Source organism: Solanum dulcamara, chromosome 12 (assembly GCF_947179165.1).
Source record: "Solanum dulcamara chromosome 12, daSolDulc1.2, whole genome shotgun sequence".
Taxonomy (NCBI): Eukaryota; Viridiplantae; Streptophyta; class Magnoliopsida; order Solanales; family Solanaceae; genus Solanum; species Solanum dulcamara.
Window position 1 is genome coordinate 64,335,253 of NC_077248.1, and position 58,819 is coordinate 64,394,071.

The window sequence follows — 58,819 nt, forward strand, 5'->3', positions numbered from 1 at the left end:
CCAGTTAAGACTTCTTACATTCACAAGATGAAAGTTGTCAAGATGAGAATGTTGAGATGGATGTGTGGGCACACCAGGAGCGATAGGATTAGAAATGAGGCTATTCGGGACAAGGTGGGAGTGTCCTCGGTGGAAGATAAGATGCAGAAAATGCGACTGAGATGATTTGGGCATGTGAATAGGAGAGACACAGATGCCCCAGTGCGGAGGTGTGAGAGGCTGGCCATGGATGGTTACAAAAGAGGTAGTGATAGGCCGACAAAGTATTAGGGAGAGGTGATTAGACAGGACATGACACAGTTACAACTTACCGAGGACATGATCTTAGATAGGAGGGTGTGGAGGACCCACATTAGGATAGAAGGCTAGTACATAGTCTCATTATTCTTCCCTATTCGTAGGCGCATTAGCGCATTACAACTTCGTGCTTTGATTTCTGTTATTATTTATTAGTTTCTATACTTTGATTACTTTATTTTATTTGTGACGCTTTCGTTATTTGTTTTTCCCATATCGCTTTTAATTTCCTAGCATTATCTGACATCCTTTTATGCTTTTATTGAGCCGAGGGTCTCCAGAAAACAGCCGTCCTACCTTTGTAGAAGTAAGGTCTGCGTACACTCTACTCTCTCTAGACCCCACGTGGAATTTCACTGGTTGTTATTATTGTTGTTACAAAATTATGTGTATTTAAAAATTTATAATCACTAATATCATTTTATATAAAAAATATGGAGATATGTGATTTATCAATGTGGCTTCTTATAATTTTTTGATATCTTATTTAAAAACTATGATTTGCTCATTTGGTAAAATTATATAAGAATTGAGAAAATTTTGATAGCTTCACAACTTGTGAGTTTTAATGTTTATAATAAAAAATACAACTTAAAAACTTTTGTCGACTACTAGATCTCTATAAAATTATGTGTATCTGCAAGTTTGTAATCGAAAAAAAATTATTTATAAAAAAATATGAAAATATGTAATTTATCAATCCGGAGTCTTAGGCTATTCCAATATCTTATTTATGAACTATGGTTTGCTTATTTGGTAAGATTGTATAAGAATTGAAAAAATTTTGATAGTTTTCACAGTTTATGATGCTTTCATGTTTATGAGAAAAATACAACTTAAAAACAATTGTTTACTAATGAATTTTTATAAAATTATGTGTATTTCTAAGTTGGTAATCACAAACATTTATTTTTTTTAAAATACGAAGATATATAATTTATCAATGCAATATTTTAGGATATTTCGATATCTTATTTATGAACTATGCTTTGCACATGTATAAGAATTAAGAAAATTTTGATAATTTTCACAACTTCTAGAGTTTTCATGTTTACGATTAAAACAAATAACTTAAAAACAATTTTTTACTCGTGGATATTTATAAATTTGATGTATATCTCAAAATTGGTAATCACAGACATTTATTTATTAACAAACATGAAAATATGCGATTTCGTTAATGCGGTGTCTTAGGATATTCCAATATCTTGTTTATGAATTATGATTTTCTCATGTATAAGAATTGAGAAAATTTTGATAATTTTCACAACCTATAGAGTTTTCACGTTTATGATAAAAAATACAAAAAATTCAAATTACATATTCAAATAAAATTTCAATTTCAAATTAATCTAATTTTAAATCGCGATTTCATATCGCAATGTCCAAAAAGGCCTAAATGTCCCACACAAAAACAAAGGCTAAACACTTATCACCAAAAGTTACATTACTTTTTATACAAAAGAATTTCTTAATAAAAAAAGGGAGTATTTTATTACATGCTTCATGTTTTCTTGTCTCGTTTTAAGTGTTTTAATTGGCCTAGTTAACCAATTTTAAATGTAATCTGTATTTCTTAATTTTTAAAATTGCGTAAAAGTAAAAAAATTAAGATTAAAGAACACGTGTTTTGAAAGGTGAACGTGAAATTAATGTGTTTTTATCTATAGTTATATATATATTTTTTAATCCATGGTAGGTGAAGTATAAGGACGATAATATTTTAATATATAATGTTCTCAAAACGTAAATTAAATTTATGAATATTTACAAGTAAAAAGGATCAAAAATGTGCGTTTCACATAAGTTTAAATTAAGTATATTTAATTAGATATCACAAAAAATAAAATAAAATTTATTAATATTTGAGAGATTAAAGGTATTATAATCCCCTTAGTAAGTCTTAAAAAAATAATATAATGGCTAGACAACCAAAATTAGTTTAACAGGACCATCATCAATATACTATATAGTGAAAAATTTCGAAATGTCATTATTAAGATAATATATTTCGAGTTATAACAGGATTTTATAAGTTTCAAATTATAGCAGTAAAAATCTATTAAGTTATAACAAATTTTAAAATATTATGCAGTAATTAATGTATTAATAAACGAATTAAAAAAAAAGAAAAATAAATTAAAGAAAAAGATAATAAATATATTAATAGTAATAAATGTCCGAATTGAACTACCATTCAATTAGGACTCTAGTAACTGATTTTGAAATTAAATTCCTTTATTTTCTCAATTATTCAATATCATCCAAACTGAAAATATTTATTTTTGGTCTCGTATGTTTCTCTTTCTCCATTGTGCAACATGAATTTTCATCAATTTGGAAGAAAATTTGATTGGCATTATCATGGAAAGTGAAAAATTCTTGTCAATATTTATTCAACATAGTGGTAGATGAGATTGTATAGGTTTGTTATTCAATAATTTTGTTTTCGTTTATTTTTTAATTTTGTTTGTATAAAAAAATTTCATTTGTTTCTGTTTAAGCTATTCCTTTGATTGCTCGTTATTTCTAATGATCAACTTATTTAAACGTGGCATGAATTTTGTGATAATTTTGTTTACTTGAGAATTAAAAATGAAGAACCTTTTGAATATGGATAATGCGTCAAATAATTTTATGTCTAGTTATTTTTTGTACAAAATAGTGATTTCTGAATATATTCGGCATTTTTTATGCATACCACGATATGAAACTTCCATGATTTTATAACTAATTTGGTATATTTTTGTAGTGACAGCGATTTTTATTATGGCATGAAAATGGTATATTATTGATATAAAGTATGTATTATATTCGTATAAAACTATTAAAAAGTGTATCTATTTGGCATGATTATGGTATATATTTGGTATGTTTTTGGTATAGTTATAGAATATGTTAGCGTTTCGATATCTAATTTATAGTTATATGTGGCATTAAAATGGTATGAAAATTTGGTATATTGTATTAACATATAGATATTGGTCATAGTTTGTATGAATTTTGGTATGACTTTGTTATAAAATGTATACGCAGTAGCATAAATCTGATATACAATGTGTATAAAAGTTATTTCTACTTTGATATCTTATAATTGTATGACATTAAATTTATGATGGAACAGAAAAGTATGTTGATTTTCAAATGGAAGGAATTATATATTACCTGCAACACATGTCGTCAGGAGGGACACAACATGAAGACATGTTCAAATTATACTGCTGAAAATTAGTCATAATTTATTTTTATTTTAATTTGGTTGTATTGACAAACACATATTTTGATGTTTTTGGTTTTTTAACTCAATGAATTCTGATTTCAGAATATTTATTATGTGTAATAATTAATCCTTTGTGTATGCATTATTTTTCAAATGTAGATTCAACAACTAAAATGGGTTAACGCTGGTAATTATTTTGGTATCCACATGGTATCTAATTGGTATCTAGTTGAAAAATTAAGTTCACCAATGTATGCAATTGATATCCAACTGAAAATATTAAGTCTAACATGTGTGCAATTGGTATCTAATTGATATTCAGCCAAAAATACAACATATAATTAAGATTTCAATCGAGTAAGCCAAAACTAAAACTAGTTAATGTTGTATCCAATTGATATCCATCTAGAAAGTTTAAGTGTAACAATATATGCAATTGATATTTAAATAGAATTTCAAAATATTTAATTCTTACTACTTTGTTTGTGCATGTTTTTCAAAACTAAAATTCCAATTTAGATACCAATTTTAATTAAGATTTTATATTATTATATCCTTAGTGAATCTAGATTGAATTACCATATTTCATATTGTAAAAAAAGAAGAAAAAATTATGTTACTTTGCAAAAATTATATAAATAAATAAATAATTTAAAATCATGGATGAAAGAATAAAATTTGTATTGAAAATAAATAGGGAAGAAAAAAAAATATGCATGAAAAAGTTAAAGAAAAAATAAATAATGTGGGCATAAGAGAAAATTGTGTGAGAATATTAAGAAAAGATTTAAAAAATAAAACACATTTAAGAAATAAGAATACTGCATTTTAAAAAAAAATGATATCAATTTTCAAAACAATAAAAAAAAAATCGTAGAAAGAAGGATGAAAGAGAAACTAAAACAGGATATTATTAATTTGGATATTAATTTGGATATTGATAACAACCATGTCCAACTAAATTGAGAAAATTAAGGATGATATATTTGACCATTTATAAAACACTATATTTAAGAAACGTATATTATTATTTAATTACTTTATAAAATATAATCAATTAATTTATTAATTAAAACTAATTTGTTAATACTTGTAATTAAAACTTTATAAGTAGTAATTAAAAAAAAGTAGATACATAGGTTGTAATATTAACCCTTAAATAGATGTGTGGGTGATTTTTCCTACTATATATCCCCTTAAATTCCTCATGAGAATTTTTATAATTTGAAGTTTATAGATCCGTTCAATAAATTAAAAGTGATTTAATAATAACTAAATTTATAAATAATTATTTAATAAAATCTTTTAACGTATATACTGATTTTGGGTAAAGTTATTGAGTTTATGTACATTTGTTAATAACCTTTTAGATCCACCTTCATATCGAAAGATGATGTAATTACTTGATTCATCTTTTAAGTGCTTTTTTTTTTTAGCTTTTCTAATTTATTTTCTAAATAGTAATTTTTAAAAAATCAAGAAGCATATACTTTTTCTTTTTAATTTTATTTTATCTTTGTTTAATAAATTTCTAAAAAGTCTTTCAAGCAGATAATATACATTAAAGGGTCCTTTTATAAGGTAATTATTTAATTAATGTTATTAAGTGATTTTCCTAATGAATGTGTTAAATTCTTGAAAATTACTTTAAAAAGAAATAGAGGGAATACGAAATATTTGGTTAAAAAAAATACTTTCTACTTTATATTAAAGAGATCCTTTTTCTGCTATATTTCAAAAGTTTCCAAAAGTAAATAAATTAACCATAGAAGTAGGGGTGTTCATGGTCCGGTTTAACTCGGTTCTTGGCTAAAACTAAACCAAACCAATTAAGACGGTTTTTTTAATATTCAAATCAAATCAAACCAAATCATTATAGTATAAATTCTATCGGTTTCGATTTTATCGATTTGGTTCGATTTTGTCGGTTTTAAGATTAACTTTTAACTACTGTTATTGATAATGTGAAATGTAGCTGCATTGTTTAGATCTTATTAGCTAGCAAACTTCGCTATAATTGACCAAAACATTGGAGATAGGTTTTACATCCGACATGATATTCACATGATCTTCCAACCATTTGAAGTTCTAAGGAACTACATAATGGAAAGAAGGAAAAATGTCCTGATATACTCCTCAATTTTGCAATTTAGAGTTGATATATCCCCTATTATAAAAATGACTCATATATATTCCTATCGTTACACAAATGACTCACATATACCCTATCGTTACAAAAGTTGCTCACATATATACCCTACCGTTACAAAATAGTTCACATATACCTTTTTCATCTTAAGAAAGTGAAAAAAATATTATTTTTTTGATTTTTAGTTTTTAAAAATTCATGTATGGAGTATATATTTTTTTTTGAGAAAGTAAAAAAAATAATATATATATATATATATATACCCATACATGTGAATTTTTTTTTAGAAAAGTTTAGGGGTAAATATAATCTTTTTCACGCATGAATTATTTTTTGACTTCTTTGATTATCATTATTTGAGTTTCTAATTCTTATTTTATTTTTATTTTTTCATTCTTTGATGTAAATATAGGAGAAATAAAAAGAAGCGTGAATGGGAAAAAAAGAAAAAAATTTAAAACTATTTTTTTTCCAGCTATACTGTAATTAAAAATATTTTTTTTGCTGCTATATTGTAATTTAATTTTTGTATCTATAAAAAAAATTGGGGCATGTATAATAAATTTTACAATAAAAGTAGTAAGAAAAATAAATTTGACCATCAAAATAATAAATTCAAATTAGCCGTTGAATCAAAAAAATTAAAAGAATAAATTATATATGACAAGGATCAAATATACCCTATATGTATTTTTTTTAATAAAAAGTTTTAAAAATAAATTTAAAATTAACTTTTTCACTCCCTTTAAAAAAAAAGGGTATTTGTGAGTCATTTGTGTAACAGTAGGGAACATCAAACATGGGCTAGACGTTTTTTTTGGAATGGTCATAAATTATGAAGAAGTTAAAAAATAGATAAAGTTTAATAAACATATATAAATATATATAATATTTTAAATATGGACATATTTATCGGTTCGGTTTAGTTCGATTTTCTTTATGGATAACACCAAACCAAATCAAATGTTATCGATTTTTAAAAATATAAAACCAAATCAAATCAAACCGAATCGGTTTTCGATTTATTAAATTGATTTAATTTAATTTATCAATTCGGATCAATTTTTCGATCTCGTTCGAACACCCCTTACATAGAAGAAAGAAACAAAAAGTATAAAACAAAACTTTCATCAGTGTTTGAAATAGACATGCATTAATTAACGTTAAATCTTCCAAACTCTTGTCTTATTTACACACACAAGTCGTATTGATGGTAAATGAGATTAATATTTTTGGTCCTTCAATTATTTAAAATTTTAAATTTAAATTCTTATAATATATAATTAAATATATTTAATCATCCTTTAATTAAAATATGCTTTTCATTTTTTTATATAAAAAAATACGTTTTATTAAGATCATATTTTAAAAATAAATTTCCTTCAAATATGAAATAAAGGTACAAATTTTACATCCGTAATTAGTTACATAGCTAATATTTTTTATAATTTATGAATATTCTACTTCAATACATACTGATCCTTTCCTTCTACCAACATAAATTGTGGCGCAGCAGTGGAACTGCTTTACCCTTAACCATAAGTTTCAAGTTCGAATTTTGCGTATGGAGAAAATCCTATTAAGAGCATCATAATATGCTATTCAAATTTTAATCGAGACTCTAATACAAAATCAGACATCGCGTAAAAATTCAAAAAAAAAATCCTTTTCTTCTATCAAGCCTTGTTCTCTTAATGATTCAATTTCACAATTTTAAATTTAAAAATAAAAAAAATATTTATCATCCAAGCAACTCGTCTATATCACCACCTTAATTTTCGCTGTTTTCTTCGCGTCACACAAATGTCTTCTCAAAGTCCAAACTTTTTGTTATTTTCTTCTTAAATCTATTTACCCGGAACTAGCGGGTAATATTTTTTCTCTTTTTTTGGCTTTGTGGGTCTGTGTTAATTTCAATGAAAATCAAAGAAAAGTCTATGCTATTTCTTGGGTTTGAGTAATCTTGATAAGTTTTAGCTTAAATTAGTGTTAATTTTAGCTTGTGGGTTTTGACTGTCATCAGAAAATCTTGCAGGAATCATCGGTTTCCGGTCACCGGAATAATAAAAATCAAAACTTTATGCTCTTTTTTTCCATATATATATAATAAATAAAATCCCTTTTTTTATCTCTCCTCTGATTTCATATTTGTTGCTTTTTCCTCTCTTCCCTTCTTTGGAGAGAAAAAGAGAAACAGTTTTTTTTTAAAATCTATTTCTCTCCTTTTGTGTTATAATTAATGACAATGGAAAAGGGTTCAATGCAATCAAATCTTGATTGTTTCCTTAATTGCACAGCCCCATTAGTCCCATCTCAGTTTCTAGCCAAGGTTTGTATTTTGTTTTGACAAATTTCAATTCTTGATTGTGTGTATAATTTGTGTTATATGATTTTGTTTTTGATTTTTTTGTTTTGTTGGTATAGAGTGAGATTAGAAACCTGAATAGGTTATGGCATCCATGGGAAAGGGAAAAGGTTGAATATTTCAAGTTGGCTGATCTTTGGAATTGTTTTGATGAATGGAGTGCTTATGGGGCTGGAATACCTATTAGATTGGATACAGGAGAAACTTTGGTTCAATATTATGTTCCTTATCTTTCAGCAATTCAAATCTTTACCAGCACTTCACCTGCAAACTTTTTAAGGTATATATATACATACCCCTTTGTTATCTCAATTTGATCATAGCACTAGAGTTTGGTTGTTGTTTTGGGGGTGTGGGGTTGTTGGTTGTTAAATGTATTTATAAAAATTGGAAAGCTTGATCGGGTGGGGTTGAGGGATTTGAACCTCATTTGGTGGAAAATTACACTACTTTTTTTATGTGAACCTCCTTTGGCTTCTTCATGTATATACTTCCTTCATATTTTGAACCTGTTAGTGAAAATCCTGGCTCCGCTAGACTGAGGTTAATGCTTATGCACTATGTTGAGCTGGTCAAAATTTGGAAAGGTGGCATCTTGATTTCTGTTGAAGTTTACACTGGTTTTAGAATTGTTGTTTATTTTGGTGATCATGTGTTTCCTGAAGTTTAGTCCTTCATAGGTTTGTTGATTGTAGCACTAGAATTTGGTTTGGATTGAGGGTGGTGGTGGTGGTGGTTTGCTTTTTAAATGTATTTCTAAAAGTTGGAAAGCTGAATGTTTATGCCCTATGTTGAGCTTGTCAAAGTTTGTAAAGGTGGTTTCTTGCTTTCTGTTGAAGTTACACTGGTTTTAGAATTGTTGCTTTTTTTGGTGATTATGTGTTTCCTGAAGTTGACTCCTTCATAAGTTTGTTGATTACTTGGTAAACCAACTAGGGTCAATAATGAACAGGTAAGTGACACTGTTATAACATGTCAAATTACATGAGGTTGTAAAAATGTTTGTTTCTTTTAGGGAGGAGGCTGAATCTGTTTGCGAGACAAGGGATTCTTTCAGCGATTCGTTAAGTGACGAGAGCGAGAGTGAAAAGCTATTGAGGTGGGATGGATGCTCCTCTGAGGAAGGTGTAGCTGAACAAGATAGCTTAAGCAGAACGAACGACAGATTGGGCTACCTATATTTTCAGTATATCGAGAGATGTACTCCATATGGAAGAGTTCCTCTAATGGATAAGGTATCGTCTTTACCAAACCATGTCATTTTATGCAATGAAGAGATCTTTATAGAATTATGGAGTATTACCATGTTAGTATTAGTTACTTTTCTCGCTTCTTACAATGTTTTTGTAATCCATAATTCATGCTAATGACAAGTACTTCGGGAAATTATGTGGTAGAATTATATTAGTGTGTTGTAGTTCATCATGTAGAATGTTGCTGTTTCTTCTGCCTCTTAACTTTCTTCCTTTTTTTCATTGGTATAATCGACTAATTATACACCCTTTGTACAGTTTTTCCCCGAAACCATCACTAGCATAATATCATATCATATGATATAATTAGAAGCCTATGTTCTTTCTTTATGAAAGATTTATATAATGCCACTTTATGATGGAGTATTAATTCCATGTGAAATATGTGGTTTGGATGTTTAAGAATATGTTTATTTCTTTTGATTTATGCGAGTCTAACACTAGCTCATGCTGCCTTTCAGATTAATGGCTTCGCCAAAAGATACCCTGGACTAATGTCATTGAGAAGTGTAGATCTTTCGCCTGCTAGTTGGATGGCAGTTGCTTGGTATAACAGCCTTTACTCTCTGTTTGCAACTTATGATCATGGAATCTGTCATTAATCTATATAACTTTATCAAATTCAAGTGATTTAGATGCATTAAACTGTGTTTCCATCCAAGTACTTATGTAAGGCGACGTAAAATTTTATATTTACCTTCCATTAGTGGCCAAGAAGAATCAGGAGATCATGTTATCTCTGTAGCATATCCTATATGATACCATGTCATTGATGCTTTATTCTGTTATTGTTGCTGACTAGCTTCTTTCATTGCAACCATCAAATATGGAAAAGGGAATAAAGGAATGATCAGGTCACTAACTTTATTGAGGTGAAAAATGTAGGTATCCGATATATCACATTCCCATGGGAAGAACCATTAAGGACTTATCGACGTGCTTTCTCACTTTCCACACCCTTTCTTCTTCTTTTCATGGTATTATTCCTTTTGTCCTTGGAACAACTGAATTCGCTGTTGCTTATATTCTCTTTTTATTCCAAGCTTTATTCTTTAATCTACTAGTGTCTATTCGGAATATTCTTTACTCCATATCCTTCTTTTCTTGTCCAGATATGGACCTTGAAGATGACATGGAGAATGGTAGTAGTAAAAGAAAGGTAGGGGAAAGCATCTCTCTCCCACCTTTCGGTTTGGCCACTTACAAGATGCAAGGTGATGTGTGGATTTCTGATAGGAGCGGAAGGGACCAAGAGAGGCTGGTGTCACTTTTTAGTGTGGCTGATTCTTGGCTAAAACAGTTGGGGGTTCAGCACCATGACTTCAACTACATGAGTATTCGTCGTGGTTGATGAAAAACTTTAACGATGAAATCATATTTGCACGCTAACAATGGAATTGACTACCGGAAATTCCTTTTCTACTTTGGCCTCTTTGAGTTCTTGTTTTATCACTTGAAAGCATGATCAGCCTTTGAACTGAAATCGTCGATGCATCTTATGTAAAGGCATTTGGCTTTTATGCAGTCCCCTCCTTTCCCCAAGTCAAGGATCGCAGTAATCTTAAGCTTGTGACTTCTGTGACTACTTTTTTGTATAAGAAAGAGCCTAGCTTTTAAGCGATAAAACTTGAGATGAAGCGAGAGACGAGCTGTAGTGTCTCGTTGTAACTGTGTACTAACTGGGCACATGATCATCAGATGTCAATGAAGTCCTTTCTTTTGAATGCAGTTCTTGCAACCCTTCAATTGTTTAGTAGTTCTTGTGCTTTGTAAAATTCTTATGCTAAATATGTGATCTTTTATACAGAAAGAACTAATCTATTACTTCAGTAATTGGCTAATTGCAAGAAAAGATATTACTATGAAAAAACAGGGTTCAAATCCTATTTACATATGCCTAAACATTCTTGAGCAACAAATGTTGCGATGGAGTAGTAAATATTCATTCATCCTTGAATACAAGTTTCGGGTTCGAGTCTTGGATATGAAATCGTCGTTGTTACGAAATGTTTTACCTTCTCAGCGTAAATTCGCTTTAGTTGAGTTATAATTCATTCTTAATCAAAGGTCTTAGAAATCGTCTTTGTTAGAGAGGGTTGAGACTTTTCAATGCAAATTCGAATTTAGTCGCTTCCCAATGAAAATACCAAACACTAGTAAGAAATCCAAAAAAAATAGATACCGTAAATTCTGATGAAATAATTGAGATGCGCACAAGCTCACTCGAAGATACTATTAGTATTCACATTGAATGAGTTAGTTGATAATTTAATTAAGCTCCCTAAAAGTCTAAACCCTGGTGTGGGCTCTTCTTTGTTGGCCTGTTTTTGCAAATTGAAATACATAATTCCTTTTTTTTCTGTCTAAAGGTATGATTTTTTCTTTTCTTCAATGAAGTAATAGAATGTCAGTTATGTACTCTATAGAGTAGAAGAGTATTTTTATTCCTAGCGACCCAATCTATTATCTGTGTGGACAGAAATGTCGGATATATTGTTTCTACCTTCACAAGATAGAAATAAGATAGTATACACTTTATTCGTTATTTGCTTTCCCATAATGTTTTGAAATTCTTAGTTTTATTTGACATCTTTTTATGCTTTTATTGAGCCGAGGGTCTTTCGAAAACAACCGTCATACCTTGGTAAGAATAAGGTTTGCGTACACTTTATCCTCCCCAAACCCCACGTTGTGGAATTTCACTGGGTTGTTGTTGTATTTATGTGGACTAAAATAAAAATTTTAAAATAAATTTGCTACGAAAAAAGGGGGTGGATTTGTAATTATTGTCGTTTTATTCTTCACTTTAATCGGTCTATATTCGAAATTTGTTGATCTAATTAATTCAGATTCACACGGAAAAAAATAGAGATTAGTGAAAGTTTTTTTTTTGTTTTTCGTTTTTCCACTCCGTGTCAGAGTCCACATTGAAACACCGATTAAATTCGGATTGCGTACTGCAAAGATCATTCAAGGGTAGCAATCCCAACAAAATTTTCTCCATATCAAAAAAACTTAAATTCAAAATCTCTGATTAAGGGTGAAGCGATACAACACAACTTGTGTTGGTGAGGTCAGTGAAAGTTAACATAAGAGATCTTAGAAATTAATACAAAAAATCTTCGTAGGACATTTTCTTATGTTCACATGGGATTATTTTCACTTTACTCTCTCACAAGTTCACAACTAATGGCTGCACATTGTCAACAAAACTGTCAAATCATTCATGACTATCGTAATGAGATGAATATGATTTATTTATTTTTAATTAGAGATTTTGAGTTTGAATTTTGAATATGAAAAAAAAATTGTTAGGAAAATCAAATTCCTTAAATAAATCTTATGTGACACAAATTTGAATTAATGAAAAATTCAATATGAATATCTAATACGAAAAAAAAACCCATCAAATCACTGATTTATATGGTAGAAAAGCAATATACTATCTTTAGTCTATTTTAATTGCCCTTTTAGCCAAAAAATTCGGTTCAAAATAAAGTACTTGTCACTTTAGAAAATTAAGAAAGCACTAATATTTTTTTTTCAAATTCAACTTTGCTCTAATAAATAATTTACAAATCTTCTGAGCAGTATTTTTTTTTCCAGAATCATAAACTACATTTAAAATTGTCTTATCTTGCATTATTGCAAGAGGCTATAGCACGAAATAATGATTTTACCAATAAATATATATAACATTTAAAATGGACATGAGGTAAGATGTAGTTTAGTACACTATTTTTTTAAAACTACGTGCTTGTAATAAATTATTTTCTATTGTGATAAAATAATATTATGTACTCTCTTAAATTCTTAAATTATCTCACTATACAAGTCATGATTGGACAAAAACAGAATTGACTATTCACAAATTTAAAATTTCCTACTAGTCCATGAGAGATGGATTCTAGCCATATAAAAGGTGTCGGATTAGCCTTCGGACTTTTCTTATCCATCTTTTTTTTTAAAAAAAAGAAATTTAATTAAAGTTGGATATTTATTGTTGTCGGTTAAATATTCATTCAGTTCTCACATCCTCTAATTCTTTATCTACCATTTAATCTATTAATCAATTTAATTTCTGTATTGAATATCTTTTACAATTTATAATTTCACGTGAATTCAATATTTTTTGCTCAAACTTATCATATTTGTTGAAAAATTTGTTAAATGTATAAACTCAATTATTATAAAAAATCATAAACTTCATATTTTTATCCACTTGCTAGTAACTAGATGCAAAGACCCAACAAATCATACTAAAAGTAGCCTTATGTAATATTTTTTTCTCAATTTACGTTATACATTTCTTTTAGTCGGTTCTCAAAAAAGGATATATTTTCTTATTTGATAAATGTTTAGTGATTTTATCAATATTTTGATGTGGAACCTAACTATCAACGAAAAATCATTTGTAGAACACCTTTAAAGCATAGATAAAATTCCAAAAATATCCTCGACATGAAACAGACACGTCGATGAAAATATTTGAAATTGCAAAAATACTCTCGACATGAAGTAGGCACATTTGTTTCTAGCCTTTTATTAGTATTGATTGATACATGCTGTGATTAAGTCATTCAACACTTTAAAGAGTTAGGTTTCGACTTTTGGCGTCCTTGCTCCATTGGAAGTACATGGAATTCATTATCTTGGACTTTAACCTAATTTTTTGTTCCTAGCATAATGTACAAACTACAAAGTAGTATTAATCAAGCACTTGATTGTGTGTCCAATTTATTAATTAATGTTTTTCTTTTTTTGGATTTTCACTCTATGTATGAAGTCCGTGGAGCCCCGATTAAATTCAAATCGTACATTACAAGGATCAGGGGTCATTTGGGGGTGACGCACCGGACAAGATAATCTTGACTTCTTGAACATATGAAAAGTCTACTATGGAAAATTATGCCACTAATTAACGAATTTGGATACTATGAAAGCTCATAATATAGTGTTGTCTATGAAAGTTTAATTTTCCATAACGTGTTTAAGTTCAATTATTTTATTTTTTCAATTTTTTCATTTAATATCCGATATTCGTATTGAGACATAATTAAATTCAAATTCACATATTACAAGGTTCATTTCTAGGGCGACACTATAATTTTTTTTTTAATTTTCAGGAGATCGAGTTCAAATCCAAGACCTTAATCTGCCTAAGAATGAAGGAATCTCACCCATCCCACCGTAAGTTCAATTCTCACTATAGCTCTCTTTATCTTTTCTTTTATTTTTCGTCATGTATATAATTTTTAATTACTTATAATATGTACTTTTAATCTTTTTGTTTATGGATATTCACAAACTTTTAGAATTATTAACCATTTTACTATTTGAATATTTATGAGTTATGTTAAGCTTGTATTGTTATTTCATATTTGAGAATATATTCTTTTAAAAATAGTCCAGATATAACATATGTCCTACATAAAGAGATCAAAAGCATACATATAAACTAATTGAAGGTTAAAATAGGTTGAGTCATATACTATAAAGACCAAAATCAATTTTTACCAATAATTAAGGGGCCAAAAGTGCTATCTCCCTTTCTTTTTCTAATTCCTTTATTTGTGAATATTCACAAGTATAATTCACCATAATTATTAAGTGTTTTACCACTTAATTATTCATGTGTTATGTTAAGTTTGTATTGTGACTTCATATTTGACAATAACATATTTCTAAAATCTTACATATATAATATATTTCCTACGCAAAGGGATCAAAAATATACATTTTATTTAATTAAAAATTAAATATGTTGAATCATATATTATAAGAGTCAAAAACAAAATTAAGAAAACACTAATATTTTTTTGTTCAAATTGCTCTAATAAAATTTTTTGCAAATCTTCTCAACAGTAACTCTCATTTTTTTCAGAATCTTCAACGACATTTAAAATTGTCTTATGTTGCATTATTACAAGACGCTATAGTACATAATAATAATAATTTTATCAATCACGTTTAAGATCCCCTTCCTTAGTTTTATGCACCAAAATGTTTTTTTTAAAACAAATATATAACATTTAAAATGGACATGAGGTAATATGTAGTTTAGTAAACTACTTTTTAAAACTGCGTGCTTGTACTAAATTATTATCTATTGTCATAAAATAATATTATGTACTCACTTAAATTCTTAAATTGTCTCACTACACAAGTCATGATTGGAAAAAAAAAACAGATTTGAGTATTCACAAATTTAAAATTTCCTACTAGTGCATCATAGGTTGGATTAGCCTTCAGACTTTCCTTATCCATCTTTTGGGGGAAAAAAAGAGATCTAATTAAAATTGGATATTTATCATTGTCATGATGATGTGGTTAAATATTCATTCAATCCAATACCCGATCAATCAAAATGTATTCTTGAGTTTAATTCATCAATTGATTTTCTCCTCGAAAGAGGGATAGTCATAAAGTCATGACTGCAATGCGAGAAAGAAAGATAAGCAGTTATTGTGAACCATCATTATCTGTCCATATTCGATAGATCTATCTCTCACATCTTCTAATCCTTTATCTATCATTTAATCTATTAATCAATTTAATTTCTGTACTGGATATCTTTTACAACTTATAATTTCATGTGAATTCAATAATTTTTGCTCAAACTTATTATATTTGTTGAAATTTTTGTTAAATGTGTAAATTCAAGTATTATAAATGTAACGACCCATTAGGTCGTTGTGACTTGTGAGTACTAGAACTTTTTATTTCATAAAAGGCCCATTCCGTAAATTTTAGATGAAATTTTGGACTATTCGGTGGGTACGATTATTTAGTTGAAGGGTAACTTTGGATAATTAATTTAGTTAGTGAACTAAATTTATAATTTATTTATTACCCTATACCACTTTATTTATTAAAATTAGATAAGGATATTTGTCACTTTTAATACATAAGAAATTTAGGAAAGGAAATTAGGGCGAGAGGACAAACCTTGTGCGGCATCACGAGAAAGAACGATCCTGCAGGTAAAAATACTTTCTGAGAACTATAAAATTTTGCCTTGGATGTTGATAACTATAATGGGTCACTTTCATAATGTTATTTGTATAGAAACAGTGAAGTTTCACTTTGAGAAGTTGTTGCAATTGGCCATAAGGCATAGCCACAAGTTTGACTTGTAATCATGGCAATGATGATGGCATAATGATTAAGGGTAATGATTAATATAATATTGGATAGTATTTAGGAGTATAAGGTGCATGGTTATTTTGTTTTCCTAGTCCACATTACTGGCTTGTTGCTTTAATGGTAATTTGGGGTTTTCGTTCTGTTTCTTTCTTGTTATAGCTAATTATAATTCACGTTTTGGCATAATAAAATATGTAATTTAATATTAGGTGTATTGTATTATATGAATATCATTAGGTGAGCTTTGGGTCTAGGCTAGACATATAGTAATATTGGTGTCTAAGGTTTCGTTTGCTTACGAATATTGTATACTTGATAGATTGAAAATATTTTAAGGCATTGAGGAAAGGAAAAGCTTTGGAGAATTAGCTTGCTTGACTTCAGTTCTTTAGTTGAAGTAGGTTATGGTTTATTCTATATCATAGAGAGACTCTTAATAGTGATTGATAGTCATTGAGTAATGTTGTGAAGTTTTCTAATTAATTGTGGTTTAGATGGTTGACATGTTGTTATGATTGGTCTGCAATCCCAAGACCATGAAATTCATAGTCTTGAACTTGCTCTATTAAAAGTGATGCCTTGAATAAAGAAGGCTTGATGAAATATTGTTATTGAAGTGAAATGTATAATAAAGAATGATAAAATTAATTATATTTGGATCGGATGTCACGTTCCAACACGGTATATTTAGATCGGGCGTCACGTTTCGACATAGTATATTTGGATCAGGTGTCACATTCTGACATAGTATATTTGAATTGGGTGTCACGTTCCAACACTATATTTGGATCGGGTGTTACGTTCCGACACGATAATATTAAAGAAAAATAAATTAAATGACTTAATACTACCCAATCTCAAATAACTCATTTCCAAAAGACTGTAGTGTGGAGACATGAGTCCTCATGTATACTCTTGATATTGTTGATTGATTACGTACTTGTTTCGTTGGGTTACCACTTGATCTTAATCTTGTTGTTTTCCACATGTTAAGTGTTATAGTTAATTTCTTGTTGTTACTTTATACATATTGATTTCTATTTAGAATCGGCCGATGATACCTACTCAGTACATGTTGCCCTGTACTGACCCCTATTTGTATTTTTCTTTGTTTTATTTTGTGGAGTGTAGCGAGTGTACCATCGACTTCGACTCGCCCTCAGCTCTAGCCAGTATCCGATATATCAGATCCAGGGTGAGCTATCCTCCTAGTTCGTGTTGGATTTTCTCATTCCTGACATGATGTCCTTAGTTTTTGGACACAAACTATTTTATTTATCTATTCTAGTGTTTGGTACTCTTAGACTTGATATTTTGAGAATAATGTCTTTGATGTGATGACTTTCAGATTTTGGGGAACGTTACTTAATAGACTTTAGTGGCCTTTGTTATTTCTTACTTTAATAAGGTTTGAGCTTCTACATTATTGTCGTATTTTATAAGTTGAATCGTTAATGTAAGTCGGGATTTGTATCGTTGGTTCTCCCACCTAGGAGGTTAAGTGTGGTGCCACTCATGACCCATTTTGGATCGTGACAATAAAAAAATCATAAACTTCATATTTTTATCCACTTGCTAGTAACTAGATGCAAAGCCCCAACAAATCATACTAAAAGTAGCCTTATGTAATAGTTTTTTCTCAATTTACGTGATACATTTCTTTAGTCAATTCTCAAAAAATAATATATTTTTTTATTTAATAAATATTTAATGATGTTATCAATATTGTGACGTAGAACCCAACTATCAGCGGAAAATCATTTACAGAACACCTTTAAAGCATAGATAAAATTTCAAAAATATCTTCGATATAAACAGATACGTCTATAAAAATATTTGAAATTACAAAAATACTCTCGACATGAAATAAATACATTTGTTTCTAGCCTCTTATTAGTATTGATTGATACATGTTGTGATTAAGTCATTCAACACTTTAGAGTTAGGTTTCGACTTTTGGCAAACTACAAAGTAGTATTACTCAAGCACTTTATTTTGCGTCCAATTTATTAATTAATGTATTAGATAATCTTGACTTCTTGAACATATGAAAGGTTCACTTTGGAAAATTATGCCACTAATTAACGAATTTGGATACTATGAAAGCTCATAATGTTGTCTATGAAAGTTTTCCATAGCGTGTGTAAGTTCAATATTTTTTTTTTAATTTTCTGGTGATCGAGCTCGAATCCAAGACTTCAATCTGGCTAAGAATGAAGGAATCTCACCCGTTCAATCGTTTATGTTGGTAAGTTTAGTTCACGATATTTCTCGTTATCTTCGCTTTTATTTTTTGTGATGTATATAATTTTTAATTACTTAAAGTATGTACTTTTAATATGTTTGTTTATGAATATTCACAAACTTTTAGAATTATCAACCATTTTACTATTTAAAATATTCATGTGTTATGTTATGCTTGTATTGTTATTCCATATTTGAGAATATATACTTTTGAAAATAGTCAAGATATAACATATTTCCTACATAAAGAGATCAGAAGCATACATATAAGCTAATTGAAGGTTAAATATGTTGACTCATATATTATAACGACCAAAATCATTTTTTACCAATAATTAAGGGACCAAAAGTGCGATCTCCCGTTCTTTTTCTAATTCCTTTATTTGTGAATATTCATATATATATATAACTCATCATAATTACGAAGTGTTTTACCACTTAATTATCCATGTGTTATATTAAATTTGTATTGTGACTTCATATTTGACAATAATATACTTCTAAAATAGTACATATATAACATATTTCCTACATAAAGGGACCAGAAATATACATTTATTTAATTAAAGATTAAGTACGTTGAACCATATATTATAAGAGTCAAAATCAAAATTTATAAACAAGCGAGATACCAAAAATACTACTATTATACATTTAGAATAACATATCTGGAGTAATTTTACAAGTAGAATTTGTAGAGAGTGATGTGTACATAACATTACGCAGCCTTTCTTATATAAATAAAAATATTATTTTCGATAAATCCTTGACTCAAGTAAAGCATAATAGAATCACATATAGAAAAAAATACAAAACATAAAAGAGGAGAATAACAACTAACACACTATTATATTTTTACAAGTTTGTTATAATTTGAATTTTTTAATATTTTTTTAATAAAAGGTCTCAATATGGATGAATTTCATTTTTGGAGACAAAGAACATCATGTTATCTTAAAAACACAACCACTAACCATATGTCAATTGGAGAAATTTTAGGCAACCCCCAACAAACAACTCCTATCTACACATGGGGCATGTTGTTTCTTTTCCTAGTCAATTAGTCAAGTATGTAATTTATTGTGTGCCACTTGTTGTATAATTCAACTACGATATGACACACTAATTAAAACATGAGTGCATGATGAATATTTTGCCTTTTCTAGTAGAATTAATTTGTAAAATTATGAAAGAATTTATACATTATCCAGTCATTTAAAAATAATCACCGATGATCATACATATTACATGTTATAAATACATTAATAATATAAAAATTCTTTATACTCAGAGCCGAATGTAACACTTCGGTTACAAATTTATCAAGATCAAGTATTTTTATACAAAATGTTGAGTTATATGTGGTAACCTCCTAAAATTTAAATAAACATTAAATCTTATGATCAGTTTTAAAAGTATATGGAATTCGATACAAAATATTTAAAAATTAAATTAATCAAATTTAAAATTTTGAATTCGCCTTCAGTCATATAAACAACTAAATAAGGGGGGGGGGGGGGGTTATGATTTAGTACTTGATGATTTGGGATAAGCTCAATATTTGAGATAATTTATATAAAAAAAATTATTTTAAATGTGGTCCAATGACATAATGATATAGTTTGTGGAATTGCCAATAAAGTTTGGTATTTGATCCATCACTAAATTACTAAGAATTTTCCACAAAGGTTGACTTTTTTTGGATGTGTTAGGCTTTCTGACATTAATAAACTTTTAATAGTTTACTAATTTTGTGAATACAACTTAATACAAACGCAGAAAGTAGTTAGATATGCAAATCGGTCTATAAATGAAAGATAAAAGCAAAACACATTAGAAATTATTTTATACATGTTCTCCTTGGATGGAGGAAAAAGGTGAACTATGCGCCTCCTCCAAAATATCATGACACATGCCATTATCTCGAAGAACACATGTTCATTTCCGAAATAGAAGTGTTATATCCTGACAACCGTTCAATTCCTTCTATGTATGCTAGGATTTAAATCTTAGTACGTCAGTTGTCTACATGAAATATCTTCTTGTTGGTGAAGATTCGATTCCTCCAAACACAACAACACTTCTTTTGTCTATTCAATTCCAAGCAAATTGAAATTGACTATACGAATATTCACTGTCTATGTCGCTTCATTTAAACTAATCTCAATCCGATATTATACAAAACGAAATTAAGAATTAAAGTTAAAAAGCACTACAATTTTTCTATATTTACTACTTGTAGCATCAAGATCTATGTGAGGACTAAAAGACTCCTAGAAATATTAGACCAATTAAGTAACATTGAGTAGCCAAAACCACCACCTTTTTGTACAGAATTTTTCAGGTTTGGCTATTGGATGTATCTAAATCATTTTATAACGCTCTGCCTATCTTTAACCTATGTTGCTCGGATTCTACAAAAATGTTATCACACCGGCATCCGATCCTTCAAAAATACACTAATTTTGAAGGATCTGACACGTACCTATAGACATTATTGGAGAATCTGAATAACATAGAGAGGAACAAGAAGTGTGTTTACTATATCAGGTTGAATGCTGGCAGATCTTCTATTCTTTGTATATCATCTAATGATAGTTCCCTCTCTAACTGCGTCCTCGTCGCTTGCAAAACGTCCTGATGGAATGAGAAAAAAAAACCATTTAGTAGAATATATAGAGGAGAGAGTGTAAGCTACATATTGTGAAACATTCATTTCTGTTTTAGATATACAATTCAGCTTCACTACTCTGTCATCTTGATAACAACAGATCAAACTGCTCGTTTCGTTTTCATATGCCTTTTTTCGTCATGTTTGTCTGGAGCCCTTTTCTTTTGCTTCTTGAAGAAAGCATGCAACTATGTAATGTATAGTTGTGGTGTGCAGGTACTAGGTAGACTAACTATTTGTGCTAAAGAGATGACTGTTCTTCAGAATAACGCAGCAGTAAGAACGTAATATGAAGTAAAGATTGAGCTTCATTTTTAGCGAAATACAAAACATTGAGACACTTCATCTCCTATACCAGTTCTCCTATATGATAGTGTTCGATAAGAAAATAATCAGGATTAACAATTTCTAAAATCACACACGTTGATCTTAATCCATAAGCTCGTGACATGTTCCTCACATTGTCAACATAGCCTAAGTGTTACTAAGAGAGATGCGCGCACACACACATACAGAGAGAGAGAGAGAGAGAGAGAGAGAGAGAGAGAGAGTATACATTAAACTCCATATATGACGCACGCATAGCCAGCCACTGCGCATCCATCATTGCAAATGCTATACAGTATAGAATATCAAATGCCTCGTCATCCTCTGCAGTTTTTTGTTAAGAAAGCGAGTTCATCTAAATAGAACAGTGATTCACAAGTACTTAAATTAACTTTCTATGTACCTAACTGGCTTACCTGCTATTAACTTAACAAAATTTAATCCTGGAAGACACTTTGGTTTTTCTGCAAGAGAAAAAGAAGTATTAATGTCGGTTCATATATTCCAAGCATAAACATAATGATTTCCAACTGAAAGGTAATTTAGATACTAATAGAGAAAATGAAAAATCAGAGAATAACCAGCCATATCTCTCTCCAGCCCATAAATCAGTGCAGAAAAAAAAGATAAGATAAAATGTAATATTGATATCTGAAAGCAGTGGAGATGGTCTGTGTTGCTCGGACTCTCCAAAAACATTGTTGGGTGTGAGTCAGATCCTTCAAAAGTAATGCATTATTGCAGGATCCGACACGAATGCAGCAACATTATTGGTGAGTACAAGCAACATAAGAGATGGCTTTTAATAAGTATGAATTATTCCCTTCGTTTCAATTTGTTTGTATTATTTTTCTTTTTAGTCCGTTTCAAAAAAGCATGTCTCTTTCCCTTTTTAGCAACTCTTTTATTCCAACTTTTCACGTGACATATTTAAGACCACAAGATTCAAAAGTCTTCTTTACTTTCTTAAACTCCGTGCAAGTCAAATCCAATCAAACAAATTGAAACTGAGGGAGTACTTAAAACATTAAGAGAATCCTCAGAAGAATTGTCAATGTTTAGCGTCTCTGATTTTTGAAAAGCATTCCAGTGAGCAGTTACATAAATTTGCAGCACACAATCCCACCTGAGAATAAGTCGAGCATCTGAATCAACATGAATGTAACATTAATCCCAGCAACTGCAAATGGATACTCCCACGTTGCTCTTGATCCAGTTTGCTTGAAAAGCAACCTATGAAAACAAACCTTGATTTTGAATATCCACAATTAGTTATGTTATGATGTGACAATCATACTATGAACACCTAAAGAGAACACCAATCCTACTGAGTAACTTAAGCTCTTTGCAGAACAGCCAAACAATCATACCGGATATCTTGTTGCAAAATACAGCAGATTCTCGAGGGAAATAAATCCACACCCCCTGCAACATGAAGATTTTACAAATGAGATAAGTATCTCAGTATTACTTTGCATTGGGATATTTGAACAAAGTGTCAAAAGTGAACAAGCTGATGAATCATTTTTCTCTAATCCTTAGTTATCTACTGATTTTCATAGAAGTTTCATCAGACGAGAATTACAAATGTATAGTTACCTTCTTCTCTAGAGATGAAAAAGCAACACTACTCATGTTAATTATTGCAATTGAAAAACATAAAAATCTCCTCCTTCCAAGAGGTCTTTACACATTTCTTGCTACGAAAAGTGACAAAAGTATCGTGTCTTGACAAAACATTTAACATCTTAAAGGGTGAGCTTGACCTGAAGTCAGTTGATGGATTTGCTCCTTGCCAGCCCATATCTTTCCATTGCTCGGAGATCAAACTTTTAAGCTTAACATTTGGAAATGCTGCATTCCATAAATCTTGAAGAGCTTCCTGAAAGTTGGAGTTAGTTATGTTCTAAAATACAGGTTGTAACCAGAAAAACATAAATGAGAATATTATTCAAAAGAGATGCAGGTACAGACAGAAACAAAATCTACATGAAAAATGCAGAGGTACAAATTTTCCAACTTTTATAAACTAAGTTACTACTCTGATATGATAATAATAATAATACTGATATGATAGTTAAGATTATATGTAATAAAATAGAGACATCGGTGTTTTTTCGTGAAATCAGAGAGACAGAATGTTTTTGTGATTTCAAACAAAATTTCAGCATATTGAATTAATGAGTGCGCCCATGGCCTATGTAAACTTCAGATTTGTTTCAAGAACTAGTGCATAGATTGTTTCGGTCTACAATATCACTAGTTATCTGAAAACCTTTGAGCACCATAAAACTTGTAACCGATAACCAATTAAGTTTCACTATCTTGTTGTATGATCCTATGACCACCCCTCTACGCCATAATGCCTGGGGCAAAACTGTTGTGGAAATTTTACTAGTATAATATAATTCTTTAATTATTATTCTGGAAAATACGTCTATCTAGTATAAACGATTTTCATATGAAGTGTACACAACTACATATCTTTTTAAAACAATATGTTGTTGATAAACTGTAAAAGAAAAGGTAGATAACTTGGATCAATAAATATAGTATTCCAAGTCTCTTATAAAAGAAAAATGCCTCTACTTGACGGTAGCTAATTGCAATTTCACTATCTATAAAGGTTTAGTGTTTCATGGTAACTATGAACCAAAATTAGCATGAAATAAAAATAGAACAAGCATTTTGGAAATACTTGATGATCTAGGCGTGTTTCATCAAAAGGTACTCCTAGCCGTTCTTGAAGCCCATGTAAGCTTTGTTCCTGGCAGAAATTAAATATACATGCAAAATTCATAATGTTAAGAAGGTATAAATGACAAAGGGAAGTAAAATTCTACCAACAGAAAGAATAGCTTAACAAAGGAACTGAATCAACCAGATAGGACACGAAATAGAGATAAGATAAACTCAAAGGACAATATGGTACTCTGGTATACCTGAAGAGGAGTTAAAGGGTAGTTAAGATATTTATCGCTTCCAAACCGTTTATTGCTCGAGCGGTTGAAGATTCCTCCTATCCATGCCCGTGGTCCAACCATAGCATTAGCTACAGCCATCAAAATCTGATAAGTGAAATGCACAAATAACAATGGAAATGTACACATCTCGCTAAACATATTAAGTAAAGGGAACAACGGTCCTAACAAAAAAACAGAATATAAGAGGTGCTTCTTGAAGTTTATATTAAAGTCATTCTTTTCACTATGCTTCGCGTTGTTCTTCCTGACAGCGTGCTCCATGCACCAGAGTGTTTTGTAAGAAAAAATTTGCAGCATGGCTTTTAAAAGCAACAATTTCTATTTGGACCGTCCCAAAAATTGCAATGTATAAGAAGCACGTGACATCATAAAATCACATATTTGTTGTACTATGAGTTTAACAAAAAACAAGAAATATTTGAAATAAAAAAATACAGTCCAGTGCACTACCTAGGAGAAACTTTTCTGAACAGTAGGCAAAAATAATACAGATGCGGAGACCGTCAATGAAATCATTTAGGTGGTAACATAGAAAAATAATTTGCACTCACTAAAACACTGAGCAAACTGTGAAATTACGTGTGGAGGATTATGTGACCATGCTGGCTCCTCATCTAGCTTCTTTCTGTGCCAATTACTTTCATCTTCATCAGCCTGAATTCATATATTCTGTTAGCTAAAATTAGAATAGAAGTGCATTTTGCTTTATCATAAATTGCTAATGGAAGTAAATGACACAACTAAATGAAAATATGACATCAAGCTTATAAAGTTAAACAAAGAAGTGAATGAAGATATAGCTAATGACTTAAGTGTCTGTCAAAAAATAAAGAACAAAAAGAGAAAAAGGATAGCAAAATCAAGAAAGCTAATCTGAAATGAAATTACGACTAGCATTTGGCATACTGTTTTAGGAGTCTAACTCAACTCCTTTGGTAGATTTCAGTTAGTGCAAATGATTTTAGGGCAGCCCGGTGCACTAAGGCTCCCGCTATGCGCAGGGTCCGGGGAAGGGCCTGACCACAAGGGTCTATTGTACGCAGCCTTACCTTGCATTTCTGCCAGAGGCTGTTTCCAAGGCTTGAACCCGTGACCTCCTGGTCACATGGCAGCAACTTTACCAGTTACTCCAAGGTGTTAGTGCAAATGATTTTGAATTAGAAATATCACGGGCAATAATAATTAAGTTTAAGTCCTCACATTAGACAGGTAATTCCAGCAAGAAGAAAGCTACTCCATCACAGCATAGAATGCACTCAAAAACAAAAAATGTATCAAGTTGCACATTGCTCATAGCAAAGAAATTAAAACTATGATTTCAAGAAAGTTGCAAGTTAATGGTCTTCAAGTCAACCTGTACAATTTGGGATGACAATTCAATCGTCTTATCATCTAGACTAAGATCTACATCTTATATAGTCTAACAAGATCATATGCAATGTAATCCCACAAAGTGGGGTCAAGGGGTGTAGAGTATACGCAGACCTTATCCCTACCTTGGAGGTAGAAAGGTTGTTTCCGATAGACCTTCAACTCAAGGAAAACAGTAGGAATAAGCACGGCAAAAGAAATAATGGAAGTGAAGAAGGCATGGCTTATACAATCTAATAGAATGAAAGTTTGTTCCACAGTCAAAGTAGATCAAAAGTTTTTTAAGCATAGGAGGAACCATTAGGATATCAACATCAAATCTTGCCTAAGATTACCAAAACAACCCACATTGCCAAAGGATTCAAGAATGGAAGTGAGAACTGATAAAACCTATCATTCAGTCTCGTCAACTATGCTCGCATTACATTAACGAAAACAACTACACCTCAATCCCAACTTAGTTGAGTATGCAAATACAAATCACCAACATCTATTTTTGCTCAATTTCACCTGTTCTGTTCAACTATGCTTGCATTAATTAACGGAAACTACTACACCTCAATCCCAAACTAGTTGGAAACCACAAACAGAAATCATCAACACCCATTCTTCTTAATTTGACCCATTCCGTTCAACTATGCTTGCATTAAGCCAAGCTAATAAATACCCAAACTTCCAACAAAATACAAGGATTCCAAGAAGATGAACTAGAAGAATTATGATGAAAAAAGCTTACTTTGTGGTAGGAGGCACAAGAAAGAATGCATTGGCTACGCCTTAATCTCATTAGGAAGAAAAATTGTAGGGAGATCAAAAAATTTCCCAAAGTTTCAAACATAAACAAAAAACAGTTGTTCAAATGATTACACTAACCCATGCTTCCTTCTTACATTTTCAAACTATCATCATTTCAATCCTCACTCTTCACTTCTAACCACCAAAATTCTATAACCCCAAAAAGGGAAAAAAGGGAGAAGTGTAGGATAATCACAAACAAATTAGAGATTAACACCGCAATCAAAGGAAACTTTTGGTTAATTGCCTTCATTACAGGTGCACAATTATGGAAAAAAGTTGTTCTAAAAGGTAATTGAGATATTTCCTCTTTTTTTACATCTAAAAAAATAACATCATTACATAAGACAAAAAGGATAAAATTTGAAAATTGCATGCACATACACAACAAGAAAAAGGGGTCACCACCTTTTATCCTTTTATTGGTATATAATAAGAGAAATTTGTGTTCTTGATTTAACTGTTCTGTGTAATGGTGAAAACCAAAAAAAGACATAAAGTTTGCACATTTACATCATACATAAAAAAAGAGTACCACCCTTTATATAATAAGAGAAATTTGGTGTTCTTGATTTAACTGTTGTGGGTGATGGTGAAAACCCCAAAAAGACATAAAGTTTGCACCTTTGGAGCTTATATAAGAAAAAGGGTATCACCCTTTATATAATAAGAGAAATTTGTGTTCTTGATTCAACTGTTCTTGGGTAATGGTGAAACCCAAAAATGACATAAAGTTTGCACCTTTACACCATACATAAGAAAAAGGGTATCACCCTTTATATAACAACAGAAATTTGTGTTCTTGATTTAACTATTCTGGTAGTGTGAAAACCCAAAAATGACATAAAGTTTGCACATTTACAGCATACATAAAAAGGATGTCACCCTTTTGTGAAATAAGAGAAATTTGAGTTCTTGATTTAACTGTTCTGTGTAATGGTGAAAACCTAAAAAAAGACATAAAGTTTGCACCTTTGAAGCTTACATAAAGGGGGGGGGGGGGTTACCTTTTATGGCATAGATAAAGGTAAATCCATGTTCTTGATTCAACTCAAGTAGGAGATAGCAGACATCAGAAGTAATGGAGAAGGAAGAAGAAGAAGAAGGGGGACATCAGAGGAGGAAAATGGAGAAATGAAGAAAGACATTCTTGGCTTTCAATAGCCAGCCATGTTGCTAAAACATAGCCTAATTTATAGCCATTTTTGCAGATTAATTTTGCAATTTGAAGATGTTAAGCAAGACTCACCTTCCTTCTTTTTTTAAAAAATAAATAAATAAAAATATTTAAATTAATTAAATGAGTTTTTAGGTGAAATATTAATTGTTGTGTGACTTTTTAGGTTATAAAATCAACTTAAGTGAATTTTTATGAGAACTATACTTAGTTGATCAAGTTTTGAGTTATAAAATAAAGTTGAGATATTATTATTATTATTATTATTATTATTGTTATTATTATTGTTATTATTATAGATAAAAAATTGTTATAAAAGAAATAAATATAACATAAAAATTGACTTAGAGAAAAACATGATTTTTTTATAGTGAGATATTATTATATAAGAATGTAGTTACAGAAAGGTTCAATGGGATGCATATTGTCCCCCTCCCCGACCCTCTTTTTTATTTCTCTTTTTTCCTTGAGTAGAGCTCTAGTTCAATTTACGAGTTCAATAAATTTAAAGTCGTTTGATAGAGTGAATTAGAAAAAATAATGCATATATTAACTCGTAAATATTAGTTATATATTTTATTTGATATTATATTATGTATAACCAATATATGAAAAATTATGATATTATCAATGCAAGAAGTTTTAATGCATGCATTAGGATGATTAAAATCACTATAATTGTCCCTTAAAGCTTTTTCCACATCCTTTTTAATGTATTTGTGGAGAATATTTTTGTAAACGGCTTTTTTTTAGAAATTATGCAAGCATGTTATTTTAATACACCAAATCAAACATTGCATAAAAAATAATTTCAACATAATAGCATTACTAATACACCATATGCATCAGTATTCTTACACCCTACCTAACGACCCCGAATACTTTTAGTTTAGAACTTTTATTTATATTTAAAATTTATTAAATATATAAATAATTAATTAAACACACTAAATTATTATAAAAAATAAAGACATTTTTGTTTAAAATGTGACTGTTAAGGCCAAACTTCTCATAACAATAGCTAAAGTTTGATTTGTCAAGCACAAGCTGCAAATATTTCTTCCATTTTAAAATAAGTACTGTCCAAATTAATTATTGCTATAGAAATTCAACATAATAATTAGTATTTATATTTCTCGATTCAATTTATGTGGCATAATTAAGATTTCAAGAGTCAACCAATCATGCGAAAACTATGGTGTGTTAGTTGATTTTGAACACGTCAAAGTAAATTGAATTAATAAATTTAATTTGTTTAAAAATAATTTGGATCGAAATAATAATATAACTTCCTTTTTTATCATTAAAGATATGATGAGATAGATGAAATATGTCCCATTATTCTTGACATGAGATTTATGATTCAGTCTTTTAAATGAAAAAAATTCTAATAACTAGGAGCATTTGTGTCTTTAAATAGCATTATACGGTGAAAATCTAAATTAATCGACATAATTTTTTAATATTGATCAAATTTTTATGTAATTTAATTTTTGAAAATAATGACAAGTAAAATTAAACGGAGGAAGTAGTTATAAATAATATATTCTTCTTTATTTAAATATTTAAATGAACCACATGTCTTACATTGTAATAAGTGTCCATTTATTTAATGAGTTAAATAACACACATTTGAGTTTTGACTTATCAATTTGATTCTTTTTCATATGCAATCCCATCACACAAAAATGGAGAAAATATTTTATATAAGTCTTGTAGTGAAAAATTTTAGTATGGGTGAGGCATACGGGAATTTTTAAATTGGTTATAATATGATATATGAGATCCACACATCAACTCAGCTTTTTCTCAATTATTTTTTTCTCTCTTTCTTTTTCCTCATTTTCTGTTTCTTTTAGTAAAAATATCTATTTTGAAAACAACTCTACTAAACTACCTCAGTTTTATTTTACTTATCCATAATAATAAAATTTTCTTTTGTCTTATTTATTTTAATAAATACAATATATATGTATTATTTTCTTGTAATATTATTCTTATTATTAAATCACTGCATAAGATATTTATAATCAATTTAAAATTTTAAAATATAAATAATAAAATTAATTTAATAAAATAAACCTCTAATTAAACACAATTAAATTTATATAGATAGAAAAAGTGAAACACATATTATTAAATTATACATTAAGTATTTAGAAATTATAGGCATATAAAGTATGAGTGTTACAATTATTATTATTATTATTAGGTGTTTGGCCATAGATTTTAAATATTTTTTTACTTTATTTACAATTTATGGAGTTGACATTGAAGATGGAATTTTGTTTGATTATATTTTTTTTTAACGAATATTAGAAATGATGTTCATTTTTGAATGTACTTAAGTACAACTTCAAAAGTGAAAAGTGAGTTGAAAAATAAATTATAAGGTGTTTTTCAAATTTGAAATACAACTTCAAACTTAAAAAAAATTATATTTCAAATTTTCATGAGCAAACATCGATTTTAAAATAAGGTGAAATATTATTTCAAAAAATAAATAAATATGTTTTATGTTCGAATGGTCCTAAAAATAAAACTTGAAAAGATAGGGGTTATAAAAATAAAATTTTAAAGTACGATAAATGAAAAATGAGAGGAAAATAAACAAAAATGCTTTTAATAGGCAACTTCCAAAATATAAATGATTGTTCAAAACATTAACTTGGATTTTTTATGTTCACAACCTCTAATTATCTACATAGGCTTTGACACATTTTATTTTCATTTTCCATAGTAATTTTTTAATTTTTTTTTTATCAAAATCAAAACTTATATATTAATCACAAAAAATCAATTCAAAATTCACTACTCGAATAGTAAAATGCGTAAACTAATTAGATCAGTCAATCAAATTCTTGAAAGATCATTCTCCAAAATTAAATCCTTTAAATAGGAAAAAATTAAAAAATAATGTCATACAAATATTATATTATTATTTTTCAAATTTGGGGTAGAAAAAATAGTAAAGAAGATTACGTAATATATGAGAATTAAACTTTCACCAACAAAATAGAAAACAAATATGTTGGAAGAGAAATAAAAGAAAGAAAAAAAACTAATGGCAGATGCATGATATATGAAAGAAGAGGAAAAGGGGAATCAAGTTTAGTATGAGTTGGTATGCCTCAACCATAATAAAAAATTTCGTCCTGTAGTGCGTTGGGTATGACAAAAAATAAATAGTTTTTTTAAAATTATTTTTATATATTTTTTTATATTTGGTATATAAGTAAAAATTATTATTTAAAAAAATATTATATATAATTAGACAAATTTAATGAGAGGTGGACATGAGGTGGGAGGAGAGTGGTGGGGATGGGGTGAGTGGGGTTGGGGGATTGGGAGCGAAAATAAGATATGTTGAAGGGCGGAAAGGACATAGTCAATCTCGAATGTTAAACTTGTTTCTAATTTCACTAAAGAAGTCATATTTTTAATTTTTGTAAGGAATTTATTTTTCTAGAAAAATTATTTTTCAAAAATTTTAACCAAACAAACATGAAAACTTGAAAAAATATTTTCCTCCATACCGAACACACCCTAAGGGGTCGTTTGGTTTGAATACAAGTTATGCTGTGATAAGTTATGTTGATATTATTTCTTATTGAGTGTTTGGTTTGTTGTATTCAAAATAATATTAATTGCATAAATTTTAAGAATATGTTATTTGTTTACAAAAATATCCTTCACTTTATTTAGTTTTTTATATTTTCTTTGCAAGCTTTAGTTATTCAATATTCATTCTTAAATTAAAACTTTCATCTTTTTTACCTTAAATATTTTTATGTGTACATTTCCATGATGTCTTATGTATTTAAAAATAAAACTTTCTTCTTATTTAATCTAAAAGTAGAATTTTCATTTTAAGTTTGTTAAAGTAAAAAAGGATTTATGAGAAATCAAAATATAAATAAACATAACAATTAGTCAAATAAATTTATAAATAAAAATTATATTATATAGTGTAATTTTTTAATAGAAAAAATATGAAGAATTATCATAAAAATAAGGAGTGAATGTTGTTATATATGGTATTAAAAATAATTTAAATATATATGAATGTGAAAAGTGAGGTATAAAAAATATTTAAAGGGATATATTTGTCATTTACCTACTTTATTCCGGGATTAGTATACCACCCAAGAGGAGGGATAACTTATCACAATACTATTTATTAATCCCGGGATAAGTTATCCCGAACTTGACAATCAAACACCAACTTAAGTGCCACTATAATTTAATACCGAGATTATTTGATGTTATCATTCACACCAAACGACCCCTAAATATTATTGCAGCTATAAAATTTTTAGGTATCAAAAATCTTATGAATTCTCATTGTTTAGCTTTCAATTTATATTTTATCACTTTTTAAAAAGTCAATTTTTTCATTAGTTCACAAGAAGTCGTGTCAAAAGTATGCACAAGTATTTATAGGCATAATTTATAAACAATCATTTGAATTTGACCTCAGTTGATAAGTAAGTCCTTCAATTTTAGGAGTGTATATCTTAACTCGTCTCTAATGTGTCAATTGAGAATTTCAACCTACAAAATGATCATCTAGACATCTCTAAGATTTATATGTCATGTCAATGTTGGGAGTCCATGAGATACTGTGGAAATGAGTTGAACTGTTTAATCCTAAGTTAAGATCAAATTGAGGTGTTAAGAAGCTCACCGTCAAAGTTAGAATATTTACTTGTCAATTAACGCCAAATTTAAGCATGTGTTTATGTATTATGCCTTATCTATAGGATGACACAAGTACATTTATCTTTGTATTTCACTTTTTTTTATTAACTAAATAACGCACACCTAAACTGTTTCATTAGATATCTGTTATTTTTCATCGGCACAAATATGAATATAGGTAAATTCAAGATATAAGCTTGTTGAATTTAACCTTTTAAATTTTTTACCATTAAAGATTATGGTTCAAAATTTAATATATGTTGCCATTTTAATGAATTTCTTTGAATGTATATTTATGCAGATTTTTCTTGTGAGGAAGGATTTTGGAGCTCGAGTAGTTTTCCATTTTGCACTCCTACACCCTAATAGAGTTTCAGCAGTTGCAACACTTGGTGTGCCATTCCTCCTCACTAGTCCAGGAACATTTCCTCAGGATCTCCTTCCAAAAGGTTTCTATATGTTGAGATGGCAGGTAAGAGCGTGTTTGATACGACATAAGTCATTTTTTTAGGAAATTAATTTTCATGGGTAAGTTATTTTCTAGTGTTTGGTTGAACACAATATGTGTTTCCTAGATGGTAAGTGTTAGTGACTTTGGGTAGCGGTGGAAGAAGAAAGGTTGATGTGATAAGTTGACATGTCATTTTGATTAAAATGAATGGGGTTAACGAAGGAAGGGCAAATTTGAGTCACTTTTATAATGTTAAGGGTATATATGGATCGATAGTATAACATTAAAGGGATATAGCTGGAGAGGTTGAAGGATAGTAGCTAGGTAGTCGAGTGTAGAAGTACTTTTATGTGGGAGAGGCAAGAGTAATCTTCTCATTTTTGGAAGAATTCGTATAATATCTTATTGTTCAATTTTTGTACAACTGCATGTTGCTTCTTTTCTTTGTTTCATCTTTGCTATTTTGTTGTCATAATTTTTTTTCTTTAAATCCGACTTTGATTAAACCTCTTTTAAGTCGAGAGTCTACTGAAAACAACATTTCTACTCCCACAAAAATAGCAAAAAAGGTCTGCATATATTTTACCCTCCTCATACCCCACTTGTGGAATTACGTTGAGTATGTTGTTGAATGGACGGATAGTATAACAAAGGACAATATTAAACTTTTTTCATTAGTGGAAGGGCAAATATATTACATATAAATACTCTTCTAATAATATTTTTTTATTTACTTACCAAACTATAGATTAAAAGTCCTTACTCATGGGCGGAAATTACTTTTTGTTACAACTATCTAGACTTTAAGCTTCATATTACTAGCTCTGACTAACACTTACACATTTGATTAGTCGTTATGCCAAAATCCAAAACCCATAAAGTTGAAATCAGGCTTCGCCTCGCCTATGTTTAGCAGGAACCAGGGCGAGCTAAAGCGGACTTTGGGCGTTTTGATACAGAAACAATAGTTAAGAACATATATATTTTGCTCTCTGAAAGTGCACTGCCAACAGCAATGTATGATGAAGAAATTATGGACTTGGTTGATCCTTCTACTCCATTGCCTGCCTGGTTTACTGAAGATCTTGCAAACTATGCATCTCTTTATGAAAACCCAGGCTTACAGACTGCATTGCAGGTTCCTTACAGGTCAGTCACTTCTAATTAACTCTAGATGTGGTCAGATTTAAGGAGAGCTCCATAGGATCAATTGACCCCATTACACGTGGTCAGATTAGAATAAAAGATTAGGTAGTTAAGTGTTTGTCTTACTTTTCGATAGGATTAGGCTTGGTGATAGTCTAGAGCACCGTGTCTGTCTTAGTATTAGTCTTATTCATGTATATACTTTATTGCTTTTGATATTTGTAACCATCTTTTCTCCATATTAAGGTGAGGTTTTTGGCGGGTTGGTTAGAAGAATATGGAGTTGAAGATGTCAAAATCAAAGTTTCCTCTTTGCTTGTGATAGGATTAGAGCACTTCATTTCAACTGGAATGGTGAAAGAGTATGTACCTAATCTTGAAATCACATTCTTACCAGAAGGAAGCCATTTTGTCCAAGAGCAGTTTCCTGAACAGGTCAATCAGTTGATCATCACCTTCCTCAAGAAGCTCGTATGACGAAAATGAATCGAAGCAATTTCTTTCCCTCTTTGTATGTGACTGCTGATCACATTTGCAGCATATCTCTACTTGTACGTTGATCAATAAACAAGGCAATGGTTATGCATGCCTCGGTTCTACATTATGTTTCCAGAGACTTTACAGCAACATTCCCTGTTATTCTCCATTGAATCATTTTGAATCTGGCTTGGTCAAAGTAATTAACAGGCAAATGGGATAAAAGCAAATGAAATAGAAGAGATTTAGGTGCATATCACATAAACGAGTTCTTTATACACGTAAGAGAAGTGCTACAACACCCCCTTCTATCAGGGGGATGAAGTTTTCACTCATAGGCAGGAAACCTAGCGTTTTTCGGATCAGTCATGTCTAGGAAAAGATAAGCCATACCCGCAATACCTTCAAAAAGGGAGTATGGGCTATCTCCTCCATGCATCTCTCCTTTCGCTATTAGCTTGTGAGCTCTATCAAGAAGGAAGCAGGCAAAAGCTTTGGCTCTATACAAGTACTCCACATTTCCTGTGAGTCGATACAGAGATAGGAAGGCATAAGCATTCCCACTGATGCCATGACACATCCCAACACGTTTAAGAAGGCCGCGGTTCCATACTACCTCTGCTGCAGCTACTGCTGCATTAAGAAATTCTTCATCTCCAAAAACCTGGCATTGGAATTTTCCATGGCATTTCAAGTTACAAAATCAACTGACAGAAAGTCTAAACAAAGGAAACCAAAAATTATATGAACGTGAAAACACAATTTCTTTCTTCTTCATTCCTCTTTCTAGTTACGGTGTCTCCATGCCAAAGTAGGAATGCAGTAATGCATTAACGCTCATTGAAAACTTTGTTTCAAATGCAACGAAGAACACACTAAAAATTGTCCAGGGATAACAAGGTAATTTAAATGCAGAATTCCATAGATCACGACCTCCTTGAGCTACTTTAACTTGGTGACATTATAGTAAGATTAAATGGGAAATGGAGGGAATATGAAGTGTTCCCATAAGCTTTGGTGAAAAGCATTTCTCCTTCATTGGTGATAGAAAGAGAAGTTCAAGTGTTTAAATAAGGAAATACTTTTACTTGTAGTTAAAAGGGTTGAAAAGAGGGACGTTTAAAACTAGAAACAGAAAAGAGAACAGCAGCATATTGGTTGCTCAAGACTGAAGAGCAAAAGAACGTGAAGAGAGAGAGTAGCAGCAGGCTTGTCGCGCAAACTTTCTCTGAAAGCCACATACAGGAATCCAAGAGAGACCAACAATGAAACAGAAAAACTTAACAAGGTTAAAAGGAAAAACTAGGAAGCAAAGACTTAAGGCAACTAAATCTACATTCCCCTACCCTTAATAAATTCAAGCACATAGAGGGGGTGAAAACAGTTGAAAGTGAACTTACTCATGATGTTAAAAACCATGGGATTTAATGTGCTAAACAGTTACCATATAAAAAAGTTTGAAATTCGTCATTGTAAAGGATGCTAGAACCTCTTACATCTCAAGATCATAAAAACAAAGAAAAACCCGAGGAGGTTCTATGTAATTACACAAGGAAAGTCTGGATGCTCAAACTCCCTCAATTAATTGAGGAAATGATGAATCTTCGATATATTTCATACAAATGGCATGTGAGGTAAATATAATTAAAGGGGTTATTACCTCAGCTGCCTTGACAAGTGTTAGCGCAATACCAGGAGCTCCATGGCACCAATGCACGAGTACATCTCTCTTCCTATCTTCTTCACTTGCAGGGTAATTTCCACTGGGAAACCGATTCTTAGCCATGTACTTTAAAGTCCCTTTGACATCTTCAAGATCATCGGGTTTCAGTTCAAAGTCCATCAGAACATGCATAATTCCAGCCAATCCATGAGCTGCACCCCAGTACATCTCACCATACCATTCATGCATCAATGGGCTTCTGCCTTTCCCTCCCAATTTTCTTCCATTCTTGATGATTTCATTGATCACAGCATCCTAAGATACAATCAAGAGTAGATAAGTTCAGACTGGATACCACAACCGCCTGACTAATGTCCGCTTAGACTACAAAACTTATAGTTGCACTTACAGTGTAGGTGGAAGGAATTGTTCCTTTGCCAATATGCTTATTTATGAATAGAAAGGCCCAAAGGTATCCAGCTCTACCATACAGCAATTCATCAGGAAGATCTTTGGTTAATTTTATCTGCTCTTAGAACCAAATGTGTATCTTGTAAGCTCTAACGTAGAGGAAAACAAAAAGGAAGCTTCTATAAGAAAAACCTTCAATATGAAAGTCTAGCTATAAGCTATCAAAAACGAACCTCTTTAAATTGAGATACATAGTAAAAAACCAATTGATCATCACCCATGTACTTGGCAACGACGGCACCTAGTGCACAAACCCCAGCTCTCCCACATAGAAACGTCACATCCCTATTGATCAAATTAACACAATAATCAACCCAAAAAGGCCATTCTGTTTATATTGCTGCCAATTGAAGCTTTAAATTGAAAAGCCAGGAATTCATCATTTCCCCAAAGCTCATTTTATCAAAAGTAACAAAAAACATCTACTAGAAAAGTCCATTTTCCAATTGAAGCTTTAAATAGAAAACCCCACAAAGGGATGTCAGATAATAAGAACTCATGGATCCAACTAACACATAAAATCAACCAAAAAGGACTCAATTTCTTATCTTGATGCCATTTGAAGCTTTAAATTGGAAACCAGGAAAGGAGTGTGAGATATTGATCAAAGTAACACAAAAAATCAACCAAAAGAAGTCCATTTCGATGATATATCGTCATTGGAAACCATAAATAAACAATAATGCATATAACATAGAAAGGACAAGACTTTTGGCGGATCGAGCGCAAACCTTGAGTGTCGAGAAGCAGAATCACAATCCTTAACAATCTGAGAGCAAACAGCAAGGTCGTTCGTGTTCTTCGTCACCTGATAGGCCTTGAAGAGCAAAAAAGCAGTCCCAAGGGTTCCACAATAGAGCGTAAAGTCTGGAACCTGTTGCCTTGCTAGTCCCCATGTCTCCACCACGATCTGTCAGCAACCACACCAGACATCAATTCGTCAAAAACAACAATTATACCTCAATCTCAAACTAGCTAAAGTCAACCATATATATCCTCAATGTCTATTCTGCTCCACTTAGACTCATGTCATTCGGATGTTTATAAATTGTTTGGTCAAGCTTTCAAAATCTATTTAATTGAAAAAGTAATTTATTTTCTTGTAAGTATTTTTTTCAGAAAAGTACTTTCGAAGAGTGACAGTTTGTATTTGACAAATCAATTTGGAAAACACTTATGCAATATTATAGCAGCAAATTGTGCAATAGCAATTTATGTTTGCTAATCAATTCGAGAAATACTTCTAAAGGTTCCAAAAGTACAAGAAAAACTACTTTTTTGAGCTTCTCAAAAACATCTTCCGCTATTCTGTCCTCAAGAGTACTTATTTTTTGCTAAAAGCTTGGCCAAATAACTTAATCCTCTAAAACAAACATTTCTAATTTTCAAGGGAAAAAAAAGCACTTTAGCTTCCTAGAAGCTTGATCAAACATGCTATTAGTAAGGGTCAGTGGTCAAAAACACACACTAACTATCACTTTATTGTAAGTGTTTTCCCCAAAAAGTACTTTCGGAGAGTAACAGTTTATGTTTGGCTAATCAATTTGAAAAAAACACTTCTGAGTTCTGCCAATATTATAGCAGCAAGTTGTGGAATATCAATTTGTGTCTGACTAATCAATTTGAGAAACATCTCTACCAATATTAAAGCAACAAGTTGTTCTTGGACAAGGTTCCAAAAGTACAAGGAAATAACTACTTTTTTGAGCTTCTGAAAAACATCTTCCACTATTCCGTTCTCAAGAGTACTTATTGTTTGCGAAAAGCTTGGCCAATTAACTCAATTCTCTAAAACAAACATTTCTTCTTTTAACTAAAAAAAAAAATTCTAGAAGCTTGATCAAACATGCTAAGGGCCAATCGTGAAAAACAAGCAGTAACTACCATTTTTTCACGAGTTTTACATCTCAACCATAAGTTATTCCCTTTTTCTACTCAGCAAGGTATTTTTAGTTTACCTAAGGAAAAAAAAAGCACTTTAACTTTCTAGAAGCTTTGTTAATGGTCAAAACACAATAGAACTATCACTTTTTCACGAATTTCACGCTTCAGTTATTAATTGTTACGTTTTCGTACCTGAACTATCACCAAAAACACTTCATAATTGAATTGTGAAAGCCGCAATAAAGTGATGTGTATTAATAATCTATCCTATAAGGGAAGAAGATGTAGTTACTTACAGTTTCTTTGAGATCGAGAGCGGCGCGTTTGAATTTTTCGGATAGAGTGTGGTACGGTGTAGAGAGAAGCTTCAACAGTGATTCATTCGTTCCTTGTGGAATTGGATGTTGTTCTTCTTCAACAGCCGGATTCTCTGCAACAAAATCCGGCATTACATTTGGATAAAATCGATCCGCCATTTCTGCAATTCCACCGAAAATCGAAGAAATTTCAGACTATACTGGGATGAGGTGGGTCAACGAACGACGTCGTAAAGTAGAAATATTTTTCCTAATGTGAAAACAAGGAAAAATTTAATAGAAATTCATAAACTTCTTGAATCCACACCCGAAAGTGACTCAATTATGTTCCATCCTTCGTGCAAGCAACCAAATCCGGCACATCCAATTTCATTTCGATCAATAACTGGAAGGTATGGTTTTTTTTTTTTTTTTACCCCCATTTTGGAGGGTTAATAGTGTTTCCATACTTCCCCTCCAATGTGACTCGAACCCAGGACCTAGCGGTCGTGGGTGGAGGTGCTTAACCAATTGAGCAAGTCTCACTTGTCTGGGGAGGTATGGTTGAGTGGCTTAAGGCATTGGTTTTAGATCGGCATACAATGCAAGAAGATTGTATCATGGGTTTGAATTTCCGATATAGATATGAAACGTACGGGCGAAATTACGTGAGAGAAAGAACCTTTTGGTGGAGTCAAGTCCCCCGGATGACTCTTGGGGAATTAGGTAGCAGTTGAAAGAGCTGCTCGAAAGCTTGACGAAGAAGCGAAAAAAGTCAGATTTACATTATCATTTTTTTATGATTGTCGTTTTAGTATTACGTGCATTATGTACGTATATTGTATGTATATATGTAATATGTGCATGCATATTTAAGACGTGGGTGTATGTTTGTTTAGTTTTATACAAATTTAGTTGTCAGATGTCAATTACAGTCAAGTTAAAGAGTACATTTATGTATTATTTCTATCACTTATTCTTTATTATCTATATAGATAAATAAATTTTGATGATAATGAAATATTTTCTAAATTATAATTAAAATTTATTTACAATATAAATAGATAATTTTTTAACAAATTGTTATGATATATTTTTATTTTTATTAATTATTTTTGTATTACTTGTGCTGAAATACGTTATAAGGCACCTTACAGATTCTGTTAAAATTAATAAAATTATGACTTTTATTATGTTCATTTGTTTCATTGTAGAACGATATTAGTTTATATACACAATCAATATTTTTCACTTTTCTTAATAGAAAAAGAAGATGATAAAGATTGATAATGTAAGGGTAGAATATACATTTTAAAAAGTCAATTAAAAGAAGGGAGATCGAGAGAATAATTATTTCTCAAAGTTGAGGGGGGAGTTTGATTTCCAGAGTATAGTTCGGCGTGTAAATGATTTTTATCCATAATTTATAATTTGTTAACTACTCGTATCTTTACCCAAGAAACTTGACCAAACACCTCAATTTTATAAAAAAAAATACTTTAGATTTCTCAAAAACATAGCCTCGTTTAGTAGAGTGTATTAGAAAAAAATGCATGTATTAGTTTTGTGTATGATCAGTACCTTATTTGTGTATTAGCTTTTTAATTCATGTATTAGTATGATTAAAGACACTTGCCCCTCAATTCACATCCTTTCAACTATATTTGTGAAGGATATTTTGTTAACGAATAATTATTTTTTTTAGAAATTATACAATGCATATTATTTTTAATATATCAAATCAAATATTGCATAAAAAACAATCTCAGCATAACTAATACAATCATTACTAAGACAACATATTTAGCACTATTCTTATACACCTTATCAAACGACTCTTAATGAGCAGGAACTTAGTGCACTGAGTCGCCTCCATTTGAGTACTCTACTATATTGTCTAAGCTAATTAAATATTTTTGGGAAAGGTAACAAAGTTGTATTCCATTAGCACAAAGGCAGTTCTAATTCACAAAGAGAGCAAACAAAAGTTTTACAGTGATTCTACTTCTGCCAAAAGTTAAATAAAAGCAAACAATTCATCTTAATCTTCTGGATATTGTTGCTATGTCTGAACCTCCTTGTCTTAGAAAGGAATGGAGGAAGGCTTCTTTTGGACCGTAGGTGTGTACTCTGAACCTCAATACTCCTCGTGCTCAAAGTATGCTTGCAAAATGCATAGCTCCATCGAAGGAACAATGCCACCATTCGAAGAGTACCTGGAAAATGCACAAATCACGGGAACTTATTAAGTATTTACTTGCACCAACATTTATATTGTGCATGAGATCAGCTTCAAAGGCATAACTCAATTGGATGATGAACAAACCTAAAATTCTTGTGGTTCCTGCATTGATTGATCATGTAGCTACTTATACACGGTATTGATTGTATGAATTTGTCCTTCGACCCTAAATCGATGACAAGGAAACATGGGAAAACAAACAATCAAGCATGTAAACCGTACAGTCCAAGTCGTTCATATCATACATACATGGCATGCTTTACTCAATCATGGTCACTTAAAGCATTCAACACATATAACTAGCAAGTTTCACTTCTACACATTCACAAGAGTTATAACAAGTCATGTATGACATATGAAGGCTTAACTTAGTCAATATTTATCTACATATCTTCTCGGGATAATTTCGTGTCTTCTTTCATACCTTCCAAGGCTAAGGCAAGGTCTTTTCGTGAAATATGCTTGTTCCAACATATAGTACATGGTTAAGATTAACATGACTACTTCACTTTAAGCATTTTAACAAACACATGCACTAGTGCTACCTTAGAATTAGTGACGCTATGAGGTCAAGAATGTACTCAACGCGATCACCAATAACATAACAATATCATTTATTAACCATAATGTTCACAGGAGTAAGGCCAACAGATATTTGGCAATAGTCGAGCCACTGCTTGACACGTTGTCACTACAAATCTCCAAAACACAGCACACCATCACTATTTTGTCCATCTGTATGAAGGGGACAGGAGGGGGGAGAATTTCTTGTCAATGTAAAGGGAAAACATTTATTTCTTTTTTATTACTTTTGGTAGGAGAAAGACACATGTACTAGGTCAGTTTTCAGGCTACTCAGTATGACAATTTTTCTCTTTGAACCTATTGGAAAGGGCAGTAGTATTGTATATGTGGGTGTGTGTTAGGCTAATTATAATTGATGGATAGCAATTAACAAGCACCGGAAAGATGCTTAACCCCAGTTCCTGGAGAGGAAAAACACGCCAAAACATACATCAGAAAAACTTGCAGAACTTAGATATTAAGTAACCAACCTAAAACCACTTGTGGAAACAAGCTCCATTTTATAATAAGATACCCGATTTTATCGTTTTGAGAACTATAATTTTTTATTTAAAAAAAGACTCATACCATAAATTTTAGATGAAATTTTGTACTATTCGATAACTACGGTTATTTAGTTGAGATGTAAATTTAGATAACTAATTTAATTAATGGTCTAAATGAATAATTTATTGAATACCCTATACCTTTTATTTTATATTTATTGAAATAAATTAATAGGGATTGTTACTTTTAGTACATAACTATTTTATAAAAGAAAAGAGAAAGAGGAATTAAGACTTAACCCTATGTTTGAAATTTAGAAAATTGATTATAGATTTGGGTGAGTTTTAGATCTAGGCTAGACATACAGTAATATGGGTGTCTACAGACTCGTTTGCTTATGAATATTGTATACTTAATAGATTGGAAACGTTCCAAGGAGTTGAAGAAAGGAAAAACATTGGTAAATTAGCTTGTTTGACTTTGATTCTTCGGTTGAGGTAGGTTATGATTTATTCTATATCATAGATAGACTCTTAATAGCGATTGATAGTCATTGAGTAATGTGTGAAGTTTACTATGCATTTCATTGTTGTGGTTTGGATGGTTGGTAAGTTGTTGTGATTGGTCTGAAATTCCAATACCGTGAAATCCATAATCTTGAACTTGCCCTATCAAAAATGGTGCCTTGAATAAAGAAGCCTTGATGAAATATTGTTAATGAAATGGAATGTAATAAGAAAGAATGATAAATTAATTATATTTGGATCGGCTGTCACGAGCCGACACGGTATGTTTGGATCGGGTGTCACATTCCAGCACGGTATATTTGGATCTAATGTCACATTCCGACACGGTAACATTAAAGAAAAACAAATTAAAATGACTTAATGCTACCCAATCTCCAATAACTCATTTTCCAAAAGAGCGTGGTGTGGAGGCTTGAGTCTTCAGGTATACTTTTGATATTGTTGACTGATTGTGTAATGGTTCATTGTGTTGTTACTTGATCTTAATCTTGTTGGTTGCCATATGTTAAGTGTTAAAGGTTAATTTTCTGCTATTACTTTATGCATATTGATTTCTATTTTGAGTCGGCCGATAATACCTATTCAGTACATGTTGTTCCGTACTGACCCCTACTTGTATTTTTATCAACATGTTGATTCATGACATGAAAATTGCATGGGAAGATAGAAATTTATTGAGCATGATAACAATAGTATTTCAATGTTGCTGAAGTACCAAGCATCTTACATGATAAGGAAGAACCCAAAACAACACAATGACAGAGACAAAATGTGATCACTAAATATGAGAACTGGGATACAAGGCAATCTGAAAGATTTTTACCCTCTTTTAATTTCACTGGCTTCACACTGTAACCTGTCATCACTTCACTTAATATGAGGTGAAGCAAGGCTCTCAAAGTAGGTCACCGCTTGAACTTGACGAAAACCACCACCGGATGTGTAACCGTCAAGACGCGTGAATGAACCATCCCTTGAATTATACAGCGCTAGTTCTTCCCCAAGCTGCAGCAGAAATTCATCACAATTCTCAGCCACAAACAATGGTAAGATATAAGCCCAACGATCGACGGGTAACGAGATGGTAACCACTTTAGTCCAAGATTTCTCGACACCATACTCCTTCATCACCCACACATCCCCTTTATTCTGTTCGTAGTTGCAACAACCGACTAAATACCCCCTCGAAACACCTAACGTCCAATAAACACCTTCGTCTTCATAGCTAGGCAGTGCTATTGTCCCATATCTCTCTGCAGCCAGATTCAAAGTAACAATCTCCCAAAACCCACCGGAATAATGACTATGGCGCACTTCCCAATGAAGTGCCCCATTTACATACACACCAACCTTTCCATTTAAATTACCACTATTGAATCCCTCGATCATTTTCCAAGATTTAGCCTTTAAGCTATAAACATTAACCATGTTCTCATATCTTCCCTCAATTTGAGGAATACTAAAGATCTTAACAACCTTATAATCTTCAACAGACACATCATAGCCAAATCCATATCGAATATAACAACCACCACCACCACCACCACGGCCATTATTCCGAAGCATTGAATCAGGAAACACATTAAACATTCCAGTACATGGGTTCAATACCGTTAATGTAAACGAGTTACTAGTTACACAAATCAACCCATTACAAGAACCCAAAATCCGAGCTGAGAGATCTAACGATTCAGCAGGACAAGTATGTTTAGCCACATTAAGGCATGAATTATCAAACCCCATGTTGTAAAAATGGCAGATTCTACCTAAACCAGAAACAGAACTTACCACAGCAAGTCTATAATCAGTAAATTTGGGGGTTTTAGAGCAAAAATCGACATGGGTTTTGCTGAATAGAGGATTTGAGAGTAAAAAAAGCCAAGATTTCGAAACACACCTGAATTTCAAGAGGGATTTGACAGGTAACCTCAAGAAAATCTCAAAAATTAATTCTTGCGGTAAAATTGATGACCCTTCAGATGTTTCCTCCATTTTCTGTGACTCAATTTGCTTACTGAATCAATGGAATCACTAATTTATTGATGCAATTGTTGTTCATTGGAGGAGTCACTACAACTTCTAAAATTTGGCTTGTCATTAAGCTATACAAGTGGGCATTAAGTAGCTGTTCTTTGACATGCCTGCTTGAAGATACGAGGGTATTTTTGGAATTATGGATTTGTGTGCTTTAAAATTGTTATACGCAATGGTTTTTTATAGGGATAATTAGATGGTTATTCAGTCATTTTAATTATTAAAAAAATGGTCATTCGGTGTATATTAATGTATACTCAGTTTATTTTCATGTAAAGAATGTATCATAATGTATATTTAGTGTATATCTTTTGTATAAGTAATCTATATTGTATAGTCAATGTATAGTTTCTACGACTTTTGCAAGTTATATTATATAGTCACTATACATTTCTTATTATTTTTGACTATTTTTATGTAAATAAAATATAATTATATTTATTATAAATTAATTAATTTATTATATATATTTAAAATTATCCATTTTTCATATGCACTATCTCTGGTTTGGATCGTCAGTCATCTTTCGTCAGCTAATAAGTGGGCCTTTAAGCACTTGAACGTTGTCATGCCTGCTTGACGATATAGGGATATTTTTGGTATTATGAATTTGTATTCTTTAAAATTGTTATATGTAATGATTTTTCATATGTACTATTTTCGATTTGGGTTGGTAGTTGAACATTTTTAATGGGGTTACAAATGGCCTTTAAGAAGTTGGACGTTATCATACTTGCTTATCGATACGAATGTATTTTTGGTATTATGAATTCGTGTACTTTGAAATTGTTATTATTTCTTATTTGGATTGTCAGTTGAGCACTTTTTATCAGCTTACAAATGGCTTTTAAGAAACTGAACGTTGTTATGTCTGCTCTCGATACAAATGTACTTTTGGTATTATGAATTTGTGTGCTTTAAAATTCTATAGGTAATGGTTTTTTATATGTATTGTCTCAATTTGGATGGTTAGTTGAACAATCTTCGTCAGCTTACAAGTGGCCTTTAAGCAATTAGACACTGTCATGTTTGCTTGTCTATATGAGGGTATTTTTTGGTATTATGAATTTGTGTGCTTTAAAATTGTTATATCTAATTTTATCGTTTATCAAAAAAATAGATCATATATAAAATAAAATTATATATAATTAAAAAAATATTTTTCATATATATATATATATATTAAATTTTAAAGATTCTTAATAAAATTTCTGATTGTGTTACTCGATGTGAAGCACTGGATGGAGTGATTTGATTTTGAAAGGCAAAAGTTAAAAATCAATCATAAAAAAACAAAACATACAATTTTATACACTACTATTGTGCTTAATCCGTGCTAGCATGTGCTTTATATAAATATATGACAATTAAAAAGCAAAGAGAGTACGTAAAAGTCTTTCATATGTTACTACTTTTAGATTGGAAAAATATATATATATATCAAAAAGTATGTTGGAGCACATGATAGTGACATATAGCAAATTTAGTGAAAACTTGAAGATTTATACTTCTCTTCTTTGGAGGCTGTCTTGAATATAAGGGCATTTTTGGTATTCTAAGAATATGTGTGGTTTAAAATTGTTATACGTGATGGTTTTTCATATGTACTATTTTTGACTCGGAGCCTTGGAGTGATTTTTCAAAGTCCAATAAACCAATAAATGTATTGAAATAACTTGATATGACATGTAGCAAATTTAGTGAAAACCATGGAAATTTCCTTTTTGTTTTCTTTTTTCTTTTCAAGGATCTTTCAAAAATGACTATAATTTACAAGGTTTAATATCAATAATAAAAGATAGGGTATAAGACGAAACAAGTGCATAATGATAGTTGAGAATTGACCATGTTTATTTATCACCTCTAAAGTTTTATCGATTCTCTCGAATTCGATAGTTGATTAGATTATCATTAAGATTCAGATTTTTCTTTCGAGTAAATCTCAAGTTAAAGAATAAACTAATTATAACCTAGTGATCTTAGTAAGCATGAACATGTTATGGATTATTCTTAAGTAAGTAACGTTTTTCGACTATTTTTTATGAGATTCAATCAATAACTATCAACAAGCTCTTTCGATTACTTAAGAGATATATATTGATTCAATCCACAAAACTATGCAACAATATTAACTAAGATATTCTTCTTTCAAATAAATAAAATAATGAATAAGGTTGCAATTCAATTCAACTCCCATTCAAGCATAAAAACGACAATCAAAATTCCAACACATCCATCAATACACAATGTTTGTCAAAATACCCTCTAAAAAACTACTCTATGGAGGAGAATAAATTTACTAAGAACAAAGATGAAAAGAAAGATATGGCAAACAAACTCCAAATCCCAATTCCCGTTTTGAATTCGAGTCTTGTACCTTGTGTTTCTTCTCCTTTTTTTGTAACCTAGCCTTTTTTCTTCGCTCTCTCTTCAATTTCCTGGTTCTGGGCAAATTCCAACATCATATAACATAGGATTTCCCTCAAAATTCCAATAATACCTTTTTTAAAAGTGTTTCCACGATACCACGCCGCTCGGGCATGCCACTGGGCGCTTGAGCGCACGACCAACGTGCGGAGGACCAGTGAGGGTGTTGTGCTTCACGCGGGCACGCCGCTGGGCTCTTGAGTGTGCGACCAGCGCGCGGACGATCAACACTTGCCAAATGTCATTTTTTTTCTTTTTAAGCATCTTTGTTGGCCTTTTTTCAATAATCATGTTCAACTCTTGAATTTGCAGCCCTACACATATGAACAGTAAACATAAGTTGCAAAATAAACATTTAAAACTTGTATAAAATCATCTCATTTTATTGCTCATCACAATGGAAAAGAGAAAGACAGAAATTGGGAGGAGAGAGTGAGAAAGGAGAGGCGAGCGAGAGTAGGGTTGGGCATAAAATATCGAAAATTGAATTACCTAACCGAATCGGCTATTTTGATATTTCGGTAATTCGGTTTGGTATTCGGTATTGATTTTTTAAAAAATTTTATTTTTATTAATACAAAAAAATTGGAAAAAAAAAGAAGAAAAATTACCAAAAAGAGAAAAGTTTAGTAAGAGGAAACTATCCCATTTTTTCATTTCTCTTACTATTTTCATTTCAACTTTCTCACGTTTACAGCATACTACATGCACACTTTCAAATACGTACATTATGGATAACTGCTAAAATTTAAATTCATGTACATGTAAAAATTATAAATTCTAATTTCAAATTTATGCAATTGGTTAAGAATTCTAATTTCACTTTGCATTATTCACCACGTCAGTTATCTACATAAATTGTTTGGTAGTTACATTGAAAACGAAAGATTTCAACTCTTTCATATCTTTGCAGGAACTAATTAATAATTAGTACAGTGATGTAGAGTTTTTGGATAATTCAAAGAAAAACATATGTATAAAAATTATGTGTGATATATTAGAGATTTTGTTTTCACTCTTTTTCATCATTTTTATTACATGGTAATATTTTTTTTTATTTTGTATCTATTCATAAATTATTTTCTTTTTGTTTATGATGTATCATTTCTCCTCCGTAGAATGTGGCTTCAGGGTGATTTCGATTTCGGTATTCGATAAGTTAAAATGCATATATTACTTAATTATGGTGTAGTATTAAAAATGTAAGTTAAGATATGTATTCTTTAGGTTAATGTAAATATTAAATGCGGATAAATTTTTATTGTACATTAACTATTAAAAAATATGGTATTACCAAATACCGTACCGAACCAAAGTTTGATTTACCGATTATCGAATTACCGAACCGAAGTTTGAAAGTTCGATATTTGATATATACTTTGAATTACCGATTACCAGTTAATGAATTACCGAACTCGAACTTTGAAAATATCGAATCGAATATCAAACGCCCAGCCCTAAGCGAGAGTTTAAGAATAGGAGATTTGCTATAAAATCATAAGTATAACTATGTTATGTAAATCTTTTGAAACTATAGTTGTGTATAGAAATAAATACAATACATTTGCCTTGCAATTTACTTTTTCCCCTTTTTTGAGGTTTTCATGCTACCTTTTCTGACATGAGGGCATTTTAGGTATTCTAAATTTGTATACATTAAAACTATTATACGTAGTGATTTTCTAATTTTTCCATATGTACTATTTTGGGCAAACAATACAAATCATACTATTTTAGGAGCAAATTACTTTCCTTCACGCGAATTTTTAATATTATGAATTTAGCCATAATTTGAATTTCGGATACATGTTTATGTGCGTCCAGATACATGGAGAGTCAAAATTAGATGTAATTTATTTTGGATATACTATATCTAAGTGGTTTTACATGTATCTGAATCTCTCGCTTGCCTCTTTCTTATGTCACTCGCCTCTCTACTCTCTTGCTCGCGTTTCTCCCTCCCCCTCTCTCCCTATGTATTTGTATTTGAGAATATATCTAGTATCTCAAATACAAGTATTTAGTGTGATTCTCATGTATCTAAAATACGTAGACCATCTTGCTCACCTCTCTTCTTTTCTAGCTCGCCTCTCTCTCTATTTCAATGTATATAATAGCAAAAATCATGTATCTAGGTGTATCTGACTTGAAATTTGATATGAAATTATTAATTAGTGAGATAATATATAATAATTTCAAATTATAAAAAGAATTAGTAAATATCATAAGAATATTTGTATAATTAGATAATTTTCTACTATTTTTTATTTGGAGTATTGGAGTGCTCTTTCAATCAATAATGTCTTAAAGTAACATGATTAGATAGTGACATATAGCTAATTTAGTGAAATCATTGAAATATTTCCAGCTCTTATACCTAATGATTTTTCGTATGTATAAGGGAGGGCGTTCAAAAAAATCAAACTTCAATTTGATTTGGTTCGATCTTTTTAAAATAAGTTTTCAATGCAAATATGTGGAGCAAAATAAACACCAAACTTCACTTTGATTTGGTTCGATCTTTTAAAAAGATTTTTTCAATGCAAATATGTGGAGCAAAATAAACACCAAATGAAATAGTCAATACTGAGCTGTCCATTTTTGAAAATTCTTATCCTACAGAATGACTAAATATTTTTTTCAAACTTCAATTTGATTTGGTTTGATTTTTTAAAAATAATTTTTGAATGCAAATAAGTGGAGTAAAATAAACACCAAATGAAATAGTCAATACTGAACTGTCCATTTTTGAAAATTCTTATCCTACAGAATGACTAAATAAGGGCAAAACTATTAGCCTGTTTGGATTGACTTATTTTTAAGTAGCTTTTAAGTTAAAAAAAAAAATTAGGTGCAGGTCAACTTTTTTTTTTGGACTTATAAGCTGTTTTCTACTTATAAACTGTTTAATATAAGTTCATCCAAATAAACTTAACTATTTATTGGGGCTTATTTTAAGCACAAAACGACTTTAAATTGGCCAGCCAAACGTTCAAAAAAAATTAAAAACAGCTTATAAAAAACTTATAAGTCAATCCAAACGGCTCTATGTCATTTATTTGAGGCCAAGTCTTGAGTATTATATTTTTTTTAAAAAAACACATATAATAAAAGTTTGATTCTTCGATGTACCAAAGAAATGAGATCATTAAGGACTTGTTTGGAAAGCTACAATGAAACTGAGATTTGGTGTAATTACACTCTTTTGATATGTTTGACAGATCAAGTAATTACTTGACATGAGAGAAATTGAGTGTAATTGAGGGAGAAAAATTACACTCCTCAATTCCTTGGAAAGAGTAAGGAATTGGTGTAATCACACTATGTAATTACATGACATTTTTTAGCACTATCTTTTTAAATATATTTTTATTTGAAATACAAAAGATTTTTTTTGTCCGGACATTTTTACTTCTAACAACTACACAACAACAGACTCTATACTTCTTCTTTCAAGTAAGATTTCTATCTTTTTATGTATTTGATCTTTGTATTTTCTCGTATTAGTTTCTAAGATTAAAATAAATATGAGAATTAAATTTTTTTTTTTAATTTATGATAATAAAAATAAGTAAGAAAAATCGAGACTAATAATCAGTTATATATATTTGAAGTTACAAAGCTGGCATGATAATTTCAATAATATTCTTGGCACAATAAGTTTTATTTATTTTGTTTGTTATTGTGGCCAGGAGAAAAATTTGTATTCATTAATTAATTTAAGTAATAATATTATTTATTTAAAATCTAATTTTTAAAATTTAACTGTGTAATTACATTTGTTTAACCAAACAAGACAATGAGAATTACACTGTAATTACACTCTGACAAACAAACAGGTCATTGTAATTACTGAATTGTGTAATTATCAGGCTGTGTAATTAACCAAACAAGACAATGAGAATTACACTGTAATTACACTCTGACAAACAAACAGGTCATTGTAATTACTGAATTGTGTAATTATCAGGCTGTGTAATTACCACCTAGTAATTACACTAAATTCAATCACCAGATGGCTTTCCAAACAGACTCTAAATGGAACATCAAACTATTAAAAAAATCATACTCTAATTGAAGAATTGAAATTTATTTTGTTTGATCCGAATTTTCAATATTTATGTGTAATCTCAATTTGGTATGTACTATTTTCGGGTTGGAGCATTAGAGTGATTTCTCAAAGCCCAATAAAATAATAAATGTGTTGGGTAGTGGCATCTTTACAAAAAATAAAAAAAAATTTAATTGAAGCATCGCCTCTAAAAATGAATCTTGCTATACAAATTCGCATTAATCAGATTCTAATACTGTTATCAGTTATCGGACCTATAGCAAACTTAGTGAAACCATGAAGAATCTCAATTCTTCTTTCCCTTTTTGTCTTCACTTTCTTCTCTCTTTTGATTGTTTCTTGTTTTTGATTTAAACTGAATAGTACTTTTTTAAAAATACACTTATATTATGCTAAATTGCTTCTCTTAAATCTTTGTTCAACTGAAATGGATTTAAGGGAAGGTTGAGTCAGCAACTAGTTTTTCGGTAATCGGAAGAAATGATGCTATTGAATCTTTTTGTTGAAGAGCATTTAAACTACTCGCCCTATTGAAGTATCAAAGATGCGTCCAATCCTGTGACTAGGAAATAGGATTGTCCTTGAATTGAAGTGATGAGGTCGGAAAGAGGGAAGTAGGGCTCCCATTGACTAAAGGTTTTGGTTCTTCGCTTACCTTTAGAATGAAAGTTGCTTGGGCATTTAAACTGCTCGCTCTCCTTACAGTCAAGTGGTTGAATGTCCCTACTACTTACTTTATTTGATTCAAAAGGCGAATAACCTCCCCCCCTCCCCACATCTCCCCGTCAACTAATTGTATGGGGTGGGGTACTTACAAAAAGGTGCTTTGGATATGAGTAGGTCGGAAACGTAGGCTGTTAGTGTGGTTGTGGCCATTCTCTCTCTTCGAACTTCCGCTTTACCACCAAAATAAGGAACTTTAGAATTCACCCTACATGTCGATAAAAAAAATGGAATTTGAGAGGGCCTGAAAGCCACTTGACTAACCAATAATTGGAAAAATATATTTTCTTATTCAAGAAAAATGTAAGAGATGATAAATAAAAAATCAGATTATTGATTGGCCTCATATAACTTAGTGATTATAATCCAAATAACATAATAGATTATTTGGTTTTACTAATTAGTGAAACAAATTCATTGTTATTTTGGTTTGTGAGAAATTACATTCAAGGTTGTGGTGCTATGATAGACAACAGAACATATTTCAGAAGTAAAAATAAAAATCATATAAAGTCTGGAAACTAAAACTAAAAACAAAGCCTATAAGTGATATATGAAACTAAATCATTTTTGAAGAAATAAATTTTCTGAAAAGAGTTAAACATATTTTAAATAAGCATTTTATATAGTTTTTCCCTTTCAAAAAAAAACATTGTAAAGCTTCAATGTCTCATAATTTATATATGATAAAACATGATATACAATTTTATCTATTTCGCATAACATACTTTAAAAGTTTGTTTGGAAAGTCACATGAAAATTGAATTTGAGTGTAATTGAATGTAATTACATAATTTGACATGTTTGTTTGGCCTAATAATCATTTGATTAATGAAAATTTTGATGTAATTGACAGGGAGTAATTGAATGCTCCAATTCTCAACGGAAAGGGGAATTAAGAATTTAATATAATTACATGATGTAATTTAAAGTTGTGTTTTTTTTTTAAAAAAAATGGGGATAAGAGAAGGGATTACAATGTGGGAATCTAACTCTCACTAATAAGGTGGAAATTCAAGCAACCAACCAATTAAGCTACTAATATTTCCTAATGTAATTTTAAGGTAACCTCTTTAGGTTCTTCATTTCTTTTTCATGTAAATATATTTTTCATAGAAAAAAGGAGCAAACTTTTACATTTCATATGTATATGTCTATCTGTTCATTTAATTTTTTTAGTAATTGTATAATTATATTTCTCTAACCAAACATGACAGAATAAAATTATATTCTGACAAATAAACAAATCATTGTAATTATTATACAATTATATAATTATCAGATTGTGTAATTATTATTATAGGGATTACACCATTTGATAATAACACATGACTTTTCAAATATAACCTAATATTATATCAAAAATGATTTTTAGCGGCAATTAAATAGCAGCAATAGTTTAATTGCTGCTAAATGTGTTCTTTTAGAAGCAATTAATGCTCTTTATAAATGTCGCTAAAATTTATATAACGACATTGAATTCAATAACAATTAATTAATACAGGTAAATATTTAATCACTCTTTGTTAATATGCATATTTATTACAGGTAAAAATTATTTTTGTTTTAGTGTACATATGTGAGTTAAAACTATTAAAGAAGGTTATCATACCTACTCAATTTCAAACATTTTAAGAACATATTTGAATTATTTTTTATTTCTTTCTTGAATTTTGTATAAATACAATTGTGTCATTATTTTGGATACACTATCTCTAAGTGGTTTTACGTGTATTTGAATCTCTCGCTTGTCTCTAGCTTATGTCACTCGCCTCTCTACTCTCTCGCTTGCGTTTCTCCCTCCCTCCCTCTCGTTATGTATTTGTATTTGAGAATGTATCTAGTATCTCAAATACAAGTATTTAGTGTGATTCGCATGTATCGGAAATATATAGATCATCTCGCTCACCTCTCTCCTTCTCTAGCTCGCTTCTCTCCCTATTTCAATGTATATAATAGAAAAAATACATGTATCTAGGTCTATCTGACTTGAAATTTGATATTAAATTATTAATTAGTGAGACAATATATAATAATTTCAAATTATAAGAAGAATAAGTAAATATCATAGGAATATTTGTATAATTAGATAATTTTTTACTATTTTTTATTTAGAGTATTGGAGTGATCTTTCAAAGCTCAATAAAGTCTTGAAGTAACATGATTAGATAGTGACATATAACTAATTTAGTGAAATCATTGAAAAATCTCCAACTCTTATACCTAATGATTTTTCGTATGTATAAGGGAGGCGTTCAAAAAAAAATCAAACTTCAATTTGATTTGGTTCTATCTTTTTAAAATAATTTTTCAATGCAAATATGTGGAGCAAAAATAAACACCAAACTTCAATTTGATTTGGTTCGATCTTTTAAAAAGAATTTTTCAATGCAAATATGTGGAGCAAAATAAACACCAAATGAAATAGTCAATACTGAGCTGTCCATTTTTGAAAATTCTTATCCTACAGAATGACTAAATATTTTTTTCAAACTTCAATTTGATTTGGTTTGATTTTTTAAAAATAATTTTTGAATGCAAATAAGTGGAGTAAAATAAACACCAAATGAAATAGTCAATACTGAACTGTCCATTTTTGAAAATTCTTATCCTACAGAATGACTAAATAAGGGCAAAACTATTAGCCTATTTGGATTGACTTATTTTTAATCAGCTTATAGGTTAAAAAAAAATAGGTGCAGACCAAATTTTTTTTTGACTTATAAGTTGTTTTCAACTTATAAACTGCTTAAAATAAGTTCATCCAAATAAATCCAACTATTTATTGGGGCTTATTTTAAACAAAAAATGACTTTAAATTGGCCAACCAAACACTCAAAAAAAACTGAAAACAGCTTATAAAAAGCTTATAAGCCAATTCAAACGGCCTCTATGTCATTTATTTGAGGCCAAGTCTTGAGTATTATATTTTTTTTTTAAAAAACACACATAATAGAAGTTTGATTCTTCGATGTACCAAAGAAATGAGATATTAAGGGCTTGTTTGGAAAGTTACAATGAAATTGGAATTTGGTGTAATTGGTATAATTACACTCTTTTGACATGTTTGACAGATCAAGTAATTACTTGACACGAGAGAAATTGAGTGTAATTGAGGGAGAAAAATTACACTCCTCAATTCCTTGGAAAGAGTAAGGAATTGGTGTAATCACACTATGTAATTACATGACATTTTTTAGCACTATCTTTTTAAATATATTTTTATTTGGAATACAATTTTTTTTTTGTCCGGACATTTTTACTTCTAACAACTACACAACAACAGACTCTATACTTCTTCTTTCAAGTAAGATTTCTTTCTTGATTCATTTTTTTATTTTCATATTTTGATGTCTTGATAAATTATTTATGTATTTGATCTTTGTATTTTCTCGTATTAGTTCCTAAGATTAAAATAAATATGAGAATTAAAAAAATTTCTTTAATTTATGATAATAAAAATAAATAAGAAAAATCGAGTCTAACAATCAGTTATATATATTTGAAGTTACAAAGCTGGCATATAAGTTCAATAATATTCTTGGCACAATAAATTTCATTTATTTTGCTTGTCATTGTGGCCAGGAGAAAAATTTGTATTCATTAATTAATTTAAGTAATAATATTATTTATTTAAATCTAATTTTTAAAATTTAACTGTGTAGTTACATTTATTTAACCAAACAAGACAATGAGAATTACACTGTAATTACACTCTGACAAACAAACAGGTCATTGTAATTACTGAATTATGTAATTATCAGGCTGTGTAATTACCACCTAGTAATTACACCAAATCCAATCACCAGGTGACTTTCAAACAGACCCTAAATGAAACATCAAACTATTAAAAAAATCATACTCTAATTGAAGAATCGAAAGTTATTTTGTTTGATTCGATTTTTCAGTATTTATGTTTAATCTCAATTTGGTATGTACTATTTTCGGGTTGGAGCATTAGAGTGATTTCTCAAAGCCCAATAATTGGGTAGTGGGATTTTTAAAAGAAAATTAAAAAAATTCTAATTGAAGCATCGCCTCTAAATATGAATCTTGCTATACAAATTCGCATTAATCAGATTCTAATACCGTCATTAGTTATCGGACTTATAGCAAATTTAGTGAAACCATGAAGAATCTCAATTCTTCTTTCCCTTTTTGTCTTCACTTTCTTCTCTCTTTTGATTGTTTCTTGTTTTTGATTTAAACTGAATAGTACTTTTTTTAAAATACACTTATATTATGCTAAATTGCTTCTCTTAAATCTTTGTTCAACTGAAATGGATTTAAGGGGAGGTTGAGTCAGCAATTAGTTTTTCGGGAATAGAAAAAAAGGATGCTAGTGAATCTTTTTGTTAAAGGGTATTTAAACTACTCGCCCTATTGAAGTATCAAAGATGCATCCAATCTTGTGACTAGAAAATAGGTTTGTCCTTGAATTGAAGTGATAAGTTCGGAAAGAGGGAAGTAGGGCTCCTATTGACTAAAGGTTTTGGTTCTTCGCTTACCTTTAGAATGAATGTTGCAAGGGCATTTAAACTGCTCGCTCTCCTTACAGTCAAGTGGTTGAACGTCCCTACTACTTATTTTATTTGATTCAAAAGGCGAATAACCTCTTCCCCACCCCCTCCCTGTCAACTAGTTGTATGGGGTGGGGTACTTATAAAAAGGTGCTTTGGATATCAGTAGGTCGGAAACGCAGGCTGTTAGTGGGTTTGTGACCATTCTCCCTCTTTGATCTTCCGCTTTACCATCAGAATAAGGAACTTTAAAATTCACCCTACCTGTCGATAAAAAAATTGAAATTTGAGAGGGCCTGAAAGCCACTTGACCAATCAATAATTGGAAAATATATTTTCTTATTCAAGAAAAATGTAAAAGATGATAAATAAAAAATCAGATTATTGATTGGCCTCATATAACTTAGTGATTATAATCCAAATAACATAATAGATCATTTGGTTTTACTAATTAGTGAAACAAATTCATTGTTATTTTGGATTGTGAGAAATTACTGTCAAGGTTGTGGTGTTATGATAGACAATGGAACATATTTCAGAAGTAAAAATAAAAGTCATATAAAGTCTGGAAACAACAACAACAACCCAGTGAAATTCCACAACGTCAGATTTGGGGAGGGTAAAGTATACACAGACCTTATTTCTATCAAGGTAGGACTGTTGTTTTTCGAGAGACTTTCGGCTTAAAAGAAGCATAAAAAGAGGTCAAATAAGGTTAAGAAGTTCAAAGCGATATGAGAAAGAAAATAACGAATAACGCAAATAACGAAAGTGACACAGATAAGATAGAGTAATCAAAGTACAGAAAGTAATAGAAAGATAATAATAGAAGTCAGAGCACAAGAAATTATTGTGCGCTAATGCGCCTACTAATACGGAAGAATAACGAGACTATATACTAGCCTTCTACCCTAATATGGGTCCTCCACACCTCCTATTTAAGGTCATGTCCTCGATAAGCTGTAACTGCGTCATGTCCTGTCTAATCACCCCTCCCCAATATTTCTTCGGCCCCCCCCTACATCTTTTGAAATCATCCATGGCCAACCTCTTACACCTCTGTACTGGGGCATCTGTGTCTCTACTCTTCACATACCCAAATATCTCAGTCATATTTTTCGCATCTTGTCTTCCACCGAGGCCACTCCTACCTTGTCCCGAATAGCCTCATTTCTAATACTGTCGCTCCTGGTATGCCCACACATCCATCTCAACATTCTCATCTCGGCTACTTTCATCTTTTGAACGTGAGAGACCTTAACTGGCCAACACTCCGCCCATATAACATAGCCGATTTAACCACCACTTTGTAGAACTTGCCCTTAAATTGTGGTGGCACCTTCTTGTCACATAGCACACCGGAAGCAAGCCTCCATTTCATCCATCCTGCCCCAATACGATGTGTGACATCATCGTCAATCTAAAAACAAAGCCTATAAGTGATATATGAAACTAAATCATTTTTGAAGAAATAAATTTTCTGAAAAGAGTTAAACATATTTTAAATAAGCATTTTATATAGTTTTTCACTTTCAAAAAAAAAAACATTGTAAAGCTTCAATGTCTCATAATTTATATATGATAAAACATGATATACAATTTTATCTATTTCGCATAACATACTTTAAAAGTCTGTTTAGAAAGTCACATGAAAATTGAATTTGAGTGTAATTCTATGTAATTACATAATTCGACATGTTTGTTTGGCCTAATAATCATATGGTTAATGAAAATTTTGATGTAATTGAACGCTCCAATTCTCAACGGAAAGGGGAATTAAGAATTTGATATAATTACATGATGTAATTTAAAGTTGTGTTTTTTTTTAAAAAGAAAATTCGGGGATAGGAGAGGGGATTACAATGTGGGAATCTAACTCTCACTAATAAGGTGGAAATTCAAGCAACCAACCAACTAAGCTACTAATATTTTCTAATGTCATTTTAAGGTAACCTCTTTAGATTCTTCATTTCTTTTTCATGTAAATATATTTTTCATAGAAAAAAAGAGTAAACTTTTACATTTCATATGTATATGTCTATCTGTTCATTTAATTTTTTTAGTAATTGTATAATTATATTTCTCTAACCAAACATGACAGAATAAAATTATATT

The 58,819-nt window shown here is 30.5% G+C and overlaps 5 protein-coding genes across 11 annotated transcripts; 2 read left to right on the forward strand and 3 right to left on the reverse strand.

Annotated features, from left to right (window-relative positions):
* The first annotated feature begins 7,490 nt into the window (after window positions 1-7,490).
* LOC129877053 (uncharacterized) lies at window positions 7,491-11,012 on the forward strand. The gene is made up of 6 exons (XM_055952529.1): window positions 7,491-7,995; window positions 8,091-8,311; window positions 9,047-9,266; window positions 9,746-9,831; window positions 10,170-10,261; window positions 10,397-11,012. The coding sequence occupies exons 1-6, from the start codon at window positions 7,906-7,908 to the stop codon at window positions 10,633-10,635; spliced, it is 948 nt and encodes a 315-aa protein (XP_055808504.1). The 5' UTR covers window positions 7,491-7,905; the 3' UTR covers window positions 10,636-11,012.
* A 9,665-nt stretch (window positions 11,013-20,677) lies between these two features.
* LOC129876204 (uncharacterized) lies at window positions 20,678-34,743 on the reverse strand. 7 transcript variants are annotated; one of them, XM_055951564.1, is made up of 10 exons: window positions 26,764-27,027; window positions 25,208-25,310; window positions 24,615-24,724; window positions 24,371-24,439; window positions 23,439-23,554; window positions 23,043-23,097; window positions 22,799-22,919; window positions 22,089-22,136; window positions 21,902-21,960; window positions 20,678-21,311 (listed from the first exon to the last, which is right to left on the reverse strand). In XM_055951564.1, exons 1-10 carry the CDS (start codon window positions 26,863-26,865, stop codon window positions 21,216-21,218), a joined length of 879 nt encoding a protein of 292 aa, XP_055807539.1. In that variant the 5' UTR covers window positions 26,866-27,027; the 3' UTR covers window positions 20,678-21,215. The 7 variants fall into 7 exon arrangements, with proteins under 7 accessions (XP_055807539.1, XP_055807541.1, XP_055807540.1 ...); XM_055951566.1 differs by lacking the exon at window positions 26,764-27,027 and adding an exon at window positions 34,692-34,743 and having other exon boundaries at window positions 20,680-21,311; window positions 21,902-21,996; window positions 24,615-24,740; window positions 25,236-25,310; XM_055951565.1 differs by lacking the exon at window positions 26,764-27,027 and adding an exon at window positions 27,830-28,022 and having other exon boundaries at window positions 20,680-21,311; window positions 21,902-21,996; window positions 24,615-24,740; window positions 25,236-25,310.
* LOC129875842 (uncharacterized) lies at window positions 31,296-34,997 on the forward strand. The gene is made up of 5 exons (XM_055951068.1): window positions 31,296-31,325; window positions 33,002-33,172; window positions 34,068-34,289; window positions 34,544-34,732; window positions 34,836-34,997. The coding sequence occupies exons 1-5, from the start codon at window positions 31,296-31,298 to the stop codon at window positions 34,995-34,997; spliced, it is 774 nt and encodes a 257-aa protein (XP_055807043.1).
* Window positions 34,998-35,004: 7 nt separating this feature from the next.
* LOC129876203 (lanC-like protein GCL2) lies at window positions 35,005-39,488 on the reverse strand. The gene is made up of 7 exons (XM_055951561.1): window positions 39,417-39,488; window positions 39,089-39,270; window positions 37,640-37,818; window positions 37,082-37,193; window positions 36,847-36,963; window positions 36,435-36,752; window positions 35,005-35,438 (listed from the first exon to the last, which is right to left on the reverse strand). The coding sequence occupies exons 2-7, from the start codon at window positions 39,266-39,268 to the stop codon at window positions 35,103-35,105; spliced, it is 1,242 nt and encodes a 413-aa protein (XP_055807536.1). The 5' UTR covers window positions 39,269-39,270; window positions 39,417-39,488; the 3' UTR covers window positions 35,005-35,102.
* Window positions 39,489-43,579: 4,091 nt separating this feature from the next.
* On the reverse strand, window positions 43,580-45,106 carry LOC129877578 (F-box/kelch-repeat protein At3g23880-like). The gene has a single exon (XM_055953098.1). The coding sequence runs from the start codon at window positions 44,918-44,920 to the stop codon at window positions 43,796-43,798; it is 1,125 nt and encodes a 374-aa protein (XP_055809073.1). The 5' UTR covers window positions 44,921-45,106; the 3' UTR covers window positions 43,580-43,795.
* Window positions 45,107-58,819: the final 13,713 nt, after the last annotated feature.

Excerpts from the sequence above, each read along its gene's own strand:
- LOC129876204 (XM_055951562.1), bottom strand. The coding sequence starts at position 26,865 with ATGTTTGAAACTTTGGGAAATTTTTTGATCTCCCTACAATTTTTCTTC. Across the intron at positions 24,725-25,207 it reads ACAGTTTGCTCAGTGTTTTA|CTAATGCTATGGTTGGACCA; the intron begins GTGAGTGCAAAT and ends TGATGGCTGTAG. Across the intron at positions 23,098-23,438 it reads AATCCATCAACTGACTTCAG|GGGGTGTGGATTTATTTCCC; the intron begins GTCAAGCTCACC and ends TTCATGTTGCAG.
- LOC129875842 (XM_055951068.1), top strand. The coding sequence starts at position 31,296 with ATGAGGTGGGAGGAGAGTGGTGGGGATGGG. Across the intron at positions 33,173-34,067 it reads TCTATATGTTGAGATGGCAG|GAACCAGGGCGAGCTAAAGC; the intron begins GTAAGAGCGTGT and ends TATGTTTAGCAG. Across the intron at positions 34,290-34,543 it reads GCTTACAGACTGCATTGCAG|GTGAGGTTTTTGGCGGGTTG; the intron begins GTTCCTTACAGG and ends CTCCATATTAAG.
- LOC129877578 (XM_055953098.1), bottom strand. The coding sequence starts at position 44,920 with ATGGAGGAAACATCTGAAGGGTCATCAATTTTACCGCAAGAATTAATT.
- LOC129876203 (XM_055951561.1), bottom strand. The coding sequence starts at position 39,268 with ATGGCGGATCGATTTTATCCAAATGTAATGCCGGATTTTGTTGCAGAG. Across the intron at positions 37,819-39,088 it reads CTCTCGATCTCAAAGAAACT|ATCGTGGTGGAGACATGGGG; the intron begins GTAAGTAACTAC and ends GGTTGCTGACAG. Across the intron at positions 37,194-37,639 it reads TCTGCTTCTCGACACTCAAG|GGATGTGACGTTTCTATGTG; the intron begins GTTTGCGCTCGA and ends TTTGATCAATAG.
- LOC129877053 (XM_055952529.1), top strand. The coding sequence starts at position 7,906 with ATGACAATGGAAAAGGGTTCAATGCAATCAAATCTTGATTGTTTCCTT. Across the intron at positions 8,312-9,046 it reads TCACCTGCAAACTTTTTAAG|GGAGGAGGCTGAATCTGTTT; the intron begins GTATATATATAC and ends TGTTTCTTTTAG. Across the intron at positions 9,267-9,745 it reads GAGTTCCTCTAATGGATAAG|ATTAATGGCTTCGCCAAAAG; the intron begins GTATCGTCTTTA and ends GCTGCCTTTCAG.